Consider the following 56,046-nt stretch of genomic DNA (forward strand, 5'->3'; position numbering starts at 1 on the left):
GCCTTTGTCTAGGAACTTAACAAATATTTGAGTGAGACTGCTGTCAGTAACATGAACGGATGCACCCACACATAGATGCGCATTGGGTCACTAGGTTAGGCTGTTCCACAAAACTCCCATCCAGACGTCACAAATTCAACCCAGTGTGAAGTTCCATATAACCCACACAAGGAAATCAAATCTTTAAGTCAGCATAGTCAAGGAAGATGAAGAAATACCCCCCCTTTTTTGTTAATGGCGGAAATCCAGTCTCTTCATTGTTTTCTTTTCTCAGATGGGGACGGTTTTTACTTTATGAGAAAACATGTATAGGATTAGAACACCATCTGATTCAGTAAGGCGGGGTAACATGCTGATGATGTGACACTAATGATACCACAATCATGTTATCAGTTTATTTAATCAAGAACAATTTGAAGCTACAATAAACTGCCATGAAACCATCAATAATTTCCCCAGAATCCAAGCACAGCATGAAAAAAAAGAAAGAATTTGCTTTCACATTTAGGTTAAGTACTCAAAACATGCAGTACATGTAGAGTATAGTATGACTTAAATAAAGCTTACATTTCTTCTTCGTGTTATGGTCAACCTTTGGAATGTGTTTGAATATTGCCCTCTAACTAAAACTGATATTTAATGATTTGTTACCAGTTTAAAGTGATTAAATAACTTTAAATGTTAACAATCCCTGGTTCATTTCACATTTAGAGTAGCCAGAACTAAACTCTCACTTCTTTTATTTTCTGACAAAGGTAAAGCTCATCCAACAAACGTGTATGGTCTGAGAGCTTTAATTCAGTTACTATTCCTGATTTTAATAACTGGATTTCCCTAAAATACCTGCATTAGAGCTACCGGACTTGCACATTTCTCACTAATGTTCTAATATTTTTTACTAATCTTGTGTTAACTAATCTGTGTTTCATTGTTCTGGTAACAGTGACAATAAAGATCTATCTTATCTTAACTTATCTTAGCTGCTCATCAGTCCTGAAATATGACATGATGTCCTGATCCAAAATTTGTTCAGTGATGTCAGCTTGTTCAAAAGGAACGATTCTTACTTAAAATCACGTGTGTTCTCCTCACAAGCTTGTGACACAAGTTGCATACTTTTTTATATATGTATTACCTGCAGCTCTGATCAGCTTCTGAGTCATCCTCTTATATGCTTGAGGCTAAGAAACGCACCAGGTGTCAACCAGTTTTGAGCAACCAAAACTGTCTCAACCTGTACAGTCTTCCGTAGTAAAGAGAAACACATAGAGTGGATCCTTAAAGTTCAAAAAGTAGCTCCATTCAGTGTTATAATGATAATCCACATGGCTACATCATTTAAAAATATATATTTTATTTGAATAAAACATGTATCCTCTGACATATAAAGGAGAAAATTCTCCTCCTCTGGAAAATAGTGCATCAAATTGCAGAAGAAAAAAAAAACAGGGAATGTATTCAGTTGCATTACTGACAAACATGAGCATCTGCCGGACATGTGGAGGCTCAGAAAAGGCACAGAATCAAAAGAATGGTTATCGCAGGCCACATTAACTCACACTGAAGGAGCCAAGCTAAACATATGAAGAGCAGACAGGTCAGTACTGTTGGTATCTCGGGAGATGAGGCTGTTGCTGTGGCATTTGGAGTGTAAATAATTTAACACAGCAAAGGTTCTGTTAATGGTTTAAAGCTGCTGAATGATGCCTCTGTCTCCCTTTCCATTTCTCTGCTTCTGCGAAATTAGGTGAAGCTAAGTAAGGTGGGTGAAATAAAAAGTGAGAAAGTAAAGGGGTGATGCACTAACATCTCTCGCACACTTACACAAACACACACGCGCACATAGGCGCGCGAAGGTAGCGTAAAATTGCTTTTTTGGAGGTGAACTGAACTGAGAGAAGTAAAAAGAACAGAGTCAACTCGAGTGAAGTGAGTTCATCTGAAAGAAGACGATCCCTGTGATGCTATCGTGTCCTTATCTCTACATGAAGTGAATCGGCCGTCAATTAGGGCAAATTGTCGCTTCCTTTCATATTATAAGAAATCGTACAGATCAGAATGTTTGCTGCTATCATTTGGCATTTCCTTCGTCCAAATTTTGCAGTTGCGCAAACTCAGACCTGATATCTGATGCTAATGCAAAAGTTTCCACGCAGGAAGATGTTTCAGCCACTTATTTTCTACACAAGAAGACTCAGGAAACCATGACGCACACGGAGGGCTGAGCCTCTTCAGGGGGAGTTTGGCTGTCTGAGGCAGTTTACAGTTATACTTCACAACGCAAAGAAGCTTGAGCTCAGAAAGCGACTGCCTTCAGGAGGACATTTTCCTGTTTTACTAAAGAGAGACAAATTGAACAAGATGAAACTGATTCTGCTCCTCCTCATCTCCTGCTTCGCCTTACATAGCACAAAGGGTAAGTCGACAATTAAATCTACTTTGTGGCTCTTTTTTTTTTTTTTTTTTTCCTTTTCTTTTTTTACCGGGATTGATGTCGCAGTATACTTTATCTGGTCAGGTTGTTTTGAAAACAACAAGTGGACATGTTTACCATCCTGACAGCTTAAGTGCGTTCCGGTAACATCCTCACATAGAAAGTCACTGGGAATCCCAGGGCCCTCGGGGGTTTCTGATTGACAAGCAAAAAAAATAGGAACTGTTCCACTTCACTGGTATACAACTCTGCGTCAGCATACTGTGATTACCGTAAGTCTCAATGACTCATTTAATCAATCCAGGGTTCTCAGAGTCAATCAGCATCCCCTCAAGTTGAACATTAGACTTCAACCCCCCCCCCCCCAAAAAAATCGAATATATGTATATATAAAAGAAAATACATATACATAGATGCTGCGTGCTTTACAGTAACAGGCCATGATGTAATGGTAGGACTCCAGGTATCGGAAAAAACAAAGGCGTTTCATTTTCCGAGTTGAGTTTCGACGATACTTCTTGAACACTTTTTAAATATAAATGTAGAGACAGAGAGAGAAAGTAGTGAAACGGAATGGACAAACCCTTTTGCGTAAAATATATCTGATACTAAATAGCGACATTTTAACCCCCCCGAGGCCCCAATTAATCAGACACTATTAGATATTTTCCTGTGTACACGTGATTGTATTGTATTTATGATAGCAATAAGACTTTTCATGTTTTTATCCCCTGAGGGAAATACTTTAACAGTTTGATAAGCAATTTTAGAGTCATAGCAGGTTTTCACGTGTTGATCGTCTAAGAATTTGATTTCTTTCTTTCTTTCGTTCTTTCTTTCTTTTGGCTGCATGGTTATAAAAAAAACACTAGACTTTATTTTATTGTGGGTGTTCAATAGTAACACACCCAAAAGCACTATGGGCACATGACACCATCACTTATACTCATCAGATCATCATCAGTGGCTACTGAGTGTTCACATGTATATTTACTGTGACAGCCTTATGACAGGAAGCCTGTGGTGCAAAGAACCCAGCTGTCTAACTTCCACATCTTAATTGCCTGAATAACAGATAGTGATAGATAATCTTTGCCAGTAGTATAGATGTAATAAATACTTATCAGTACAGCTTCAGCAGCACAGGTACTTTTCTAATAAAAATGTACAAAAAGAGTTAGAGAGGGCAAACAAATTGTCAGACCAACCAAATACTTGTTACAGTTTCTCAAATACTTAATATTTGCTGGAATGACACAACTCTTAATGGTTTTAGCATCACGCAACCTCCATGATCAACATGCTGCAATGTGTGGAGAAAAAGTTGCAATACTCGTACTTCCTCATTTAACTAATTTCTTAAGAAAATAAACAGCTCTGAAGGCCTTTGAGAAAACCGTTACTTTACTCTGTCACAGACTAATGTTGTAATCTTAAAACCGTCCAAACGTGGAGATCACAAACACTAAATATATCCAGAAATGTTCCCCAAGAGCTGTGTGAATAAAGGTAAAATGTACTGTTAACTGGGCAAAATAATAAAATGTTATCTACACTTGTCTGTCTCCAGGAGCACCAAGGACTGCTGTGTATAACTTTGTGAGATGTAACCCTGATGGTGACCAGGCCAACTGTGTGACTCAACAAAGCCCAGAGATGGAGTGGAGTCCAGATCTGCCAACAAAACTGCCTGCTTCTGCTGCAGAGTATCTGTAAGTATTCACGTGTCGTGGTCTGTTCACATCTGGTATGTGAAGATTTTTTTTTTTTTTATTTGTGAGCTGCTCAGAGGACGGAGGTGGCGGCGAGTTCACGTCAATGTTCAATTGGGTCTGAAAAAAACAAGAGAGTGCTGTTTTTAGACAAAAGCTGACTTTAAATATGAAAAATGCTGATGCTGCACTGGCTTTGTCACCTTGGTGAGCAGTGCAGACTCTCTTTGCATGCTTGCCTGTGTGTTTTCTTGTCTTGTGCGTTTGAGAGTATATAAGTGTGAGGTAGGTGGCCAAGAAAAGCCAAAATAGAAGACAACGTGGAGGGATAAAGAAAGAGAGTAACCAGAGAAAGGGCAGGGAGGTTACAGCTGGAGTAAAGAAATAAAACCCAGAATAGTTGATGATCTTTTTCTTCACAAGACACAGAAATATTTAGAACTTAAATCAGCTGATCAGTTTTGCTCCACCTTTACATCGTCGGAAATGAATGCAAGGAATGTTGGTTCCTTCTCTGCACAGGAAATAATTTAGATTATTTTAACTTTACCCAAAGTATACATATCTTGAAAATGTGCATACCCTGGAGAAGTCAGAGTTGCCAAGTGCACAAAACATTAACACACTTCCAAATATATTGTATTTTATGGTATAAAGAGATACATTTTAATAAAAATGCATTCTTCATTATATCAACATAGTAACTCACATATATTTGATCATAAAAGAGACTCCAAACATGAGGTAGACTTGAGCTCTGCTTACTGCAGACTTCAGCACAGAGGAAGTGCAGTCATCACTTGTTGCAACAGGGTATTAAGACAGATACAGACACTGTGGGTAGGTTTGGGAGAAAAATGGCTCATTTCATCATTTTTATGATGAATTTCATATTTCAGCAGGTTTTCAGCCCGCACTTTATAAAGTCTTTTTTATTAAAAATGAAAATCGCTAATGTCCCCGGTGACTTGTTCCTTTGACTGGTGGCATCAATGGTTTTACATGTGTTGTAGGATGATAGACTTAAAAATGTAAAATGGAAGAAAAGCATCAAAAATTGAAATTTAAGGTTGTCTGTGATTTACTTCTGTGTGGATTAGCTTCCCGTTCACTTGGTGTGTGATAGGATAGGTTTACTACTTTTTTTTTTTACCTTTAAAAAGTAAATAAATAAGTTTCAATATTTACAGTTACAGATATAATCGTATCAAATATTATTTGTTATGCTTTAAAAAAAAATACAAACATAAAAAGTCTCAGCTGTGCTCCTCTCACAAGGTTCACAATGGATTGTTACGTTAATGCACGAAGATTTTGTTTTACGATCGTCACAATTTTATATTGAGCTAAATAGTTTAGTATCAAATTAATTTTTAAACATTTTAACAGTTCAGTTGCTACATTGTTGCACTTTCTGTATAAATTATCTGGCAGGTACTATAATCTTTGCTGCTGCTTTATTAAAACTATTCATTTTTACTGTGTAATATGTGTGTATAGAGTGTATCCTAGGAGGACATATGCTTATGTACAAAGATTCTAAAACATACATTAAAAACCTACTTAGTGAAATTTTACTAAATTTAGAAATTAATTAATGAGCTGGTAAAAAAGCAGCATGTGTATGAATTTCTGCTTAGCATAAAACGTGTCTGTGAAAGAACTGATCTTTTAATATGCGTGACCTCTAAAAAAAAGTAAGAGTATCACAATCTTGGTCTTCGCCCTCAGTTTCCTCTTTTAAAGTTCCTCTTAATGTCCTTTCAGTTAACAAAATTATATTCAATCAAAAATAAAGGAAATCTTTCAAAAGTGAACAAACCAGATTACATTTTTTTCAGTAAGAGTCCTTCTACTGTGTTACTGAAACGTGTGTGACAACACAAACCTTCAGATAACTTAAAAAACAATGGGATGAATTTCACGTTCCGCGATTTCACCGGTGTGTATAGAAAACATAATATAAACTCATTACAGACACACAAAAACAAGAGTTAGAGGGTAGCAGGTAAAAAGGTTCAGCTGCTAACATTGTGATAAAATGTGAAAAACCTCTAAATATGAACAGCGTCTGGCTTGTTTGAGTCTTTTCGCTGAAGCTTGCTTATAATCACCGGAGCTTCCGCAGCAGCCGTCCTTTTTACAGCACGCCTTGAACAGGAAGTCAGGAGGAAGTGTACAGAGGAAGTGGGCTGCTGCTTCTGGTCTATTGTTTTGTATTTTTGTATGTGCCAAGCTCTTTGGATAATCCTATCTGAGAAGCACAGGATTATATATGTATTACTTATATCATTAGTTAATATGAAGTTATTTATTTCAACAACCCGGAAAAGAAATCCCACTGACGAAGCAGTTCAAGTCAGATTCTCAAACTGAATTATAGACTTTTTCTAGAAAAAATACACTTGTACTTTTTACTACTGTGAAGTCATCGTTAGTGTTTCATCCTAAAAATGGACACACAAAGGAGTTTTTACCTATTCTTGCTAGCATGGTGAAAAATGTGAGGTCTGTAAATTTCATTTGATAAAGATATACGCAAAGCAAATACACAAGCAAGCTCAAGCTCTACAAGACTGTAGATACTTTCTTAATGATGCAATCAGAATGAAATTCAAGTTGTTGGTAGGTGTGTAAAAGCAGAAGAGGACAGGAAATAACACGAGTGAAGTGGTGGAGATATAGTTAGCAAGTTAACAACAGCAGCTCAAAGTTGTAAAGTCGATAGTTTTGTTATCAGTCTTAGAGATCTCAAATGCTTTTCACACTCTCTGCTGCCAAACAGCTTCTCATGTTCTGTGCTGCTTGTAAGAAAAAAAATAAAGAATGGAGTAAAATCCCAAACTTTCAGCCAGGAAAAAAAAATCTGTATGTTTTTAGTACAGTTCAATCCCTATTCATGGAGTTGTTATCATGCACACAAATATTAAACAAATATTAAAGTCTCATATCAGAGCAAATTTTGGAGATGGAAAGACAGCCGCAAGAGCAAAAGAGAAGGCTTACCAAAAAGTAGAGAGACCTACTATTATATATGTTTTGGAGATGCTGGCACTAACAAAAAAAACAGGAGGAGGAGCTCAAGAGGTGAAGGTTTTCATTGGGCAGGATTAGAAAGGAGTACATCAGAGGGAAAGCTCAGGGAGAACAGTTGGGAGACAAAGTAAATGCAGGAAGGCTGAGATGGTTTAGACGTGTGGAGGCAGATGATCTGTTGCGGCGACCCGTAAAAGGAGCAGCAGAAAGAGAAAGATGAGACACTTATCAGCTAATCTCTCTATCTCACTTCTTATGTGTTTTCAGGGAAGCAGAGCCTGTGGAGGATGAGAATTCACCAATGGAGGAGAACGATGAGGACGAGCAGGAAGACGAGGAGGAGGTAGAGGAGGAGGAATCGAAACTGAGCGAGTCACCTGGGATATTCCTGGGCGAGGAAGGTTCTGGTGGTTACGAAGGCTCTGCAGCTGAAGGTCCATACATGGCGGACAAGAGCAACCTCGGTGAGACTGGTTCTGGCATGCTCTGGAAAGAAAGTGAAGGTATTTTTTGTAGGACAGGATTTGCATGGATTCAGTAGAAGCCATGTGTTTTCTGTTTTGTTTGCTCCATGTAATTTGATCTCTCTCTTTGTTTATCTTTCTCCTCTGAAGATATGAGTGACCTGAGGAGGCTGTTCGCCAGCAGGCATATCAGCGATGAGGTAAAACCCGATGATTACAAAGAAGACCACCTTCTGCAGCTGTAGACTGGACCACCACCCACTCCGAAGCACATAAACAAGGCTGGCATCTAATTTAATTCCCTGTCTGGGCTGATAGTAAACTCCACCTGCTGGGAAAAAACAAATGCCATTTTTTTGTACTCTCTGTGTTATTGTTATTAATTATTTTCAGCAAGGCCAAAACAACGACTGTAAACAATGTGAAAATAATTGTGCCAGTATTGTGCTTTCCTATGGAAAAAAGCTTTCAAATGCTTTTTTAAATATAAATAAATATATTCTTTTAAATCATTGTAATACCAGTGCAATAAAAGCATGCCTTTGTCCATGCATTGCATTACTCCAGCCATTTTTTTTTTTGAGCTTTAAGGAACGTGTTCCTTAGAAACACTTATTTAAATTATTTGATCCCTTTATTCACAAATCCTGCAACATTTTATGCTTAACCTGAGAATATTGAAAAATATTCCGGCTCAAGATTTGAATGAGATCATCTTTAAGACGCAAACCCCTCAGAAATGGGTTCAGGAAGTCCTAACCAGAGTTGGAACATATTCGAAATATGTACTATAAACACAAACGCATTTTAACAGACTCTGTAATTTCGATTTGAAACAATTTCTATCAATAAAGTGTTTATTTTATCCCTACTACTGTGTTATCTGTTCTCATAACTCCTTTCATATGTGTCAAGTTCCTCAGTAATTTAAACTGAGGTACCTTCTATTATTCAAGCGTTTGATTTTTTTATATGGTACTTGCAAGTAACATCAGGAGCTATTTCCACTAAAAAAGTACATATTTGCCATCCATAATTAAAAATTAAGTTTACTATCTCAAAATTGCAGACTTGAGAGAAAATAATCAAAATGGAGAAATATCTTGAAACTCTAACTTTATTCCTTTTGAGAAAATAGCCTGAAATTTCTATTCACTTCTATTCTTTTCTTTCAGTGGCAGAAAGTAGCTACTGTTATTGGTTGTCTTCAGATTTTCCACTGATAAATTTGTGGCCAATATTAGAACACTGTCGAAATTATTTATTCGCCCACCAAGTGGCACTGAACTTAATTTACAGCTGTAAAATGTCTTGCTCATATTTTCCTATGTTTCATATGAATTCATATGTTTTTAGTCTCAATGCGGAAATCCATTTCCTTGCCATGCAGGCTACCTTTACTAATAATTGTGAAAGAATGGGTCGTTCTAAAAAGCTCACTGAATTCTAGCTTTGTACTGTACTAAAATGCCACCTTTGCACTAAGCCGTTTGTTTCTTCCCTTCTGGATATTCCACGATAAATTCTAAGTGGTATTATTGGAAAGTACAAGCATTTCTTCAGCCATGAAGTGGCAGACCATGCCAAGTTATGAATGCTGAGGTTTGTAGTGGACAAAAGTCACCAAAACTTTGCTGACTTCATTACTGCAAAGCTCCAAACCTCCTCTGGCGTTAACATCAGCATAAAAACCATGCACCAAGAGCTTCACACTATGGGTTTCCATGGCTTAACAGCTTGTATCGGGATCGAGACATAGATTTCATCATCAGACAAAGACGGCTAAGATACGTGTGGACAGGTGGGTACCACGACATCTCTGTTTTTTTGAGATGTCATGGAGTTGTCTGACAAGAAATTGCATTCCAACTAAACATGATGAGTATAAGTATAACAGGAATGGGTTGGTCATCCAGTCTCCAGTTCTCTGTGTCAGTGTCCACAACAGAGCTAACGAGCCAATGCTTTTGTCCATGTAGCACATTTAAATGTTGCCTTCCTGTAGACGTGCTACTGGCTGTGTCAGTGCTTCTGCCATGTCCACGCCACGTGGCCTGCTTGGTTTCTAAGGTTGCATTATCTTTTGGTTTGGTTTTGCCCTTACAAAACATGCCTCATATTTGCCAACAAATCCACGCCTCGCTTTACACCACTGATACTGACTTACACACTTCAGAGTTTTTTCCAATTAAGCATAGCTGAACTAGACGTTTTGCAAACACCTTGTACGACAAGAAGCTATAGTAAGTCAGGATAATCTTTAATTAATCAGGCGAACCTTTAAGAATAGTTTTTTATTTACAATGGGGGTTGGGCAATAAAGCTAAATGTATAAAGGAAACTGAGGTAACAAAAAAAATAAAAAAAAAATACTAGAATTATGCTGCCCCCTGGTGGTGAATGTTTTAGTTAAAATGTGCAGAAAGTAACTACAAAAACTACCTTTAAAGTCTGCACCAACAGCAAATACATGAACTCAACCAGCAGCCTTACCTATACAGGTAATGGCTAATTTTTTTCTAATTGTTAGGTGTTACCAAGAGTGCCTTCAACCCCCAATCCTCCATACCCGTGGCCGCCCACATACACATGATTCGGGTCACATGACGTTTAGCCCTAGTTCAGTGACAGACTGGGTACACGAAGCGAGGCTAGCTGTTAGCAAAACTGTCCAGACGGCCGAGATGGTAAGTGTAAAAGCAAGCATTGACTGGTCAGGCTACAGTAAAAGGAGAGGCGGTGTTTGGTGTTTGTTATTCATAAAAACATAACATTAATACGAGTTTCCGTTTTTCTGCGGAAGCATTTATTTTAATACTCAACCCTGTAAAGAAAGCTAGCTGGGCTGGTCGAATTAGCATCGCTAGGAGGCCGTCTTTCTCAATGATCGTGATGTTTTGGTTAGCTAATGGCCCAGCAGCATGATGCCAGCAGTTAAACGTGTTGATTGATAAGGCAAGTATTTGAGATCGGTCAAAAAGTCGGGTAGATGAGTGGTTCAAACAAATGTCACTGTTAGCAGACGTTGCTGATCGTTAGCTCAGTGAAGTTGTGCTGTCACATGCATGTTGAAGTACTGCAATAACCGTAGAAATTAAGCTAATTAATTTTCTGATTAAGGGCAAAGGGTTGTTCGCTTATTGATTCGAGGGTCGGCTTTCAACTAGTGATTGGGTAGCTGATAATTTGTTTTATTTGGGGGTAGGGGGGTTTCTATGAAGAGTTTACTTCAATGTTGGTTCTCATCTTATATAAATACTTGATGACTGAGCTTATTCTTGGTGATTTGCTGCTTCTGCATGTTGAAGCATTTGTTTGTGACTTTGTGCCAGCTCAGAGGAAAATAATGCGACTGTGCAGATACTGACTGGTGAATGGGTTGTTATGGCAATAACAGATGCCGTCTTCCTCGTGTAAATGAGTAGGAGGTGAGAGTGGTTTTTAACATGTGATATTCATGTCAGAGCTTCCATCACAGCTGAGGACACTAACCTGGCATCTCTCTATAACTGTCATTGTTATCGCTGCAACATTTTGTTTGTCAGCAGATATCTTGGGGTTGTGTGTAAACAAAGTCATTTGTCTTTAGGGCAGATTCATGTTGGTGGAAGCTACAACACAGCTCAGGGCTTCTTATTACAGCTAGCTGCAATTTCTCTTCGGTTGTTTTAAAAGCAGCATATGTGTGATCACATAGCATGTTGATTGCTCTGAATTTCATCCTCTGAATGCGTTTGTGTTTCTAGAGTTTCCTGGGAGGATTGTTCGGGCCGGTTTGTGAGATAGATGTACTGCTGAATGATGCAGAGAACAGAAAGACGGCCGAGCTGAAAACAGAAGATGGGAAAGTGGAGAAACACTACCTGTTCTACGATGGAGAGTCGGTTTCTGGAAAGGTAAACTGTGTTTGCGTCATTTATCACATGTCACAATGGGGGTCCTGCACATATGAAGCATAGCTTAAATTTGTTGTCATTTTCTGCGCAGCAGATAGTTTCAGTCAGTCAGTGTATAATGGACTTCTCAGCCTATTTTGGGTTCATTGCTTTAAGTCCAGTGGGAAATTACGATTCTTTTGATGAGTGTGCAAGACTTGCTCTGGCTTCGGGAAGAACTGACTAACACATGTGTGTCTGCTGTTGCTGTGCATCAGCTCTATTGAGCAGTCTGATATTTGCCTTGTTCACTGTTGACTTCTTCTGTTATCCAGCACAACTCAAAATCAAGTAAAAGGTCAGTTAGTGTGGTAGCAGCAGAAAGATATTCAACATTGATGTTGATTGTAATAAACAGTTTTCACCATGATTACCTAACAGCTGTCAGGCAGAGAAATGTGAGGAAATTTATGTTTGGAGAAGAAATTATTACAGGTTTGTTGGAAGTCGGCAAGCAAATAGGAATATATGCTAGTTGTAAAGAAATATGCACAATAATCATAAAAGAAAAGCCCTTTAAAGGAACATTGTCCTGGTAGCATGTCAGAATCTTATCTTTCTGTTCAATCCACTTTTATTCATATAGCACCAATTCATGCAAGCAAGAAAAAACTTGTTCTCAACAAATGTTTCCTCTTCAGGTGAATCTAAATGTGAAGCAGGGAGGAAAGCGGCTGGAGCACCAGGGGATCCGCATTGAGTTTGTTGGACAGATAGGTGAGCATGGTTGATGTCATTGTTGATGTGGCTTTATCACATGGCTGAAAGGTTTAACAGGGCATGTGGTTATCATGTGCAGGTCTGTCATAGTGCCGCTAACCCCCGCCTCCAACTCTATTTGCCTTGGGACAAGGATAATGAGTGCAGTGTGTTGAAAGAGAATGAAGTGCTCAAAGAAAAATAATAAATACAGATTTTTGGCTTTATAAAGTGAATTTAAACCAACCAGACATTCAGCCAGTCTGAATCCTCTCTGCTATATTTCAGAGCTTTTCTCTGATAAGAGCAACACCCACGAGTTTGTGGACCTGGTCAAAGAGCTGGCTTTACCGGGAGAGCTCACCCAGAACAGAAGCTACGACTTTGAGTTCATGCAGGTGGAGAAGCCCTATGAGTCCTATACTGGAGCCAACGTCAGGCTAAGGTGACCCAACCTTCTATTTAATGTTCACTTTCTGTCAGATTTCTCAATCCTCTTTACTACTGAGTGGGTGCAGGGCTTGTGAGCTTGCTGTGACACAGATTACTGCTTTTTGGAAGTTTTTTTTTTCCATTTACAGTAAAGTCATCAATTCAAATTCTGTTATTTTCAGTTTGCCTGTCTCTCCTCCACTGCACACTGTACTCTCCACATGCAAGTGTGACTCAAAGGCTATTTAATTAAAAGACACACATCGCGCAGAAGAGAGAAACTAATGACCCTGTATAAGATTTAATTAAAAATTATGCAGACAGAAACAACCTTTGTCTGTTTTCCCTGATATTGAGATAGAGTGTAGCCATGCCGCACATGAACACTTGTGTCAAGATGTTCAGGCACAAGTTTGTTTGTTTGAGGTGAAACTTTCATGGACAGTTGTTAACAGGATATAAAACATACTAAGTGATGCCTCAGCTGGCCATCACTCTTGTGCACTAATGGTATCCATCAAGCTTATTTTGTTCAGCTACTTCTTTTTTTTAAATGCATTTTATTTGTAATAGAGAAAAAAAAATCTGTAAGATTTCAGTCTGACTTTTATAGCTTGGCGTGTTGTCGTGTTCGACAGATACTTCCTCAGGGTGACAATAGTTCGGCGCCTGTCTGACTTGGTGAAGGAATACGAGCTAATTGTCCATCAGTTAGCCACCTACCCTGACGTCAACAATTCGATCAAAATGGAGGTCGGCATAGAAGACTGTCTCCACATCGAGTTTGAATACAATAAATCCAAGTAAGAGCGATGTGACTTTAACTTATCAAATGAACAATCTAATGCTCTGTCACTGCAGAACATTTAAATAAGAGCTGTCTTTACTTGCATTTATGGCTTTCTTATAGGTACCACCTCAAGGATGTGATTGTTGGGAAGATTTATTTCCTGCTGGTCAGAATCAAGATCCAACACATGGAGCTGCAGCTCATTAAGAAGGAGATAACAGGCATAGGTGAGAATCCAGGGCAGCCACATATAAAAATAAAGTAACCTAGATAGAGCACAAAAATGACAAGTCATTGTGGACTTGGATTAACTCTGTAGTTCATCTCCTCTCAGCTTCTAAACCTGGTTTCTTTTCTTCTCTGTAAACCAACTGTGTCCCACTAAGAGTGCTGGAAACTTTGCTCCACTTTAATGTTTCGTCTCAGGTAGTAAAGTCCTTGTCCTCCTTTTCAGGTCCCAGTACTACCACAGAGACGGAGACGGTTGCTAAGTACGAGATCATGGATGGAGCCCCAGTTAAAGGAGAATCAATTCCCATCAGACTGTTCTTGGCTGGTAAGAGCTCATCTCCTCTTTGGCAGCTATTATGTTGAGTGCTGATCCAGACTCCTATCATCAGGATATCACTTTTCCTGTTAACTTCCCTCGTCATAAAACATTCAAACAGGCCTGTTTTTGTTTTTTTGTTTTTGTTTTGTTTTGTTTTTTGTCAGTGACATCTAATCGTCTCTCGTGTTTCATTACAGGTTATGACTTGACACCCACCATGAGGGATGTTAACAAGAAGTTCTCTGTACGCTACTTCCTTAATCTGGTGCTGGTGGACGAAGAGGACAGGAGATACTTTAAACAACAGGTAAGTCACCACCAAGCCCAGTAAATGGGCTCTGTATCACTGAGCTGATATCTGTATCTTTCTTCTAGCTCGTAATTAGGAAAATTTCATATCAAATTCTACACAGATACTTGGACTTAGCGTAGCTGTTTGTGTTTTATTTACTGTAATATCTGGCATAGGCCAATATTGTTTATTTCATAGCATTATTTTTTTTATTTTTATGCATAGACATGGTGTTACTGTGTGTCCCGATGATGTGCTCATTAGCAAAACTCAGGAGATTTATCCTTGAAAAACATTTCCCCCCAAAAGTATTTATTATTTATATATGTGTGATTGTGAAATTATATATATATACACTAGACAGAGATGTAGTGTTTTTGTTTTTTGTTATTAGAATCTGTAGTTCCATCAGGAAACTGAGGGGATCCGGTACCAAAATAATGATGCACTTAATTCCTAATGCTGTAACGCTAATTGCTAAATGAGCGGTAACTTCAGACAGAACAGCAGGGCTGTGGATGTGCAGTGCACAAAGGAAAACAGACAAGTGGGCCAGAGAATAACACCAGGAAAGTTTTAAGTCCTGCTTTCATCACAAAAAGTGATTAATGTATTTACAGCCACTGGCCACTTTATTAGGTGCACCTTGGTAGTACCATATTTGGTGAGGCTCTCTGAATTGTAGCTGCAGTTTCCTGTTCTTAGCTGACAGGAGTGGCATCCAATGCGATCTTTCTGCTGTAGCCTATCTGCTTCAAGAGCCGATGTGTTGTGTGTTCACGGATGTCCCTCTGCATACATTGGTTGTGACAAATGGTTATTTAAGTTACTGCTGCCTTTTTATCAGTTCAAAGCAGTCAATCTGTTCTCCTCTAAACTCTGACTTCAACGAGCCATTTTCAGACCAGCTGTTGCTCACTAGATATTTTCTCTTTTTTGGGGCCAGCTGTAGCAATGACTGTGTGGGTATGGAGCTAAATCACGGTCAAAAGTTTCATTCATTTGAAAAAGTGATTAGAAACTAAAATTATTTTGATATTTAAAACAAAAATAAAAATGTGTTTAAAAAACCTAAATTACTTTATTTTTAATAAATTATTTGTTTTCGTGCAGGTTCAAAGTAATTTTTTTTTGTTTCAAACTCTTTCTTCAGTTTCAGGTTGTTTTTTGTTTGTTAGTTTGTTTTTTACTTTTGACCATGATTATGTGTTGTGGACGTGTATAAAGGCAGATGGGCGGGGCTTGGACTAACACTATACAGCTCCAGTGTCACATTTGTTACAAGTTAAAAATGGGCATTTTGGTTGAAGAGGGCCACCCATCCTTCACAGGTAAGAAATATGGTTTCTGATTATCTTATGATGGACTATATTGACGGATGAATGTTTGTAACATATTGATATACATTACGGTGGGAAAAAATGTAGCCCAGCCACAGGGAATACTATTATCTGATTGGCTGGCAGTTCGCTGAGCTAAAAGAGCTATGAATGGCGTAAAGAAATCTAAGACTCGCCTGTTCATTTCTGTATATTATTTATTTCTGTCCATCACAAGATGATCAAAAACCGTGTTTCTTACCTGTTGGGTGGTACCAGCGGCATCCTGTGAACGAGCAGTGGCCATTTTCAACCAAAATACCGCTTTTTAATTTGTAACAACCGTGACACAGTAGGTGTCAATCATTAGTCTATGCCCCATCCTTCCCCTTTGATACACACTCACAACACATTTTCGTTCATTTGTTTTGTGTTTTTAACACATTTTTTTAAAATGTTTTTAAATATCAAAACTTAGAATTTCAGTTTCAAATAACTTTTTGACCCTGATTTAGTTCCATATGTGTGAGAATCACAGTAGATCAGCAGTTTTTGAAATGCTCAGACACTCTGGCACCAACAGCCATGACACGTTCAAAGTCTTTTTATTTCGACCTTCTTCCCCAATCTGATGCTCAGTTTGAACTTCAGCTGGAAATCTTGACCATGTTTACATGCTTCCATGTGATTGGCTGAACAGATACTTGCACTATACAGTTTAACAGGCATATCCAATGAATTGGCCAGTGGATACAACGTATACCAGCACTGAATCACAGTTGATCTCATTCACGTACACGTCCATAATTTAGCCCACCTTAGTTGGCATATAAACTTCACATTTGTAAATAAAATTTCCTGTTGCTAAGAGCGAGCCAGATGTTTTGCAGGCAGAGCAGCAAATTTATCATGTTTTCTTGAATAGTGTAATTCTCCAATTAAATCATGCATAAAAAGATGAACTGGATTTCAATTGTGCTTGATTACATCTAGATTTTGTTTCTGAAAGCAATACTTCTTTGAATAGTTTGTGTGTGTGTGTTTGGTAGCAGAGGAAAATAACAAAAAATTCCTTAAAAAAAAAAAAAAGCCACACCGATGACGCTCTGAACTTGGCATGAACTGATGTAATGACTTCCAGCAGAATTACTCACGCAAGTGGAAGCAGGTTTATCAGACAAGGCAAAATATGATTCCTGCACAAATTAATGGGGGGAGGGATAAAGGATGCATAGTGTCTTAGGCACATTTATTAATTATCTCTTTGATGGATCATTTTGACATAATTAAAATTACATTAAGTTGAACTGCCTGCAGCCGTTATAATCTCAGCGACTGCTGTTTTTAGTTTAATGTAATTTAATTGTGGTGTGTGGCTCTGTGCTGATGTGCAATATGCAGCCCCACCCGGACCTCCAGCTTGCTTAACTTTTCCATATGATAAGTACATGAATAGCTCTATATTAAAAACATACATTACCGTATTTTTATTTTTGCTGCTCTGTCTCTGTGTTTAGGAGATTGTTTTGTGGAGAAAAGCTCCAGAGAAGCTGAGGAAAAGAAACTTCCACCAGCGCTACGAGTCTCCTGAGCCCAGAACCCAGCCAGTAACTGCAGAGCAGCCAGAGATGTGAGGGCCGGGCTAAGAACTGATAATACATGCAGACGCACCACAGCTCGTCACTGCTGAACAGCCAGAGATGCGAGGCCTGCCCCCACTCTCTTCCTGGACTGAGAAATGTCTGTATTCATAAATACACGTAACACACCTTCAGGCATCCCCCTTCCCCGCCCCCTGCACCACTTCACAGCTTCAGGTGTGAGCTGCCCATCATCACTCTCGTTCGCGCCCCGCCCCAGGACGTAGACACACTCGCATACAGATGCACACAGTCAGAGTCTGCTGAATGCTACATGTCAAGGCAAGCGTGCAAAACAAACCAACCCAAGTAACGAACAATGAGACAGCCTTTTTATCATCCTGACGTCTCGGACTGCAAACACACTCAAGCACACACAAGTGAAGCCATACAGTCGGGTTTAATGCGGAATAAAACAGGAGCAAAGACGGAAAAGAGGAGAGCGCTACAGACCGCCGCACCATTTTATCTTGTTCTTCTGCAGCAGGAGCTTCTTTTTGTTTGCTTAATGAACAGCACTGCTCTTGGACTTCTTCTAGCATCTCACCCAGATACTCTACAAAGTGTCACTTTCTAGAGTCTCGATGGACCCAGTAAGTGAAGGTATTCATGATGTGGGGTGGGATGAGCGCGAACAAAGAATGTGAGTCAACACCCAAGCTCTGTATTTATTCATGATATCAGTTGTTATTCATCCATGGAGCTGGGAAAAATAGGAATGTCTCAGTTAAACATTTTTGTTACTGTAACTGCTTCCAGCCCAACAGAAATGTTACCCCTTGTTTGATGTTTTAACCATTTCTAGCTCCAGTCCAAAACACATTTCATTAAGGAAAACGTCATTCACCGTGGACATGAGGTTCATAAAATCATCATTTTGAACCTCAGCTAGCAGTTATTTATTTCTAAGACTACAAAGTGCCAGGTGGTCAATATACAATCATACAACGGAGAAAAATGCAACAAATCCTCACACTGGAGAAGGAGAATTGATTATCTTTGCTTTTGATTCTCTCATTGATTAATCGACTAATGCAACAAGCATCATCAATACAACATTTCACACATTTCAGGTGTAACATATGCAGATTTCAATGAAGATGTCAGTTTTCAACAACTTGCATCAGGAATTCCTCCACAAATATCTGAAGGTGTAGTTTCTCTGTTCATGTCTTTGGCTGCTACGACACCTGTTCAGTTTGAATTTTTACTGCGCTTTCTATCACTAACCTGTAATCTTAGATAACTCAAAGTTTGGTTCACCCATGTTCCAAATAAGAAAAGCTTTGTCTTTTCTCTTTAGTACTTTAGCACTATAAGGAAATTCCTCTGACCTCCTTTATTAGAGGAAAAAAGCTCAAAAGTCAGACTTGTTCAATTTAAAGAAGATATGTCAATTTGAAATTTGGGTGAATTGAACTTTTAAGCAAGGATTGAAAAAAATGACTGAAAAAAACAGTTCTGTTACATCAAAAGACACTTTTTGTGTTTACATCTTGATTCATTAGAAACAAAGTGGTTAATGATGATCAGCAGCCTGTAGGCTCGCTGTTCTTCTTTTTTCATGCTGTTTTATTGAACCTGTTGGTTTAGTGTGCTTGAAATACTAATGTGATGAATGGCTCGCGTCAGCTGTTGTAAGCACTGGAAGAGTTGCAGTATGGTTATACTGTCAAATCCAACAATGTTCCACTGTGATGCTCAGACCTGTAGTCTAGGTCCTGCTTTAAAGACACTGTTCAGTCCCATATGTTGGGTGATTTTTGCCCTTCAGCTTTGATCCATTTGCACTTTTCCCCTGTCATGCTTACCTTTGTACTAAAGAGGCATGGATGCTGAAAGCAAACATCACTCAAGGACAACTTCACCTCAGAGATATCCTGAGTCTGTAACACAAACTATACACACATTTATACTTCACTACATTTTTTTTTGTTTGCTTTGTTTGACTTGATATGTAAAATACTTGTAGCTTTAGTTCCCCATTTTTCATATATGGATCATGAAACTGTGCTGCTTTTCACTTCAGAAAAGTCTGAATGCTGATCTGCACTCCAGTTCTTCGTTGTCCAGCCTTGGAGTCTGGTTCTCTCTTGTCTGAAAACTGTAATTTATTTGCAAAAAATGCTTTCTTCACATCTTTTTGCTTGGCAGAAATATTTTGTCTTTCTGAATACTGTATAAATAGGGTTTCATTGGTTTTCTTTAAAGACTGTCCAAGGTCACGAGGAGAAACGCTTAAAAGCCAAAACTCTCGGCCCCTGTCTTATCTACTGCATGTTTATCTTTACACAATGTCTGATCATGCCATTGTGTGTGTGTGTGTGCGTGTGTATGATAATGTGTGTATGTGTGTGTATATATATATATATATATATATATATATATATGTGTGTGTGTGTGTGTGTGTGTGTATATATATATATACACATATATATATATGTATATATGTGTATATATGTGTATATGTATATACACTAAACATATATGTATATACACTAAACATATATATATATATATACACTAAACATATATATATATATATATACACTAAAATATATATATATATATATATACACTAAACATATATATATACATTAAACACAGATATATAGCTAAAAATGAATCATAAATAAAGCTGATTTATACTGAACTTTTTTTTTTTTTTTTTTTTTTAAGATGACAGAAAGTGCATTTAGACCAATAAATTCCAACCAAGGGTACAAATATACCAGGGGGTTATGTACAGGATCAATCAGTAGCTTTTACACTGATCAAAATACTAGGTTACTGTCAATGTAATTGCTCAGAAGTAGTCCCGGCACGGTTAAAACCGCTAAAAGTAATTCTGTTAAATACTATTAAACAAGTAATGGATTCAGTTTTAAATTACTTTAACCCAGTGCATTTCTGCAGAGAGATGATACCTGAGTTCATCTGACAGGCCTGTGGGGCCACATCTGATTGAAAAAAGGATGGGATGGTTGAGAACATAAGAAAATAAAGCTCCAAAAAAATCAAAGTCATGCTGTGGGCTGTCTTTGTGATCAGTTTAGTGTAATAATAAGTTCTTCAATTCTGTCTGCAGGTTGGTTGATAATGGATAAAAGTATACTTAATTCAGTTTTTTCCCCCGATTTGTAGAAGTGAAGATGTAGGAAATTGCTATTTTTTTCCCCAAATACCATAAAACAAAATGAATATTCTTTTAGGCTTCCGTCTTTGGAGAAATTGATGCATAAAACTCGTTGGAAAAACATTTTTCTTAATAAATTTAACTCTATGGATATGGAAGGAACCCAGAGGAAGAGACGTTGTTTACTCGGTTGAGAATAGGACATACAGGTTAAAACTATACCCTGCACTGAAGAGGGAAACACCCAACAGTTCCACCATCCACTCATATAGGTGGCGGTAATGCACTTGTAAGTGTGGTTTGCCAACCACCATTAACCTCCAACGAAGAAGAAGCTAGAGCAGGGATGCTTCAGCGTTTACTTACCATAACGACGGCAGTTCAAACGGAGGTGAGGTGGTCTGCAGTAAACTGGACTAACCGATAGAAGGACCTGAGGCGTCGTTGCACTTTTTTGGGTGAATTAAATGTGTGTGTGTGTACTCTAATCAGTAATAAACGCCTTTAGCTAGCTAAGAAGAGAAGTTGGGAGAAAGCTGTTGTTCGGTAGTTAATCTGTGCACATGAATGAATTTACCCTGACTACTGAAATCACTCTTGTGCCTGCTGTAGTCCAGACATTAGCTCTATTGCTTTGTTTGTTCAAACCGGCTGCAGGTAGATGAAGATGAGGCACTGAACCGGTTTATATGAGAAACACAGAAAAGTCTTTGGGCCTTTACTGGCGGATGGAGAAGGATCGATGCAAAATATCGATGGTATTGGTGCTAGTATTGGTATCGAATCGATACTAATGCAATGGATACTTTGTTTCTGTTAAGTTCAGTATGTAGCCCACAGAACAGTGTTTAAAGCAGAAATCTTTTTGGAAATGGAAAAATATACATCTGACATGCACTATGCAAATGTCTGAACTTTTTGTGTTGATTGTCTCTTTTATTTACAGCATATATCCCATTTTATCAACAGTCACGTTTATATTCCAAGTCTTCAAAAAACCCTGTTGTATTAAGTCATTATTGTGCAAAGTAAAAATTACAGCAATTTAGTGGTTTTAAAAAAGGGGTTCGGAATTTGAAAATCAATGATGATTTAGCTCATAAATCATTATACATTGTTCTCCCCTGCATAAGTTGCATTTATAGGCTAAAAACATATCTGTATTGGTATCAGCAATACTGACCCTGTATTACTTGGTATCAGATCAATACCAAAATTTCCAATACTGCACACCACTACTGCTCAGTCACAAACCAGTGTTACCCTTAGTTCTGCAGACTCCCTGCGGCCTTTGAGAGAAATAATATGAATCATTAATATATATTGTTCAATGCTAAAGCAACAGCTCAAACATAGTCATAAAACTGACCAACACCAACCATATGTTTCTTTCAGTTTTCCTGCAGATGACCCTGATGCAGCAACACAACTAAACCAGGATTGGAAACCTGTCCCATCATCTCATCTTTGTAAATCTCCAACTCGAAGGTGAAGTATTATACTTGATAATCTGTTCATATTTATAGAGATTTGTCTTTTTTGACAAACAGTTCACATGTTAGCTGTCAGCAAAACTGTAGACTGAAAAAAATGTAAGATCAGAACTTCTGAACCTGAAGTGTGCGAGGACTGGGAAGGATCAGACTTCATTTCAGCTTTGAGGAATAAACTTCACATTTGATTGATGATTCTTTTCTGTTTGTGATTACAGGCGCTGCCCTCAAATTCAGACTTCAGCACGATCCAGTGACAGCGGACAAATCTTCCCATATTTTAACCGTTAATGCTGAATACACTCATTTAATATTGTAGTGAATTTGCTGTAAATCCAAAATTAACTGATAAAAAAGGACAAAAGCTGTTTCAATGAGAAAGTTAAAGACCAAAAAAAAAAAAGAATCAAGCATCTAGGCTTGCAGACTGCTTCTACAAACATTTGTAAGGAATGGGTCGCTCTCAGGAGCTCAGTGAATTCCAGCGTGGTACCGTGATAGGATGCCATCTGTCCAGCAGGTCTAGTCGTGAAATTTCCTCGCTACTAAATATTCCACAGTCAACTGTTAGTAGTATTATAACAAAGTGGAAGCGATTGGGAACGACAGCAACTCAGCCACGAAGTGGGAGGCCACGTAAAATCACAAAACGAGGGAAGCGGATGCTGAAGCACATACTGCGCAGAGGTAGCCAACTTTCTGCAGAGTCAATTGCTACAGACCTCCAAACCGCATGTGGCCTTCAGATCAGCTCAAGAACAGTGCGTAGAGAGCTTCATGGAATGGGTTTCTATGGCCGTGCAGCTGCACCCAAGCCTTACATCACCAACCGTAATGCAAAGCGCCGGATGCAGTGGTGTAAAGCACACCGCCACTGGACTCTAGAGCAGTGGAAACGTATTCTCTGGAGTGGTGAATCATGCTTCTCTGTCTGGCAATCTGATGGACAAGTCTGGGTTTGGCGGTTGCCAGGAGAACAGTACTTGTCTGACTGTATTGTACCCAGTGTGAAGTTTGGTGGAGGGGGAGTTATGGTGTGGGGTTGTTTTTCAGGAGTTGGGCTTGGCCCCTTAGTTCCAGTGAAAGAAACTCTTAATGCTTCAGCATACCAAGACATTTTGGACAATTTTATGCTCCCAACTTTGTGGGAACAGTTTGGGGATAGCCCATTCCTGCTCCAACATGACTGCACCCCAGTGCACAAATCAAGGTCCATAAAGACGTGGATGAATGAGTTTGGTGTAGAAGAACTTGACTGGCCTGCACAGAGCCCTGACCTCAACCCAATAGAACACCTGTGGGATGAGTTAGAGCGGAGACTGCGAGCCAGGCCGACATCAGTGTCTGACCTCACAAATGCACTTCTGGAAGAATGGTCAGAAATTCCCTTAAACACACTCCTAAACTTTGTGGAAAGCCTTCCCAGAAGAATTGAAGCTGTTATAGCTGCAAAGGGTGGGCCAACTTCATATTAAACCCAATGGATTAAGAATGGGATGGGACTCAAGTTCATATGTGTGTGAAGGCAAATAGCTTTGGCAATAATAGTGTACAGGGAGTGCAGAATTATTAGGCAAGTTGTATTTTTGAGGAATAATTTTATTATTGAACAACAACCATGTTCACAATGAACCCAAAAAACTCATTAATATCAAAGCTGAATGTTTTTGGAAGTAGTTTTTAGTTTTAGCTATTTTAGGGGGATATCTGTGTGTGCAGGTGACTATTACTGTGCATAATTATTAGGCAACTTAACAAAACCAAATATATACCCATTTCAATTATTTATTTTACCAGTGAAACCAATATAACATCTCCACATTCACAAATATAGATTTCTGACATTCAAAAACAAAACAAAAACAAATCAGCGACCAATATAGCCACCTTTCTTTGCAAGGACACTCAAAAGCCTGCCATCCATGGATTCTGTCAGTGTTTTGATCTGTTCACCATCAACATTGCATGCAGCAGCAACCACAGCCTCCCAGACACTGTTCAGAGAGGTGTACTGTTTTCCCTCCTTGTAAATCTCACATTTGATGATGGACCACAGGTTCTCAATGGGGTTCAGATCAGGTGAACAAGGAGGCCATGTCATTAGTTTTTCTTCTTTTATACCCTTTCTTGCCAGCCACGCTGTGGAGTACTTGGGACGCGTGTGATGGAGCATTGTCCTGCATGAAAATCATCATGTTTTTCTTGAAGGATGCAGACTTCTTCCTGTACCACTGCTTGAAGAAGGTGTCTTCCAGAAACTGGCAGTAGGACTGGGAGTTAAGCTTGACTCCATCCTCAACCCGAAAAGGCCCCACAAGCTCATCTTTGATGATACCAGCCCAAACCAGTACTCCACCTCGCTGGCGTCTGAGTCGGACTGGAGCTCTCTGCCCTTTACCAATCCAGCCACGGGCCCATCCATCTGGCCCATCAAGACTCACTCTCATTTCATCAGTCCATAAAACCTTAGAAAAATCAGTCTTGAGATATTTCTTGGCCCAGTCTTGACGTTTCAGCTTGTGTGTCTTGTTCAGTGGTGGTCGTCTTTCAGCCTTTCTTACCTTGGCCATGTCTCTGAGTATTGCACACCTTGTGCTTTTGGGCACTCCAGTGATGTTGCAGCTCTGAAATATGGCCAAACTGGTGGCAAGTGGCATCTTGGCAGCTGCACGCTTGACTTTTCTCAGTTCATGGGCAGTTATTTTGCGCCTTGGTTTTTTCCACACGCTTCTTGCGACCCTGTTGACTATTTTGAATGAAACGCTTGATTGTTCGATGATCACGCTTCAGAAGCTTTGCAATTTTAAGACTGCTGCATCCCTCTGCAAGATATCTCACTATTTTTGACTTTTCTGAGCCTGTCAAGTCCTTCTTTTGACCCATTTTGCCAAAGGAAAGGAAGTTGCCTAATAATTATGCACACCTGATATAGGGTGTTGATGTCATTAGACCACACCCCTTCTCATTACAGAGATGCACATCACCTAATATGCTTAATTGGTAGTAGGCTTTCGAGCCTATACAGCTTGGAGTAAGACAACATGCATGAAGAGGATGATGTGGACAAAATACTCATTTGCCTAATAATTCTGCACTCCCTGTATATAGCCTTATCTTTGACCATTTACACGCTGCTGTTTACATTCAGGAGCATAAACCGTAACTGAATTTGGTGTATAAGAAAGCTGTTGATCACAGACAGCTTCTGCTTTTAACACTGAAATGTAGTCCCCTTCATGAAAACAAAATGATATTTTTCTCTGACAACATTAAATAAAATCTGATAGATGGTCTTCACTTGTATGTTGAACTAAAAACTTTAATGTGGAACAGTGATTTGTAATAGTGTGTTTTATTTGGCATAAGGTAATCAAGAGACAGTAATATACATTTTAATTATATAATTTTCTACAGGACTGAATATAGCATCATTATGTAGAAGTCCAGAGCTTCTGTGCTTTATCTGGGGATCATGTGAAGTGTTTGTAACATCAGGGAGGGGCAGCCAACTGCTGCAACCAGTTGGGGGTCATGGGGAAAGAGAGAGGACTGAAGAAACACTGTGAAAGTAGCATCAGAGATTAATAATTACTAATGATTAAATGCAGAGTGGTATATAAGCGCATCATGAGTGAAAAAGGTGAGTGAAGAAGAAAGACTCAATGCAAGCCCCAAGCAGCCTAGGCCTAATGCAGTGTGTGTGATTTCAAATCAGTTGTGTTTTTACAGTATGTCAATGAAAAAATAACTGCAAATTCAGACGCGTGAGGTTGTGCTGAAAAGAATGATACCAAGCAAGGCAAGGTAAAAAAGCAAAGAACAAAAATAAACAAAACAATCAAAAGTAGCCAATTATATTTTGGACCTCAGAATATTAATCCAACAAATCATGAAAAACTGGGTTAAAACTTTTTAAATTTTCTACTTATTGGGTACATATTTATTTATTATACAAGCTATACATTACATAATATTAAAATTCACATGTTTATGTAACTGAAATGTTTAGCTATGTGGGCTACATGAATTAATAAAAAAGTTATAGACAATATTTATATGAAACGTGTATACTTACTGCATTTTAATCTTTTTAACCATATGTAACACCTGCATATGTGTTTAAAAAAAAGGCTTTGATTTTGCCACCCATGTTTAGTAAATTATTTTCATAACTAGAAATGCAAATATAAATGATACATTTTTTAAACTTATACACAGATTTTGTAAACAATGAAGTTAACCAAAATGAGAGAACAATCAGGGGCCTGTTCTTCGTACCTCGCTAAGTAAGTTAGCCGGATTTGAATGTTGACGATTTCGCGTGATCTTGGATCGTTCGGTTCTCCGAAGCTCATCTGGGGCTTGCTGTCATAGCAACAGATCCGTAAGCGTAAACCTGCTCGGGAGCAGGTTTACTTTATGTAAACAGGATTAGATCGCGGCCTCTCAGGTATGTCCGCTGCAGTTATATGAAAGCAAGAGCGATATTTCGCCACTGTTTTACCATAAATAAATATTATCAATGTAACTAAAGATAATGTATTTGATTCTTTTATTGATTTCATACAGATACATACAGGTCATTTCCGAAAAAAAGGGAAATGTACTATTAATCATTCTATTACATGTAGTAGATCATGTCAGATGTAATTCATATTTTAGAGTAGTAATAGTAAATTACTACGTGCAATCAAGATGACAGACCACGGCTAAAAAGCGAAGGTGGATTTGGGAAGTCTGTCGCAGCCATGTCCTGTCCGTTTGTACGCGAGCAAGGAAGGTGCAAGATTGATAAGGAGAGTTTACAGAATTTAGCGTATATTGCGGGATAGACGGGATCCTTTAGCTCGGCGCGACGGTGTGCTCATAGAGAGATATCGATTCTCCCGTGAGGGTATTATTTTCTTCTCTCTCTCTCTCTCTCTCTCTCTCTCTCTCTCTCTATATATATATATATATATATATATATATATATACTTACTGTACTGTATATACTTACTCCCGACTTACTGTGCATGCTTCAGTCACCCCTTGCATGGGAACAGGTAAAAGTGATGGAGTGTTATTCAAACTACACACATAAAACCCACAATGTCAATAAATGTCACAGTACAAAAGGGGTGTGACGAGGGGTGCAGGACCACCACCTGTCTTTATTTGCTCTGCCCTTTTCTTGGTTGCTGTTATAAACAAACAGATTATTCCAGGGTCTCTTGTCATAGACTAAAAAGCAATATAAGTGATAAATATTACCATTCTGTAGAATATTCTTATATTTCACTTTTACTTTTTCCCATGTTCTAGTGGGTCCTGTTGTGGCTCTAATGTGAAAGAGGATATGATGTAATATAATATACTGTGGTATAATATAATATCACATGATATAATGTAATATCACGGATCACTTACGAGTTTAATTTGTCAGCAACTTTCTGCCAGCCCTCTCTCCTTGCTTTTGCAGCCTTTGCAGTGTTCCCCTGCGTTTTAATTAAACTCTGAGACTCCTGATATCCCTCAATCAAGAGTTCTTGCTCTGCTGCCGTGAGATACTGCGCGCGCTCCTTCGACATCTTCGCCGACCAATCACAGGGTTGCCGATCAATGTTTCTACTATCGATGCGTAGCCCCTTTTAAGCCACCCAGTGATCTCAGATTACTTCAGCCAGCTATACTAATCGTCAACAACAGGTTCGGAGAACCGGATTAGCGAGCTCAAAGTTAGCGCGATGATTTGATCTTGGATGTGTCATTTGATCTTGGATGTAGTAAGCGAGGTACGAAGAACAGGCCCCAGGTGTCACAATAAGATGCCCCACAAATTATTTGTGCCAGTAAAAAAACAACAACAATTGTCCACCACAAGACAAAGAAGAACATCACAGGGAGAAACCCTGCAGGCCTGACAGCAGGAGGTGTATCACTCCTGTTTTTCACCTGGAGACAGTGTTCACATTGCATTCTGCCTATGTGACATTCATTAGTGCCCTCACTGACACACAAAACAAAACGACTACACAACACACTAACTACACATAAATGACTCCGCGATTCCTCACAATGTCACTGTAGGTCAAGACAATGCCATTCAGCGTAAGGATCTGGTTAGATACTAAGACAACTGGGTCAAGTGATGACTTTTTAACTAATGGTTTAATAACTGCCACCTTAAAGGCCTGTGGTAAAGGCTGAATGTAATGATACATCTGTGAGATGATTATGAATATTTTTTTCTCTAATGGTTAAATTTTGTTTGTGAAGAAACTCATGAAGTCAATACTAGTTAAGGTTAAAGGAATGCTTGTTTCAACAGAGCTCTGTGACTGTATTGGCACACTGTATTGAAGAAAGTAACAGTAGAGACAATATATTGTTGCATTTGGTTACAGCAAAAAGACATCTACTATAATAAAATGTCTTTCTGCTGTGTAATCCATTAATGTAAATTTAAATGATATTAAGAAATTATCAGACAAAATAGGGTTTTCAAGGAATTCTATTAAATATTCAGTTTCCATGTCATATGTCAGAACAAGCTCCAGACTCCAATAGGTGGGCTCTTATACATTTTGCGAGAATCCAAATAAATCTAATACTAGATTAAATGCTGTATTGAGTCTGTCATTTTTGGCATCTATATGGATAAATTCGTCCACTGTAATTATTTTACCTAAGTACTAAAGAGGGAGTGAGAAGCAGAAAATCTTAGTAAAGGCCAGGTGGGGAATAGATAACAACAAATAAAATTGGTTATCAGTGTTTCCAGTTAGAGAGGACAAGGCTAAGAGTAAGACATTCACAAGAATTAAAATCGTCTGGGTCTATGGTTGATTTAGAAAAAAAAAAAAAAAGGCTGGAGTGAAAACTTGCTGCCACTCCCCCCCTCCCCCCCCCAGCCCGTGGTTCTAGGATTCTGCCAATTAATCTAACTCTAACCCTTGATTCATTAAAATTAGCATAATCATCCTGCTGTAACCAACTTTCTGTAAGGCAGAGCAAACCAATATGTCGATCAATAATTAAATCATGTACTAACAGGAACTTAGAAGAGAGAGTTTAACCATCCACATTTAACGGTTTTACTATTCTGGTGGGAGGGAGGGAGTTCGATGTAGCGACTTCACCCCAAACCACTACTGCGCAGGCTCTAACTCCAAATATGTAACATACTATTCCCCATAAACTGTTGATTTATTTGTTGGTTTTAGTACAGTATGAGGAAGTGACACCATGTCGTCCATCTATTATACAATCATTAATCTCGACACCAATTTATTTTATTTTTTTTCTTTTTATTCAGGCACATATGTGGGGACCTATATACGGACTGGTCCTGCAGCACGTTGTGTTACCAGCAGGTCAGGAAGAGGAGTGTGTTGACCGTCCTCTGTTGCTGTGTGAGCCATTTATTCACACTTACCTGACCGTATGGAGTGAGCCTGGCAAGCTTTTTGTGTAGTCCTTGAGGATCTCACCCACAGCCGACATGTCGGTGAACCGCTGCGTTTGTTTCGTTTCTCGGCTTCAGCGTCACTTTAACTCCCGGACTGCTCGCATCACCACCAGCAGCTGTCATGTGTCCTCTGGGTCTAGTTTGTTACAGGGACAGCATCGACCCGGTACAGTGGTCTGGAGCAGGGATGTTTCGTCTAACAGCTCCTCTCCGAAACCTCCGGACACCTCGTTGTTTGTCCCCGTCTCCCTGAAGGCAGACGCCTCGGCAGACGGCGGTGTGGGAATAGAGCTCACCCAGCCGCTGGATAAAAGTGAGTAAACGAAACCTAAGTAGGTCAGTTAAACTACTCTGGACGGAATAATGTAAAAGATAATACCGGGTGTTGTTTTTAGTTTTTTTTTTTTTTTTTTAATAAAATATAATGAAAGCGTATACTTGTTCTATTGCTTGCGAATGATTATAAAGGTGGAGGTGATTTTCCTCAGATGATGCAACATCTTCTTGTCTCTGCTGCTTGTGTCTGTGATTCAGATGAGCTGCTGAAGGTTCTGAATCGGTTTTACAAAAGGAAAGAGATGCAGAAGCTGGCAGCGGACTCGGGTTTGGATGGTGAGGAACGTGTTTGTCAATTTAGCCATGGAAGGCCACAAGCCAGTGATCATATGCCAGAAAGAGATTTCCTCTGTCTAATAACCTTGTTTATATGTTGACAAATAGGTTATAGGGGCTACATGAAGGGGTTATATACAGATGTGGTCAGAACTTTACATACACTCATCAAGGTTTGAATTTATTTAGGGCCCTCTCTAATCTGCACAGGGTCAAATGTATATAGACTCACTTAAATCTTTTAAGAAGTGATGCTGAAGGTTCTCCAATGTCTTTTAACATAACATGGCCAAGGCCTGTTATCTTCTCATTAGTTATCATGATTGACTACAACTTTTTGACTGGAACTTCACTTTGTCAGCATAAAATAATTGATTGACAACACTTAGTGGATTAACCAATACTCATAACAATGGGAAAGTAACGGAATGAATATCTAGGAAGAGAATTGTAAATTTACACAAGCAGGGAAATTTGCACAAATTCAACACTAGATATCATTGGCTTATCTGTTTTCTCTCCATGCGCATGCAGCTCGTCTGTTCCACCAGGCCTTCATCAGCTTCAGGAAGTATATCCTAGAGATGACGTCACTCCCCGCCGACCTGCACATCATCCTCAACGACATCTGCTGTGGAGCAGGTTTGTCACTTTATGGAGTAACTGTTACAGTTGAAACTGTTTGTTCAGTGACCGTTATATTTAGAAATATTTTTCTGTATGATTTTCTTCAGGTCATATAGATGACATCTATCCATACTTCATGCGTCACGCCAAGCAGATCTTTCCCATGTTGGACTGTATGGATGACCTGAGAAAGAGCTCAGACCTCAGGGTCCCGGCCAACTGGTGTGTATTTTAAACCTGACCAAATGCCACACACTTCGCATTAAAGTTAGCTTTCTGGCTTCCACTACCAAACCATATTTATGTGTTCGCCAGGTACCCCGAGGCACGTGCCATCCAGAGGAAGGTGATTTTCCACGCTGGGCCAACTAACAGTGGTAAAACCTACCATGCCATCCAACGCTACCTGGCTGCTAAGTCTGGTGTGTACTGTGGCCCCTTGAAGCTGCTGGCCCACGAGATCTTTGAGAAGAGCAACGATGCTGTACGTAACTGTGCTCCTGTGTAAACATCAAAGTCTTTTCATGTGTCCTAGTGTGTTTGTGTGTGGAGAAAGGTCACATTGTGTATGTTTTCAAGGTGTCTTATTTTCTATTAATACTGACATTAATTGCACTTTCTCTGTGTGCTTCAGGGTGTACCATGTGACCTGGTTACTGGAGAGGAGAGGACCTTTGTAGACCCAGAGGGTCGAGCAACTGGTCATGTGGCCTGCACCATTGAGATGTGCAGCGTCACTACACCGTGTAAGTGCACCTGTGATAATCATTCTTTAAATTTCTTTTTACATACTGTTTAATATTTTAGGTACTGTTCTGATATTCTTTCTTTGACCTGAGTTTCTGTGATGTTAATAAATAATCTGTCACGGGAAACAAAAATTCCCCTTATAACCATGTATGATTAAATTATAAAGGATGGCACTCAATGAAGTTTGAAACCTTGATCTAGAAAGGATACATTTGTCTTTTAATCTGAAAAAAATGAATATATTTTTTAAAAAAGAAAATGGAGAGGTTATCAATTCATATTAGGTAGTTATTGAAATTTTGTGTATGTTAACTGATTAAAAGGTAGATATTGACCTCAGTTTTTTGTGTTTATAGATGAGGTTGCTGTAATCGACGAAATTCAAATGATCCGAGATCCTTCCAGAGGATGGGCATGGACCAGAGCTCTGCTGGGTTTGTACAACATACTCAGAAACGTATTTATTTATTTATTTATTTTTTAAAACCTAAATTACTTTATTATTCTGTGCATTTGTGCAGGTCTCTGTGCAGAGGAGATCCACGTGTGTGGGGAACCTGCTGCCATAGACTTTATCAAAGAGCTGATGTTCACCACTGGAGAGGAGGTGGAGGTGAGACTGTGATAGACGTGACATCTGAAAGAAAAGATTTTGGCTGATGTTTCTAACCTCATCTTTGGAGATCCCCTTTTTCTAGTCTCATCTCAGTCTTCTTCTCTCTGCAGGTTCACAATTACCAGCGTCTAACTCCTTTCTCAATACTGGATCATGCTGTGGAGTCATTAGACAACCTGAGACCAGGAGACTGCATCGTGTGCTTTAGTAAAAATGACATCTATTCAATCAGCAGGCAGATCGAGGCCAGAGGGCAAGAATGTGCTGTAATCTATGGGAGCTTACCTCCAGGTGAGTATCTGAGGGGTTTTATATTTGTCACATGAATGCTTACACTCAACAGTCACTTCTTAAGGTACACTTTTCTGGTTCTTGGTTGAAGCCCCGTTTGTCTTCAGAACTGTCTTAATTCTTCACAAAGAATTAACCTTTTCATCAAAAGTTTCTAAGGATTTATTGGCTAAACATCCAAGATGTTAATCTCCTGTTCTGCCACATCCCAAAGGTGCTCTGTTGGATTGTGGACTGTAGAGGTTATTTGAGTACAGTCAACTCACTATCAGGTTCTAGAAACAGTTTGAGATTATTTGAGCTTTATTTTATTCTGTTGGAAGCAGCTATCAGAAGATGGGTATCCTGTGATCATAAAAGGATGGACATGGTCAGCAGCAGTACTCAGACTTTGGCAATCAAACAATGCTCAGATGGTATTAAGGGCCTAATAAAATACCCCCCACACCATAACACAACCACCAGCCTGAACAATTGTTACAAGGCAGGATGCATCCATGGTTTTGTATTGCTTACGCAAAATTCTGACCCAACCATCCGATGAATGTCCAAGCAAAACTGGTTACTCAAAAGACCAGATGACACTTTTTTAAAATGCATAACATGGGTAAATGTAACCCATTAATGAGCAGCTGAAGAAGTCCGTCCAATGAAATGGCCAGTGAGTGTATGTCTTTGTGTAGAACTGAGCCAATAAGTAGGTTTGGTTAGTTTTTAGGAGAATAATGGTTTAATGTCAAAATTTTGATTTACAGGCACCAAGCTGTCCCAGGCAAAGAAGTTTAATGACCCTGATGACCCCTGCAAGATTCTGGTTGCTACAGATGCTATAGGCATGGGCCTTAACCTGTAAGTGCAAAGCATACTTTATGAAATATTTTTAGAGCCATATCAGTGGTTGCATGCTTTCTGCCATATAGGATATTGTTCATTATCAAGCTTACATCTGTGCATTTACCTTTCTGTTTTACTTCACCCCACCACCCCTTCTCTCTCTCCAGGAGTATAAAACGCATCATCTTCAACAGTCTGGTGAAGCCTAATGTTAATGAGAAAGGGGAGAAACAGATGGAGACCATCAGCACTTCTCAGGCTCTGCAGATCGCTGGCCGTGCTGGGAGGTCAGCCTCCTTTCTGTGTGACAACAACAATGCAGACAATCCCTTTGAGCTTCTGTTAGGCCACTGTATTAAACTCCATCTTCTGCCACCTGTTGCAGGTTCTCCTCCAAGTTTAAAGAGGGAGAAGTTACAACCATGCACAGAGACGATCTCCCCGTCCTCAAAGAAATACTCAGTCACTCTGTCGATCCTATAGAGGTGATCATTTTACACACAAACACAAAACCTACGTTCTGCTTTCTTGCAGTAACACATCGATCTCATTTTATTCTCCAATTGATTGCCTCAGACTGCAGGACTCCATCCGACTGCAGAGCAGATAGAGATGTTTGCTTACCATCTGCCCGATGCAACGCTGTCCAACCTTGTTGTGAGTAGAGCCGCTCATTTAGTGATCATTGCAAGAATTGAAATGTTCATTATAGCCCTTCAAACAGCAGAATTAAAAATAAATGCATAAAAACGGGGGGGAAAGATGTTTTCCAGCTACATGTCATGGTCTTCATCAGTGAGGAGAGTTTACTGAGATGGGTTAAATAGTTGATAATGTGGTAAAACAAAACCTGAGCAGTCTTTAGATTGAAACAGAAGGTGGTATTTCACTGTAGAGTGAGTTTCAAGTATTTTTCAGGAGCTGTGTTTTTATTTGAGACTGTTAGCTGCTTTTTTTTCTCAATAGTTTGTGAAACCGCCTGAAAAATTCTGTATTTGGTTAAGACTTAAGATCTGAAATGCCCAAATGTAAACAAATACAACTGATTGGTCCAGCACACTGTTGCATGTATCCTTTCTCTATGCAGTCATCAGTTATAAGTGCACATTACATGAAATTATTTGATAAAAGAACATTTTCATGACAAAACTATGTTGTAATTTTGTAGCAGCATAAAAGTATGTTTACAATTTCCTGTTGTAGCAGAAATGAAATTAAATATTGTTTTGTGTTTCTGCGAGGTGCAGCATGCGTACTGAAAGAGTGAATCAAAATGAACCCTATTAGAAATGTGTTTAGGCTGTGAATGGGTACATAAAGCAAAACACACAATTTTTTTATATTTCAGTTTCTTTTTTGTGTGTGTGTGTTTTTTGTTTTTTTTAGTTTTTTTTACTGTTAGACATTTTAAAGACACGTCTTATTCAAGATAGTAAATGCTCTCGTTCTCTCGCCCCCTTCTCAGGACATATTTGTCAGCCTCTCTCAGGTGGATGGTTTGTATTTTGTCTGCAACATTGACGACTTTAAGTTTCTGGCGGACATGATTCAGCACATACCGCTTAACCTGAGGTCACGCTACGTCTTCTGCACTGCTCCCATCAACAAAAAGCAGCCTTTTGTATGTACCTCCTTCCTTAAGGTGAGTGAGTGGATGTAAACATGAGAAGGCTGCAGAGATTTAAGGTTAATGGTGGAAGGACAGGAGTGAGCAGTAGAGGGTGCTGATGAGGAGAGTAAAAATGATGAAATAAGGGTAAGGAAATTGACCCAGTGAGGCAGTGGCGTAATAACCCTCCTGTCACACCTGACTCTTTTTATGGTCGTATCAAACTGATAAAACAAGAGTAGATAAAATTGGCATGAATGCACAACCTTTGAGATCGAGGGTTAAGTTCTGCATATTTCTATTGTTCGTGTGTGCTAAGGCTCAGAGTATTTAGTTTAGAGCAATAGCATTGCACCTATAGAAGGTAATTTGGTTGTGTAAATAAAACTGTGATTGGATAATAAATACTAAAACTGTGTTCAGCACAAAGTATACGTTTAACATTCACTTTATTATTTGAGTGTGTACAGCATGTCATCTGCACTGTTGATGGATCAATCTCGTTTCTTCTCCAGTTTGCCCGTCAATTCAGTCGAGACGAACCCCTGACGTTTGACTGGGTCTGTCGCCACATCAGCTGGCCTCTGGCTCCACCCAAAAACATTAAAGACCTGGTTCACCTGGAAGCTGTCCATGACGTGTTGGATCTCTACCTCTGGTTAAGGTAGCTTTATATTTCCACCTTTGGCAAGTTGCCTCACCTGTTTTATGTCTTTTTAATATGCGATCATGATGTGTTTGTTTGTATGAACTTTTCTTTGTTGTCGCAATTTCCAGTTTTGCCATATTAATCCTCTTTATTTGTGTCTACCTGCCTCCGCAGCTACCGTTTTATGGACATGTTTCCAGATACTGCCTCAATTAGAGAAATCCAGCGGGAACTTGATGATATCATCCAGCAGGGTGTGCGAAATATCACCCGGCTCATCAGAGCCTCTGACCCAACAGTCACTGACCCACTGCAGGCGCAGAGCAACAGGCATAGCCAGACAGGAAGGGGAACTGGTAGCACTAAGTTTTTGACTGGAAGCAGAGGTCAAAGGGGACAGAGAGCCTCAGGACAGATGATGGACAGCTCTCTGGCTAGTCGTTTGGTGAGAGACGGGCTGTTGACGCCCGATTTGCTCCAGCAGCTGCAGAGGGAATGGTCTAAAGATCAGAAGCAGGACAACAGCAGTCAGAGGGCACTCGATCTGGAGCATCAGAGTAATAACAAAGGGAAAAGGAAAAAGAAGAAGAAATGAACAACCTGTTCATTTTGCTTCAGTGAAAAACTGACATCAGCCTTACAAATCATCTGGTGGTTTGTTGATGTTTTAAGCATTTAAGACGGATGTGAGAACTCCTTCTAGCACTAAAAGTATCCCAGTAAGCGTTGAACTCCAGCTCTAAAACTAAAAAAACACCTTGTTCCTGTGCTACAGATCTAACCAAATGTTTGCTTCTAATCAACAAATGTACAAACTCACTAAAGCTGGAAAATGTTTCTAGCTCCAGTTGCTGTGTCTATGAAGGATCAAGTGTCTGGTGAGAGAATGTCCTCTTTGTGACACCAATAACTGACAGACATCATTGTCAAATGTGCTGTTTCAGCAGCATTTGTGACACCAGAAGACACTGAAGTTCATTAAATGCTTGAAGTTTTCTCAGTCGTCAAACTCTAATACGTAATTTCTATGAACATTTCTTTAACTGAGGAAAAAAGTGAGAGCTCGAACTGGGAATAGGCCTGTTATACAGATAAAATGTCATATTTTTCTCTTTTTTTGTATGCTTGAAATGATATCATAGTAAACAGTATTTTAAATGTGTTGATGTTTGTAGTGTTTTTTGTCAATGTGATGTGCAGCTGCAAGGGGATGGAAACAAAAAGAGCCTGAAGAAGCTTTAGTAAAATGGGAGTTTTACTGCAACATAATATGAGCTGTCTGTCTCCTTTTAAAAATATATATATTCCCAAAATATACAGTGCATACATGCAGTTTGATCCATAATATTATATTTATTATTTTTTTGCATTATTAATTTGTCTTACAAATTTGTCTAATGAGGCCAAGGTACATCACTTACAGTGCATCGCAGGAAAATAAAAGGTCGTCGTTTTCAATAACTTTGATCAGTAACTTTGGATTTCAAATATTTTAGAGTTTCCTAAAATCTTCGGTCCAAAGTTTAGGAAAAGTCACTCGAGCCACTATGACGAAAACACTAAGCAAGACTGTATCTGACACATTAAAGGAAATGATTGTAGAAAGGGGGTTGTGCTTGCTGTTAATCATTGAATTAGTGCAGAGGCTGGTATCTGCTCAGTGGACTCAGTAAGAGACAATGAGAGCACAAATGTAAAAAAAATAACACCTAGCAGAGTGGAAAGGATCGGGGGAAAACACATTTTTCTTATTTCAGCGAAGCCTGTCACGCACGCTGACAGTATCAAAGAATAGCTGGAAGACTTTTTGTGGTGGTTCTTATCAGTGAAGATGTTAGCTGTTCATCTCATTTCCTTCTTTTTCTCCAAACTCCAGGAGGACCCCACAAAGAAGGTGAGTGCTACACACACAAACACAACACTGTTTCAAACAGTGCATATAATTAATACACCCCTTGTAATGAGGGGGTTTGAAGCTCTACATTTATTTAAGTCTTCTCAATTATTAATGTGTAAGCTGCTAATGCACTGGATTTATGCTCTTAATTGGAAATCATCTTTTATATGCAACTCTACTCGCCACATTTATCATCAAAGATATATTTGCCACCAATGATAAACTTACTGTTCTAATGTGTAGTTTCTTGATTTACTTCTTAGGCAGTTCTATCAGGATTTATCCAGAAAGAGAAAGTGATTAAAAGAAGGACAAATCTCTGATGATTGCTTTGAGGATTTGCAGAAATGCACGTGACTAAAATTAAGTCAACGAAACATGGCAGAAGTCAGTACAGTAATATAAATGATCAAGGTGAAATGTGGGATCATTAGTCACTGCGTCACCATTTATCTTTATCTGAACAATCATTAACAACTTTCCCTGGCAGCGTCGCTGCTCCTCTTAGCCCACGTTGGATCGCACATTCTCACCCGGGACAAAGTATGGACACTCCTGCAATCACACTGTACTCGCTCACGCTACACTCACACTCTGGCTCTTATATCATAAAACCTCAGGGTGTTGTCCTATGAGCACATGCTCCACGGCGACGGTTCAGCTGTGAATACAGCACACGGGGTGTGGCTGATGATCTTCAGCTTTTTTGTTTTATACTACTTCCTAACTCATTTACAGAGACAGTTTGGCATGTTGAGTTACTGTTACCACAAAATCACTTGAAATATTTTTGCTCAACCTATCACTTGCAGTTTTCTGGTTCAAGCAATCAGTGAGTTTCAAATTCACATTAATAAACCCAAAATTCAAAACATATGTGAAAAGACATCACAGATAAATGAAAAAATCCTTCATATCTGAAATACAAGAAAAAAGTTGTTTTTTTTCAAACTTTTTCTCTGTTGATCAGATGTTCAGATCAATTCTGGTGAATTTTGATATGTAATATTCTAAAACTGTGATGAGGCATGTAACAGTAACAGAGGACATAAAAAGAAAACTAACTGAATGAGAGAAGCAAAAGTAGTCTGACACCTAATAAGAAAGTCCACAAAATACAAATGAGAGAGAGAAATATAAATTTTTCTCTCTTTCATCCCTTCTCATTCAAGTCCTGTCGGTGAAAATACAGCGGTACATCTCACTTTGTTTTGCACTCTGTGTCTTCTGTGTCTCTTTCTTTTTCAGGTCGACAGGTTTCTGCATGCAATGCGCCTCCATGACGACCAGTTAATTGATATCTCAGCTCGTTTCCAGGCTGAAATGAAGAAGGGGCTCTCAGCTGAAAGTTCGGCCGCCGCAGCTGTAAAAATGCTGCCGACACATGTCCGCTCCACTCCTGATGGCTCAGGTTACTCATGTTAATGGTTTATTTTATTAGGGCTGCTGAGCAGATCTTTAAAAAAAGAAGACTGCCATTGTTTAGAAGTAAAAGCAAGAGATTAAAGATCTTCCTTCTCTTTCAATCACTCTTGCAGAGAAGGGACAGTTTCTGGCACTGGATCTTGGAGGCTCCAAGTTTAAGGTGCTCCAGGTTAAGGTGAGAGAGGGGATGGGGGTCAGGAAGGGAGGAGTGGAGATGGAGGAGAAGATCTACCCTATATCAAAGGAGCTGCTCAATGGGAGAGCACCAGAGGTAAGAATAAAAAGATCTGAAATTAGATTTGAGGAGAACTCAACAAGCAAGAAGAAGAGATTTGAACTTTTCCCTCGTCATTGCCTTTGTCTTTGTAGTTATTTGACCATGTGTCAAAATCTCTGAAGGACTTTCTTCATGTAAAGAACATCAGTCTGGAGAAGAAACATCCTCTGGCATTCACTTTTTCTTTCCCCTGCGAACAGACCCGCTTGGATAAGGTATGACTCTCTACATCCAGACATCCGGTTTTCATGAGCTGTACCTGTAGTGTGTTATACTCCACGTGCTGACATCTGTCTGTCTTTTTAGATTTAGATCCCATAATCCTTCGAACCCCTTCTTTCCTCTTGCAGGGATTACTGTTGAGCTGGAGTAAGAACTGCCGGGCTCGAGGCCTTCAGGGGAAAGATGTGGTCCAGGCTCTCAGAGAGGCTATTGACAGAACTGGGGTGGGTTGCCAGTGTTTGCTTCCATAATTTACCCATAAACTATCTGCAGAAACCGAGACATGACGAGAAATATAACGTAAGATGAAGTGGAAAAATAAAGAGTTCAACCCATCTGATACCCACTATGTAAACTGAACAGTATAACCTGGTTTATCTCTTTAATAACTCCCTCTGCAGGGAATGGACATAGAAGTGTTAGCGATGGTTAATGATACTGTGGCGACAATGATGACCTGTGGTTTTGATGATCAGTACTGCGATGTAGGACTCATCATTGGTAAGTAGATTCACATAATTCAAACTAGTCTCTTGTGTCCTTTTACAGAAACTATTGTTTTGTATGAGTGTGACATGTACATGAGTAGCCATCACTCCAAACTTCTTTTATAGTTCATTTGAATAAGCATAAAGTTATCCAGTGTTCAGTAAAACAAAGCAAATGTTCTGCATTAAAACTACAAAAAATGTGAAACTAAAATTCTGTACTATAAATTGGGGTTTATTCTGGTTTCTTTTTTATCTAGTGAGCTTTTGGGGCTCTTAAGATTGATGCATAATTATCTAAACATAGCTAATAGATATTATCTAATCATAGATAACTGCATATTAGTGACAGGAAATAGCGCTGACTGTAAATGTAGAAGGCATTAATAACTCTGATTCTGCAAATCTACTCCAAACTTTGTATTTTAATTTTTGCAAAACACATGTTTAAATATTTTTAGATCAATTCTTATTCATGTTTTTTGTGCAAACAAGTGGAAACAATATTTTGCAAAAGAAGAGAAAGCACACTTACCCATAGTCATCTTGCTCCCTCTGCTGGTGTGCTGTGCATGTGTGGATATTGAATTAGATAGCAGTGTGAAGTGTAGACATATAGAGCCATTAACGTATCCCGTTTATTGTAATAATCTTAATGGAGTAAGTCTATGTATCCTGTGTGTTTGGGTGCTTACAGGCACAGGCACCAACGTGTGTTACATGGAGGAGCTGCGTCATGTTGACCTGGTGGAGGGAGACGAGGGCAGGATGTGTGTGAACACTGAGTGGGGAGGCTTTGGGGACGATGGGGCCCTGAATGATTACATAACAGAGTTTGACCAGGATGTTGATGCAACCTCTATCAATCCTGGAAAACAAATGTAAGGAAAGCAGCTTTGTCTTTTCTTTTTATATAAAATAGACTGTCCATTAAGACATCTTTCATTTATTTATGTTTTTCAAGGATAAATTTGAAATAGGTGCAACTTTCTTAGGGAAGTTTTCTTGTAATTTCTTAGAGTAAGGCAGAGGTTCCCAAAGTGTGGGGCCCGCCCCCTAGGGGGGGCGCAGAGCCATTGCAGGGGGGGCGCTGTATGAAAAAAAAAAAAAAAAGAGCGCTTGGACACTGTGGACAGGTTTTTGACGGAGCTCCCACATAAACGCAAAGCAGGAGATGAAGCATCGCCAAATATGTTTCCAAACCAACTTCCTTCCAAGCCAAAGACTAGAAAATATGGTGAAGCATATCTTCCCTTTGGCTTCACCTGCACAAGTGCCAAGGTAGGTCTCCCCTGCAAAATTAGTTTCCCTGCGTCGGGAGCACGCGCTGGGCTCTCCAAATCACGGACAAACAGTATCCCACATTCTTGATTTTTAGTTCACAAACACTTCTTGTAATAACTAACTACTCCTGACATTTTGGACATGTTAGCTCTTTATGCAGTAAAGTTACAGCGGGATACAAATAATATCAGGCTGATCCTGCCGTAATTTGTTCCCCGGTTCAAATCACGGACAAACAGCATCCCACAGCTGTTTATGTGTTTAAACCCATTTTGCACAGAGAGGCATTTTTTGAAAAATGTATTGACAGCAATGTTGAATATTATTAGACAGAAAAACAACTACACGTAAAATAATTACACCGTGACGCCTCTGCCTTTCTAAATGGAGGGACAGTAACTGCGTGTGTATATGTAAGCATGTAAAACCTGCAGATAGTCAGATTAACAGCAACAGTATTTTGTCTCTATCTGCCATTCTGCAATTCATCTCATGTAAACAATAACGTGGCGCACAGCGTGACGTGAAAAGAGGCACATACCTTTGACGCTGCGTGACGAACTCTGTAATCCTCGTCCACACGTAAACGCAAAAAAGGAGTTTTAAATAATCTCCGTTTTCGGTGAATCGCAACACCGTTTACGTGTTGACGAAAGGCCCAAACGCATAGAAACAGCTGAGTTTTCAAAAATACCCGTGTAGGTGTGGACGCAGCGTAAAAGAGTTAGTAGTGTATTTTATTACTACCTGTAATTTATTGCCGTTTACTTGTATTTGCTTAATTGTTTACTAAATGTTTGAGGTGTGAAATAAACCGCAATGGAGTTTGTAAACAAAATATGGGTGTGTGTGTTTGGAGGATGTGTTTGTGCGGGGGGGGGGGCGCGAACATTTTTCTTGTAAAAAAGGGGGGCCTGGCAAAAAAAGTTTGGGAACCACTGGAGTAAGGAATAGTTCTCCAGGCTTCTTGAAGGACTTTCAAAACTTTTCTTTGGATGTTGGCTGCCTTTTGTTCTGCCAAGAAGATCACACACTGCTTCAATAATGTTAAGGTCTAGGTTCTGAGGAGGCCAGTCCATGACTGATACTGTTCCAACTGGGAGTGTGTTTGGGATCATTATCATGCTGATAGTCAGACAGATGCCAATCAGAATTTTTCCAGATGGTATTGTGTGGTGTCAAAAATCTGATCTGATGATATTTTTCTGTATTCATAATCCTCAACGCCACTTGCTGAAATGCAATCCCAAACAATGACAGACACCACCGTGTTTTACAGATGGCTATAGACACACACTGTTGTACCTCTCTTCTGATCATCTCCGTACATCTTCACAATTAAACCAAAACTTTCAGATTTGGATTACTCACTCCATAAACCCTGTTGCCACTAAATTTCACTCCAGTTTTTGTGTATTTTGCCATATGTGACTCTTGGATAATGTTCTTCTGATGTAGATTTAGCACTGATGCTTTTTTTGTCCTCCACTTGTCCAGTTTCCACAGTTTTCTTAAGGACACACTGCACATCATAGTGAGACATGCCAGCTTTTCAGTTCTAGCTGTTTGGGCCTCAGCTTCTTGGTTCAATATTACCATTTTATGCTTGTCAAACTGTGGTATTTTGGGGATTTTTCATAAATTCAACTAATGAAATGGGAACAAACGATGTGTTTTTTGTGACAGGCTAACAAACAGCTCAATATAAAATTGGTTACAAAGCGCTGGTTCATCCCTTAAGTTAGGTGTCTTTTTAATGCTTGAACAATTCATTGGCCAGTATTGGTTTATCAAACTGAAAAAAAAAAACCATTAATTGAAAAAGTGTCTGCTACAAGGACGGGACTAAAAAGTGAAAAAGCAACCAATGTCTAAAGAAAAACTCTGAAGAGCTTTCAGAAATAGGTGGCTTAAGATGTTTGCTCAGTACTGTAGAACTCTGTATAAACCTTTGATCCTTTTCTGGTCTATTGTAGCTTTGAGAAGATGGTCAGTGGGATGTATCTGGGTGAACTAGTGAGGCTGGTTGTATTAAAGATGACTAAACTGGGACAGCTGTTTGATGGACTCGTGTCTGATGCCCTGATGACCAAAGGGAAGATAACCACAGCACACGTGGCAGCCATGGAGGAGTAAGTTGTCTTTATCTCTCTGGGTCACATGGTGTCTGTCCAAAATCAGCATGATGCCATAGATATTCATTTGTCTCAGGTACAAAAATGGTCTGAAGAACACCAGAGATATTCTCGTGGAGCTTGGTTTGAACCCATCACAAGATGACTGCATTGCTGTTCAACACGTCAGCACCATCGTGTCCTTCAGGTCCTCCAATCTGGTGGCCGCAGGGCTGGCTGCCATCTTAACCCGAATCAAGCAAAACCGGCATTTGAGGGCATTGAGGATCACTGTGGGAGTGGACGGAACGGTGTACAAGACACATCCGCAGTAAGTCAGTGTGGAAATCACTCAAACCCATATTAATTTACAACTATTGAGATTAATAAATATGTAACTGATAAAACACAAAAAGAGCCAGTACTATCAACAGTCCTCTTCCTTTCTAACTATGACTAATGGCTGCTGTAAAAAGTTTCTGATATTTTTTTAAAATCCAAAATAAATAAAAGTTTGAAGCAAAATCAATTAAACTTCACTGACAAAGAGCCTTGAGAAGAAACTAGGGTTAAGCAATGGATTAAATAAATGACCAGAGACATAAGCTGTTAAATGTGTCACGGCGAGTGAGAGGAGCCGTGTGGAAAATAAAGGAGGATCCAAACGCAGGCACTTGTACAGGTGAGAGGGTGGTTTATTAAACACAAAAATGGACAAAACAGCAAACGGAGAACTGAACTATACTGGGTTAACTAAACTACGGAGCCTGAACAAGAGCACAAACCTGAACACGAATAACAGCGAGCAGAAGACGGAAAGAAGGTTGACGGCAGGGAAACACACAGAATGAAGCAGGGTGGATACACAGACGGACCAGCAACTACAAACACAGAAGACGCGACTTAAATACACACAGAGAAACACAAGGAGATTACACACAGGTGGGGAACACAGCTGGGAATAATCAACAAGACGAGACAGGGGTAAAACTGAACACACTCACATGAGACGCGGACCTTCACAATAAAACAGGAAATGAGAACACAACACCAAGACGCAGACCTGATACTGAGAGACAGACAGAAAATGACACATGGAACTAAACCCACACAAAACATGAGAACACAAATCTAAATACCAATAAACAGAAACATGGAACTCAATAACAATAATCATCATCACCACCATCACCACAAAATGAGAAAATCCAAAACACCAAGATAACTGAAACACAAAGTGCCAGAGAAACATAAGGAACAATCCATAATGCAAAAGTAAACCAAAATATAACAAACTCAAAATACTGGGTCCAAACTGACCCAGAACCGTGACAAAATGATTGGGGTAAATTTGTCACACTTGAGTTTAACCTAACATCAACCACCCAGTACCACAGCTCAGCACTGCATTCACTACTCACACACAATGAGAATCCCCATGTGCACTATTTGACCTCAACTCTAGCAAAACTATAGGCTGTAAACAAAAGATGGACTATTCTGGTTCTGTGGAATTGCCTTAATCTCTCTGATGGCCAGCAGTGGATAAAAAGAAGTCAGCCTGTATAGAAGCCTATAGAAAACCTGCCTTGGCTTCTTTGCTCTTTGACCTGAGGTCTCAGTCATGGTTTTAGCATCTCGGCATCCCAATCACCAGTTTCAGTGAGTGAAAAAACTCCCGACAAGGCTTAAAAAATAGAGCTTTGGAATCCAGTGGATGATGTCTATGATAGTGACGCCCTGATCACCTCTGATAAAGTCAGTGAACCCAACACAACAAACAGGGCCTTGATGAAGAGATTGGAGATAACAGCATCATGTCCTCTCTTACCTGATGAGCTGCAGATCAGTAATATAAATACTTCTTAAGAAACATCTAAAATAGCCTGATGAAATATTGAATATTTTATGTTTCTGTCACTTCTATTCCAGGTATCCTAAACGTCTCCATAAGGTGGTGCGCCGGTTGCTTCCCGAGTGCCAGGTTCGATTCGTCCTCTCGGACAGCGGCAGCAGCAAAGGGGCTGCCTTGGTAACAGCAGTCGCCCAACGCTTGGCATCACGGAAGAGACAGGTTAGAGTGCTGCAAGTTGTATGCCTGTGTTTGTGTGATTCTTCACAGGTTAAATAAAAAAGAAAGGCTTAAATATCTGATAAACAGTATCTCTGGTTTTGCAGGTGGATGAGACACTGGCTCCCTTCAAACTGAGTCAAGAGCAGCTCCAGTTGGTCAAGGCCACAATGAGAGCAGGGCTGGAGGCAGGGCTAAAGAACAAAGGCCCCTCAGCAGTTAAGATGCTGCCCTCTTACGTTTACCATACACCTGATGGCACAGGTCAGAGACAAACGCTGACGTTCTTACAGGCCTCTTAATTAAACCCAAACAGCAGCTACACAATTAATACATTCAGCGTCACCTCTAGCTTTTGCAAAGATGTAACTTCTTTGCTAAAATCTTTTTTTTTAAAGTTTGTATTTCTAAAATATAAAAAAAGATCATAATTATTATTTTTTTTAACCAGAGCATGGAAAATATCTTGCTTTGGATCTGGGAGGAACCAACTTCAGAGCTATGCTGGTTAAATTCAAGAAAGGCCTTCAAAACAACACACGGCTTTACCATAAAATCTACACCGTGCCGCTGGAGATAATGCAGGGAACAGGAGAAGAGGTGAGAAACATGCATATACCCTCAGCACCCTGACAGAAAGTATCAAACTGGGTTTAGTCATTAAGTAATTAAATTAATTATAAGAAGTTGTACACTGCTGACAGTGTTGTCTAAACGAGGTAGGGTCTAATTCTTCCATTTGAAAAACAGTACTGAAAATATAACACACCGTCTGGGTTTTTTTTTCTCTCTGTTTGTCTCCAGCTGTTTGATCATTTAGCACAATACGTGAGTGACTTCCTGGACTACATGGGGATGAAGAAAGCACATCTTCCAGCAGGCTTCACCTTCTCTTTCCCCTGTGAGCAGACGGCCATTGACACGGTACGACAAAATAGTTTGTTGCAGCCACAGAAAACCTGGCTGCACCTTATTTTACAATGAAGTAGTAAAACACAATAAGCTAGACTTTGTATCAAAGTGATTAAATTAGAAATAGTATGCCCTGTGAGGGACTGGCAACCTGTCCGAGTTTAACCTGCTTTAACCCACCGTGTCCCTGCTGGGACTGGCTTCAGCCCTCAGATACAGTTGGATAAGCTGTTAAGAAAATTGACAAATGGATGGAAATAATTCTTATTAGACAACCAAACCACCTTGAACCTGTTCTAAATAATTACAAAACATCATATAGTGCTGTTAAAAGTACACAATATTTAGACAGTATCGCTCATTAGAAGAAAATTGTAGCTTTAAACTGTCTAAAAATCACACTGGTTCACATGGTTGTTTCCCTTCCAGGCTGGATGTTGTTCAAAGTCCTGTGGAGTATATTATTTGGTATCTGATTTCCTCAAAGTGCTGCTCTCATAAAGGTTAAAGGCCACAGATTGTAGATTGATGTAGCAAATCTGACATCACTCACTGGTTTCTAGAATCTGCATTTTAAAGCCTCAACATTTTAGCCACCAACATGTTAGTTTTTTGGAGCCAGAAGTTATCATATTTGGATGAGAGGGTGGCCTGTTATCAGTTAACACTAGATAGCTTGATTGCATCTGTAAACTGTATAGGGACGCATAAAGATAAAACACTGACAGACTAACTGAGAGACAGATAGAACTGAAAACTGAAGCACAAACTTGTTGTTCAAGCTCATACCACACAGAAAGCCACGTTACTTGTCAGATGGATGAAGGGGGGCATCACAGACATCATCATCAACTCATTCAGTTACATTCAGCTCCCAAGTCTCTTAGATCTATGGGCAAAGATCTCTAACATGTCCCGAGGTCACGGCTCAAACAAAAAGCCATTGTAGTTGCTGTGCCACATTTGTAGGATCATCCAGTTGTTGTCGTCATTATGTTTATTGCTTATTGTTTATCGTCCATGTGTCCACCTTTGACTATTTTAATGTAATTACACACATACATATATAGCTGTATTTAAATGTGCTTTACAAATAAAAAAACAAATAGTACTCACTGGCTATAGTTCCATGAGAAATGCTCCAAAAGAGATGAACACTTAGAAACACAGATGAGAGGTCCAATTCAGTGAATCCAATAAGCACAGGTGAGGCCATTGAAATAATAGACACTGAGTCATCTGTTAATTAAAGCGACAACATCCAGAACTCCAGCACACAGATAGAAAAATGTTTTTTGTTTCTTTTTAAAATCACCTCCCAGTGCAGCTGTCTTAAAAAATGAAAAACTGGCTATCGACGCCAAAATTATTTGTTGTGCCAGACTTGAAACATGACTTTTATTGCTCTAAAGTTGGGCATTTTAAAATATGAATCCAAGGGGACTGACTCCCTTTGGAACTAGCCTCACGTGGACATTAGTGGAACTACAGTTTTTGGCACTTGATCATTAGATGTTCTCAGAATGTTATTTACAGAACTGTTCTGTTAAATAAAAATGTAAACAGACTCCTAAAGCAGTAGCATTATTATTTCTGTAGCAGTTTGTAACCTTTTCAACCTTTGGATGTTCTGTAGGGTATCCTGGTCAGCTGGACCAAAGGCTTCAAGGCCACAGACTGTGAAGGACATGATGTTGTTAACTTGCTACGGGAGGCCATCAAAAGACGTAACGTGAGTCAATAAAAACAACAGAGTAAAGATTTAAAATGATGGCCACGTTTTAAACAGATGAGGGGAAGAAACGTTACATCAGATTGGTACACGTCTAGGCTAACAGGAACAATACAGTGCATTTGTGGGTGTGTGCACACAGGAGTATGACTTGGACATAGTAGCAGTGGTCAATGACACAGTTGGGACAATGATGAGCTGTGCCTATGAAGACCCTCAGTGTGAAGTTGGACTGATTGCAGGTACGTGACCTCAAGGGTGAAGAAATGCTAAGTTAAGAATAAGCTTATAGTTATGATGGTTCATTTAAGAATTTTAAATGCAAAGAACAGTATTATAATATTTGACGTAATAAGGAAATAAGCTATATGAGTCTGTTTTACAGGAACTGGGTCAAATGCTTGTTACATGGAGGAACTCAAGAACATTGAGAAGATTAGACAAAAGAAACAGAAAACAGAAGGAGACGAGGAGACACCTGAAGCAGTGGAGGACAAGGTGGAAGGACTTGCTTGTTGGGTGCCAATGAGCTAAAAACGCATTGTTAAAACATAATTAAACACTTTGTGTGTGTGTGTGTGTGTGTGTGTGTGTTTCCCTCTCTCAGCAGGATGATGGGTCAAAAGGAGATAAGAAGGCGGAGACTTCTGAGACATCAAGGATGTGTATAAACACAGAGTGGGGGGGTCTGGGTGATGATGGATCCCTGGATGACATCATCACACCTTTTGATGCTGAGGTGGACCACAACTCAGTAAACCCTGGAAAACAAAGGTATCATCATATATATGTATATATGATGACACCTGCTTGGTGCACACACGTAAAACTGGATGTTTTATGACAGAATTTTTTTTTTAAACATACTGTGACACATACTGTATGTGTCTCGTGTAGTAGTTATTTGGTGTTTTTGAGATTTATTCAGTAACTTGTAGCAAGTTGTGATGGTCACACAACATTTTACAAGTTTATATTTGTGTTTATAGGTTTGAAAAGCTCACCAGTGGGATGTATTTAGGTGAAATTGTCCGAGAGGTATTACTGGATCTAACAAGAGGAGGTTTGCTGTTCAGAGGACGCGTCACCGAAACCTTAAAAACACCTGGAATATTCCAAACTAAATATCTGTCACAAATAGAGAGGTAGGACAAACGATGCCTATGTGCTATTTTTTGATAGATTTTAAAGTATTCATAATTTAACATGAATATTGCATTTTCTGCTGTGTAACTGTGTTGTCTCCCTCCAGTGACCGTTTGGCTCTACTGCAAGTCAGATCTATTCTCCAGCACCTGGGGCTCGACAGTACCTGTGATGACAGCATCATTGTCAAAGAGGTACAAGATAGAAAGCAACATGCCACACAGTAACCTCCTACAGACTGCATCACAAATTCAATGTTTTCCTCTTTGACAAGGTATAAAAATGTTAACAATTAAGCCGCTGTGTATGTATTTTGACTCGGACCACGTCGCTTACTTCCATCAGATATTTTGATCTAGTGCAAACAATGCACAGGTGTAATTTGTTATAATCTTGGCTGTTTTACAGGGTTTTTTGCAAAGTGGAATACTGAGGCCAAAGACGGCTCTTAACTTTTATTTAGCCTGTTGGTATCTTAAAGAAAGATGCACCGGAAATTTTCTGTCTTCTCCAGTAACTCCATTCTCCAATAACTGCACAGAAACTGAAAGAACATATTTCAATGCTTTTAGCTCGACTGAAAGTGTTGATATGTGGATTTTTCTTGTGTGGTCCTAAATTATACACCATGTAGAGTCCTTAAATGGGCACTTAGTAGCCAAAGTTTTGTGAATGCCTGATTTAAGTTTTCTCATTAAGCCATGCTAGTGAGCCATCTTGCACAACAGAAAGACTAAACAAACTCTGGGTACACTAAACTAAATCTTTGCTAGTGTTACTGGTTACACCTTTGTTTGTGGACATCAGAAAGTCTAATTTCAGGGAGAAATTGGAGGAAAATCTAGACATTGTCCTTGAAAAGTAGCATTGTTATGTTATTATTTCTGGTATCGATCCAACCCTCCAGATATTAATGGAGAGAGGATAGAATGATTTTATTCTATTTTTCTCACATCACATCATGTACATAATGCTCTAGATTTTTCTGCCATACTAGATGAGATACAGCCACCAGTTGCTAGGGAAAAGTCCTGTATTTATTCCCTGATTATTTGGCAGTGATTTCTGCATTTTGCTGGCTCTCGCTGAGTGAAACAGGCTGCAAAGAACCAAAAACCTGCTTGTGATTTTTAGTTGCTAGCATACAGCCATGATAACCTGTAATTTTTCATGTTTGTCTGAAAATTCTCTTGCAACCAGTCGGGGAATAATCATTTTTCACTCACAACCAGTGGTTGCTGGGTTTTCACAGAAAAAGTCTGGCTAACAGTTAAAATGTTTGAAAAAAGGCTGGAAACTGTTTCCTAAGAGTATGGATACCTGGTTGAAATTAATGAACATAAACAGTCTTGCTAACCATAACTGATGGTTAAAAGCAGTCCAGATATCCAGATTAAAATAAGTTTAAATTAACAAACAATCAGTTGTGCTGTTGGAAAGATTCTTCAATTCATCTGCCTTTACTCTAAAAGCTTTCTGCCATTTAAATAAATAAATTAATTAAAAAATTGCTGCCCATAAGTCAAAATTTTCTTTATTATCTTGAAATTCTGAGCTAAATTTTGAGATACCTAACTTGAAATTTCCACAAAATTTTGACTTATGGACAGCTTTTATTAATTTTTTTTTACAGTAACAGAAATAAGGTTATCGTCAGATAAAGTTTGGGAAGTGGTTCAAAGAAATATGCTCTCTGCTTCCACCTTACCTTAAGGTTGGGTAATATTCTTCATATTATTTGTGTTGCGCATTGTCTGGCTGAGAAAACTGTGACGCCAGCAGACTGTTAACTCTTGCAATATTGATAAAGGTTTCCATTGTTGCTTAGGTATGTGGAGCGGTATCGCGCCGAGCAGCAGAGCTGTGTGGGGCAGGCATGGCAGCCGTGGTAGATAAGATCAGAGAGAACCGAGGACTGGACCATCTGAACGTCACTGTAGGGGTTGATGGTGCACTCTACAAACTACACCCACAGTGAGTTAATTTAATAAAAATATTGTTTGTTTGTTTTTGGGTGCAGTGATGTGTTGGGTGTGTGTCAGGTGTGTACTGTACTTTCATTTTAACCTTTCATAATTATTCAAACAGCTTGGTTAAAACATTTTCTTTTGTTTCTAGTTTTTCTGGAATCCTTCAAGAGACTACCAGAGTTTTGGCTCCTCAGTGTAACGTGACCTTCTTGCCATCAGAGGAAGGCAGCGGGAAAGGTGCTGCCCTGATTACTGCTGTGGCCAGGCAGAAGTGAGATCGTTGACTTCACACACCTGGAAAAAAAAAGATGTCCGAAGATGTTTTTTCACTTTTTTTCATTTAGTTGCACTGCAGTTTCTTTGTTTTTGTTTTTTTTGCACTACCAAAATTCTGTATTGGCCTAAGAAAGTGTCAGACTGTGTGGATGGAAGATGGAAGCATTGCTGTCTGTGATTAAATCACTGTTTGTAATAAATTTTAAAAGAACTGTAATTGGTTTTAATTGACTTTTATATTAAGGGTGTGTCAGTCAACACTCTGACACTATGTTTGCTTCAGCTTAGTTAACTTAATCCATGTTAGTTAAGTTAAATTGAAGAAAACTTCTTCTATTATCTTTACTGCTCACAAATAACATAAAATAAAATATTTCTAACTTGATAAGCCCTTCTGTGTTAATCCACGGTTATCTGTGTTTGCAATAAATCAACACTCTCATTTGAACTGAAATGAAAACCTGGCATAGGACAACCCACTGTGGTTTAATATATATGCTTCAAACCCAAACCCGCCACATTCCAGTGATCAAGTTACCAAGTTAGCTGTGTGAAAATGTCAGTCACAGCTGTGTGGTCACATGCCAAAATGAGAAAATCCCAGCAATCCTATGAGGAAGTGCTTGGTGACACTGGGGAGGAAGAACATCCTTTAAACAGGAAGAAACTGCCGTCAGAACCATGTTCGGGGTGGGGCAGCAATCTGTGGGCTGTGAGGGGTAAGAGAAGTGAAGTATGAGCATAGAGAGACAAGGACAAAACAAAACTTCAGAAGAGAGAAGCCAAAAAATTATTGTCAGGCAGCAGAAACATATAAACACATGTGGAGAGGAAATAGGTGAGTGGAGAAGAAGCATCGCGAAACTACAGGACGCTTCAGGGTCACCTGATCCAGCACAAACACAAGTGTCAAGCTTAAAAACTAAAGAGTGTGCATGTCCCAAATCCAAACTGGGAGCTGGTTCTAAAGGAGAAAGAGCTGATAGCTGAAGGCTCAGCGTCTTATTCTACTTTTAGAAACTCTAAGGTCTTAAATGCTCTGTTAGGATAATATGATACTATGAGGTCTCAATGATGTGATGGGGCCTAATTATTGAAGACTTTGCATGTAAGGAGAAGGATTTTAGTTTCAGTTGTTGATTTTAGAGGAAGCCAATCAGGCAAATACGGGAGAAATTTACTATGTTATTCTCCTCCCTGTCTCTCTGCAGTGTTTTGGATTAACTGGAGGCTTTTAAGAGAGATTTTTGAACAATCTAGTGTGGAGATGTTTTTCATCATTTCATCAGGTTTGAGTAAAAATAACCTCATTTTTGTCTGAATTTAAAGGTAGAAAATCATTCAAGCTTTTATTTCCCCAAGACATGTCTGTGATTTAAATAACTGATTTCATAGATAAACATGTGTATGACTGATAAGAAGTTGTAGTTAAATACATTTTGTTCCTTTCTTTTACTTAAACATAGACACTCCTTAGAATGACTTTATATTGTGTAACAGTTGTGAACCTGATGATTTATATGTAAGTGTGTGTAGAAAATATGTAATATTCCGCAAAAGAGAAAGTATACACGGTCGTATTGTGTAGACACAAATCTTTTTTTCACACTGTAACTAAAAGCAATTACCTGTGCAGCAAACTGTTACAAAATAATGTGTGTGTGTGTGTGTGTGTGTGTGTTTTTGTGTTTGTGTTTGCTTGTGGGGAGCAGTTTCTCAGTTTATTGATGAGGAGCAGGAGGAGGACTGGAATGCTGCTGACCACATTTCCTGACAATAAAAACAACCAATGCTCTGTTCAGTCACTGTACACTGATTCTCTGTCCTTGTGATCACCCGGCTCTCTCTCTCTCTCTAACTGTCTCTGCTGTCTCTGGCCATCTGTGCCATTTTAGTCATGCTCCCTGTCGCTTTTATCTGTCTGGCTGGAGCTTTGCCCAGTCTTTCTGTGTCTTTATCTGTATGTCTGCTTGCTGCATTAGCAGTCCAAGCAGAAACCTGAAGGACTCCCATGATAGACCACTGTTGAAAGTTTATTAATTAATTAATTTAAAAAAAAAAGAAGTAAAGATTGTATGTTTTGGCATTTTTGATTAAATTTCAGTCTGTGGTTAACTTTAAAATTAGTTTCATTAGGCAAAACTTACAATTTGTGTTTTTGTTTGTTTACACATTTAATCTGAAGCTATTGATCTGATGATACTGCACTGGGTTAATAAGAGGTGCAGTGATCAGTGTGAGGTTAATCCATTCATGACAAATTAGATGATGCGTTGAAGATGAAGACAGGCAGGAAGACAGTAGTGGAGCGTAATAAGTGATGAGAATAATGCACAGGAACAGTAAGTAAAGACAGGGCGATAACCACTGCATCACTGATGAATGATGAGGGATTAAAGTAAGGGAGGAAAAATAGAGAAAGCTGTGTGCTAACGGGAGTGAAATACTAGCTAATCTCTCAGGGATTAACATGTGAGAATGCTACCAGCTGAGGGCTACGTCATCCTCACACATACACGCAATAATCCCACGCTGTCCTTGTATCAAGCTACTGTCTTCACAGTAGAATTACACAGGCTGTCACACGGCAGCTTTATGTGGCACTGAATGCAAGCACAGCTAGGCTCCTCAAAATATAGCTCCTGCATCCTACAACAGAGCAGAGACTGATAAAAAAAAGACTGCATCCTTTCTTTTCCTCTAACATAGGCCTACTAACATTCTTGTCCTTTCTACCTTCCTTCACTGTTCGGCTCTTTCTGTCTCTATCTTTCATTTAAAAAACACTCATCATTTCTCTGATGTTTTTCCTAAAGGGGCCTGTCTTAGGGAGCAAGGTGTCGTTGCTGTGTATTTTTTATTTTATTTTTTGATTGAGGGCTCTGTGAATGTGTGTGTCTTTCTCTGCCCTACAAACAAACAATACAAGCTTTCACACACACTCACACTCAGAAATTTTCACCAGTAGATGGGCAGAACTGAGCTGTTGCAGCCTACAGTGGGGAGAGCACTGGTCTTATTCTGGATATTGTGTTGCAGTCATTAGTTTTGTGAGAAAATAGACCTTTGGTTTAGTTTCACAGCCCAACTAATTCTCTTCAAAGATACAATGAATCAGCGTTTGAATCCCAGGCTTACACCTCTGAGTGGAGTGGACAGTGGAAGAATCAGACGCCACAATGCATCAAAACATCAGTGTGATGAGAGCTGCTGGACACCAGCTCTGCTGCATCATGGGGAGCCTTTGTTGATTAAGGTAACTAACTTATCTATGGTAAACTGAAAGAGCTCTGAGACTGAATAAAGAGGTGACAATTAATGTTATTATTATCAAAAATATTATTAAGAAGAAGAAAAAGAATTTGTTGTGAAGCTTGTGAAAATCTTTATCCATTTTTTCCATGTGAAGTAAGTTGGAATCAAAATATTGTGTGTATAACTTTAACTTATAATTATCTGTATTATGACTGTATCTGAAAGGATTCTTTTATTTTAGTGCATAAAAATGTTACAATACTGTACACTGATAATTAGAAGTATATTTATATTTACAGTCTGCTGACAAATCACAGTTTCATAATTGCACACTGGTTTCTCTAAACCTTCCTTGTTTGGTATGCATTCGTTATACGATATCATTTGTGGTGCCTTGATGTGATCCTTTTTCTATAATGTTTACAATGCCAGACCTTATAACAGGCGGTTTGTTACAGTGTTGTGATTTACAGTCTAAAGACTTAGATAACTGCAGTTAGACTTTATTTTTGTTCTTTGTGTTAGTCAGAGGAAAATTTGATGTTTGACGTGGCAAGTTACTGGATAACGCACTGACCTTGATGGTATTTCACTATATTTCATATTTGAATGAAGTGCTTTATGAAACCTATATTTTAGGTTTCATAAAGCTGGAGAACTGATCTCCAACTCAGGTTTCTTCAAGGAAAACATATCATTGTCTAAAATATCAACAGTAAAGTTAACCAGACACTATCGTGCTCCAGCGTTCGTCAGTCTCACACAGAAAAATCCATTGTATTCATGAGTCATGCATCCAATGCAAATAAAGCGGTTTATTTTTTGTTTAAGCAGCACACCTCTCATGAGCATAACAAGTAAAGGCAGGCTTGCAGGCAGTGTGTCAAATATATAGTACCCCAGAGAATGAGGAATTCAAAAGAAATAGCGACAGATTGATGCAACAATTAAAAAAAGACCACTACTGGACTCTGGAATGAATTAATAAACTTTTACAGGTGCCATGTGCTGTAAAAGGCTCAGAAAAGTTTTCCATTAACAGTACTGATCCATATCTCTGTTGTCTTCAGCCTTTAAAAAGGAAAAATACAAAAAAAGATTTTTATTTTATTTTTCATGAAGTTGAACGTATGAAAAACAATTAAAAGAAGGTAGAATGAATTTAGAGCCAACTTATTAGATATACAAAATATTACAGTTCCTGTAGTTCTGACCCTAGTCTATCAATGTCCTAAAAAGTGTCTAGAGACAGCTGTTGTTGCTGCAGTGACAATGTCACATTTGTTTGAAAGGACAGCTTATGAAAGTAGCAGGCTGATAGGCTGACTTGAGAAAGAAGGCCGAGTGAATGAATGGCCTTCATCTTACTTAAATTATGGTCAAGCAGGTGTAGTGCACAAAAGGAGCGGCAGGTGTGTGTCCTTCTATTGTGTTACTCAGCATTTTTAAGGAGTAGAAGGCAAAACAAAAACAAGCCGAAACAGTACATCACAGTTATCTGCATCACAAACATTCAGCTTATTGTCTAAATGCTCGGTCACACAGAACAAATACCTTCACCCGTGGGGGAGGTGGGTCAGAAACCAGAAACCTCCATTGTCAGTAAG

At 39.2% G+C, this 56,046-nt stretch overlaps 4 protein-coding genes across 5 annotated transcripts; all 4 read left to right on the top strand.

The window, feature by feature from the left end:
* Window positions 1-2,259: 2,259 nt before the first annotated feature.
* srgn (serglycin) lies at window positions 2,260-8,517 on the top strand. 2 transcript variants are annotated; one of them, XM_031737965.2, is made up of 4 exons: window positions 2,260-2,416; window positions 4,005-4,146; window positions 7,450-7,685; window positions 7,797-8,517. In XM_031737965.2, the coding sequence occupies exons 1-4, from the start codon at window positions 2,362-2,364 to the stop codon at window positions 7,889-7,891; spliced, it is 528 nt and encodes a 175-aa protein (XP_031593825.1). In that variant the 5' UTR covers window positions 2,260-2,361; the 3' UTR covers window positions 7,892-8,517. The 2 variants fall into 2 exon arrangements, with proteins under 2 accessions (XP_031593825.1, XP_031593826.1); XM_031737966.2 differs by having other exon boundaries at window positions 7,450-7,646.
* A 1,714-nt stretch (window positions 8,518-10,231) lies between these two features.
* On the top strand, window positions 10,232-19,441 carry vps26a (VPS26, retromer complex component A). The gene is made up of 9 exons (XM_031737957.2): window positions 10,232-10,333; window positions 11,393-11,542; window positions 12,223-12,298; window positions 12,569-12,725; window positions 13,351-13,515; window positions 13,623-13,729; window positions 13,957-14,058; window positions 14,250-14,359; window positions 17,181-19,441. The coding sequence occupies exons 1-9, from the start codon at window positions 10,250-10,252 to the stop codon at window positions 17,295-17,297; spliced, it is 1,068 nt and encodes a 355-aa protein (XP_031593817.2). The 5' UTR covers window positions 10,232-10,249; the 3' UTR covers window positions 17,298-19,441.
* Window positions 19,442-29,249: 9,808 nt separating this feature from the next.
* supv3l1 (SUV3-like helicase) lies at window positions 29,250-36,639 on the top strand. Its single transcript, XM_031737954.2, has 16 exons — window positions 29,250-29,695; window positions 29,917-29,994; window positions 30,529-30,636; window positions 30,729-30,843; window positions 30,937-31,105; window positions 31,256-31,367; window positions 31,728-31,805; window positions 31,893-31,984; window positions 32,098-32,278; window positions 33,034-33,127; window positions 33,280-33,399; window positions 33,498-33,597; window positions 33,689-33,769; window positions 34,578-34,754; window positions 35,237-35,385; window positions 35,545-36,639. Exons 1-16 carry the CDS (start codon window positions 29,416-29,418, stop codon window positions 35,963-35,965), a joined length of 2,355 nt encoding a protein of 784 aa, XP_031593814.2. The 5' UTR covers window positions 29,250-29,415; the 3' UTR covers window positions 35,966-36,639.
* A 423-nt stretch (window positions 36,640-37,062) lies between these two features.
* LOC116318812 (hexokinase HKDC1-like) lies at window positions 37,063-51,549 on the top strand. The gene is made up of 21 exons (XM_039611525.1): window positions 37,063-37,264; window positions 38,516-38,678; window positions 38,806-38,963; window positions 39,062-39,184; window positions 39,320-39,415; window positions 39,593-39,692; window positions 40,377-40,560; window positions 42,940-43,095; window positions 43,175-43,408; window positions 45,010-45,151; window positions 45,256-45,412; window positions 45,600-45,748; window positions 45,953-46,072; window positions 47,697-47,792; window positions 47,935-48,034; window positions 48,178-48,290; window positions 48,400-48,566; window positions 48,782-48,937; window positions 49,045-49,132; window positions 50,767-50,912; window positions 51,057-51,549. Exons 1-21 carry the CDS (start codon window positions 37,202-37,204, stop codon window positions 51,181-51,183), a joined length of 2,838 nt encoding a protein of 945 aa, XP_039467459.1. The 5' UTR covers window positions 37,063-37,201; the 3' UTR covers window positions 51,184-51,549.
* Window positions 51,550-56,046: the final 4,497 nt, after the last annotated feature.

Source organism: Oreochromis aureus, linkage group 1 (genome assembly GCF_013358895.1).
Source record: "Oreochromis aureus strain Israel breed Guangdong linkage group 1, ZZ_aureus, whole genome shotgun sequence".
Classification (NCBI taxonomy): Eukaryota; Metazoa; Chordata; class Actinopteri; order Cichliformes; family Cichlidae; genus Oreochromis; species Oreochromis aureus.

Excerpts from the sequence above, each read along its gene's own strand:
- LOC116318812 (XM_039611525.1), top strand. The coding sequence starts at position 37,202 with ATGTTAGCTGTTCATCTCATTTCCTTCTTTTTCTCCAAACTCCAGGAG. Across the intron at positions 48,035-48,177 it reads TGAAGTTGGACTGATTGCAG|GAACTGGGTCAAATGCTTGT; the intron begins GTACGTGACCTC and ends TCTGTTTTACAG. Across the intron at positions 48,567-48,781 it reads GTAAACCCTGGAAAACAAAG|GTTTGAAAAGCTCACCAGTG; the intron begins GTATCATCATAT and ends TTGTGTTTATAG.
- vps26a (XM_031737957.2), top strand. The coding sequence starts at position 10,250 with ATGACGTTTAGCCCTAGTTCAGTGACAGACTGGGTACACGAAGCGAGG. Across the intron at positions 11,543-12,222 it reads GAGAGTCGGTTTCTGGAAAG|GTGAATCTAAATGTGAAGCA; the intron begins GTAAACTGTGTT and ends TTTCCTCTTCAG. Across the intron at positions 13,516-13,622 it reads TTTGAATACAATAAATCCAA|GTACCACCTCAAGGATGTGA; the intron begins GTAAGAGCGATG and ends GCTTTCTTATAG.
- srgn (XM_031737965.2), top strand. The coding sequence starts at position 2,362 with ATGAAACTGATTCTGCTCCTCCTCATCTCCTGCTTCGCCTTACATAGC. Across the intron at positions 2,417-4,004 it reads CGCCTTACATAGCACAAAGG|GAGCACCAAGGACTGCTGTG; the intron begins GTAAGTCGACAA and ends GTCTGTCTCCAG. Across the intron at positions 7,686-7,796 it reads GCTCTGGAAAGAAAGTGAAG|ATATGAGTGACCTGAGGAGG; the intron begins GTATTTTTTGTA and ends TCTCCTCTGAAG.
- supv3l1 (XM_031737954.2), top strand. The coding sequence starts at position 29,416 with ATGTCGGTGAACCGCTGCGTTTGTTTCGTTTCTCGGCTTCAGCGTCAC. Across the intron at positions 31,806-31,892 it reads ATGGACCAGAGCTCTGCTGG|GTCTCTGTGCAGAGGAGATC; the intron begins GTTTGTACAACA and ends GCATTTGTGCAG. Across the intron at positions 31,985-32,097 it reads CCACTGGAGAGGAGGTGGAG|GTTCACAATTACCAGCGTCT; the intron begins GTGAGACTGTGA and ends TTCTCTCTGCAG.